The sequence below is a fragment of the Hypanus sabinus genome, chromosome 1 (assembly GCF_030144855.1).
Source record: "Hypanus sabinus isolate sHypSab1 chromosome 1, sHypSab1.hap1, whole genome shotgun sequence".
Taxonomy (NCBI): Eukaryota; Metazoa; Chordata; class Chondrichthyes; order Myliobatiformes; family Dasyatidae; genus Hypanus; species Hypanus sabinus.
Genome location: NC_082706.1, coordinates 144,441,546 through 144,513,634, shown reverse-complemented (window position 1 = coordinate 144,513,634; position 72,089 = coordinate 144,441,546). Strand labels below are relative to the sequence as shown.

General features: G+C 43.2%; 1 protein-coding gene and 1 pseudogene across 1 annotated transcript; one reads left to right on the top strand and one right to left on the bottom strand.

Moving 5' to 3' along the window:
* Positions 1–28,692: 28,692 nt before the first annotated feature.
* LOC132402590 (U1 spliceosomal RNA) lies at positions 28,693–28,821 on the bottom strand (annotated as a pseudogene).
* Positions 28,822–29,398: 577 nt separating this feature from the next.
* Positions 29,399–61,778, top strand: LOC132398443 (chondroitin sulfate glucuronyltransferase-like). The gene is made up of 4 exons (XM_059977898.1): positions 29,399–31,194; positions 33,019–33,583; positions 51,083–51,265; positions 56,680–61,778. The coding sequence occupies exons 1-4, from the start codon at positions 30,923–30,925 to the stop codon at positions 57,937–57,939; spliced, it is 2,280 nt and encodes a 759-aa protein (XP_059833881.1). The 5' UTR covers positions 29,399–30,922; the 3' UTR covers positions 57,940–61,778.
* Positions 61,779–72,089: the final 10,311 nt, after the last annotated feature.

The following is a 72,089-nucleotide window of genomic DNA, read 5'->3' as shown; positions in this document are numbered from 1 at the left end:
GCCATCTGATTTCTAAATGGACAGTGAACCAATGGACACTAACTCACTTCACTACTTTTTTATTTCTGTTATTTTGCACTTATTTTAACTATTTAATATATATATGTATACTTAACATAACTCAGTTTTTTCTCTATATTTATCAGGTGTTTCTGCTGTACAGCTGCCATAAATTCAACAAATTCCACAACATATGCCATTGATATTAACTCTGATTCCGATATTAAACCTGATTCTGATTTGTTAATGTAAATACACAGACCCCTCCACTTGAGAAAGTAAGGAGGCATGAGATCCAAGGGGACATTGCTTTCTGGATCCAGAACTGGCTTACCCACAGAAGGCAGAGTGGTTGTAGACAGGTCATATTCTGCATGGAGGTCAATCACCAGTGGGGTGCCTCAGGAATCTGTTCTGCAACCCTTACTTTTCGTGATTTTTATAAATGACCTGGATGAGGAAGTGGAGGGATGGGTTAGTAAGTTTGTTGATGACACAAAGGTTGGAGGTGCTCTGGATAGTGTGGAGGGCTGTCAGAGGTTACAGCAGTGCATTGATAGGATGCAAAACTGGGCTGAGAAGTGACAGATGGAGTTCAACCCAGATAAGTGTGAAGTGGTTCATTTTGGTAGGTCAAATATGATGGCAGAGTATAGTATTAATGGTAAGACTCTTGGCAGTGTGGAGGATCAGAGGGATCTTGGGGTCCGAGTCCATAGGACGCTCAAAGCAGCTGCACAGGTTGACTCTGTGGTTAAGAAGGCATACAGTGTATTGGCCTTCATCAATCGTGGAATTGAATTTATGAGCTGACAGGTAATGTTGCAGCTATATAGGACCCTGGTCAGGCGCCACTTGGAGTACTGTGCTCAGTTCTGGTTGCCTCACTACAGGAAGGATGTGGAAGCCATAGAAAGGGCGCAGAGGAGACTTACAAGGATGTTGCCTGGATTGGGGAGCATGCCTTATGAGAATAGGTTGAGTGAGCTTGACCTTTTCTCCTTGGAGCGACAGAGAATGAGAGGTGACCTGATAAAGGTGTATGAGATGATGAGAGGCATTGATCGTGTGGATAGTCAGAGGCTTTTTCCCAGGGCTGAAACGGTTGCCACAAGAGGACACAGGTTTAAGGTGCTGGCGAGTAGGTACAGAGGAGACGTCATGGATAAGTCTTTTTACTCAGAACAGGGCCGGATGAAGCTAGTCCAGGGCCTGTAGCATATGTTATAAAGGGGCCCTAAATTTTAAAAATGCACTTAAGTATTAAAACATAAATTAGTTACTTGCATAGTAAAGCAATTCAATTTTTTCATTTGCTATACAGCCAGACAATACGACAAATGTCTGACACTTCAGTGATAGTATTACTTACATGTAGGTATCAATTTCAAATGTCAAAAGTAACAAAAATATAATTTAAAAGTTAGATTTTCTAAATTTAGCATGAGCAAATTTGTTGATGATATTGGAAATGTCTATTTCACGCAGAAGTTCATGTTCAATGCTCATTAGAGTGAGATTGTTCAATCTGTTTTGATCCATGGTGCTCCTTTGTTCATTTTTAATCCTTTTCAGTTTTGAAAATGACCATTCTCCTCTGCAGTTGGTAACCATGAGTGACAAATAGATGCGCAAGGCAATTTCTACATTTGGAAAACAAGACTCCAAAGAATTGTCAAGTTACCTGTTACGATCCAGCAACAATTGAGTCAGGTTTTTTATAACAAATAAAACATTTATTAAACACTGCTTAAAAAAAAACCCCAAAAGTAAACTAACGACTAACTTAACCAGAAGTCAGCTGCGACACGGCAGTGAGAAATGCAAAGTCAGTTCTTTAAAGTAATTTTGCAAGAAGTCCAAAATTATTTACACAGTCAGTTAGGAGAGTCTTTCCTTGAAGTAATAAAATCCTCTTTCGCGACGTTACTGTAGATCCCAAATGAAGTATGCTTTGCAGAGGGATTTACGATTGAAGGAGATAAAACCGCTTATAGGCACTGACCTTTCCTTGGCAAAACTCTGCATCCAACTCTTTCTGCTCTTTTGGCAAAGCAGGAGTTATCTTGGACACAAGTTACTAATTCCTTGTGCGAAGATTAAATGAAGGTTGAACCAGTTTTACCGCCAACATCAACTTTCCTTGATCCTTCAGTTTCCTGAACTTCGACAAACCTTCACTCTCCGACTGGACTGAACTGGCAGTGATTTCCAGAACTGCCAGCAATAACCTTTGAGACTTAGGGCACTTTAAAATAAAACTGCATCATAACATTGAATATGCAGCAAAATGGAGTCACTGGCGAATTCAACCATGAACTGCCCTGCATCACAGGGAGGGGTTCCCCTTTTATATCCTGTTTACATCACTCCACCATCACAAGACCATTACATCATGCCCAGCATAGCCTCAATTACATCATCGTCACGTGACAGGCATGAGATACCCACGGGTACGTAACATATCAAACGGTACAACTGTAACTCTACAAGGTTTGAGAAGCAAGATCAGTTTTCAACAGTTCAGCAAACTGCACAAATTCTTCATTAAGATTTTCTTCCAGATCTTCTGGATATGATTTAATAAGATTTGATGACTTCTTTACAATCTCTTCAGGTGTAAACCACTGTAACTGATGAAGGAATCCAAAAACACCATTCACCTTTTGATAAGCTTTCTGCCTTTTTGACAGGGCAGAAAGCAAGCTCTCAATAATGGCAAGAAATGTTCAGCTTTTAAACTTCTGAGAAGGCATTTGAGATTCAAAAAGTGGATCAAGAGTGCTAGAACCACTGAATTCATCATATGCGTGATTTTACTTGTTTTCTTCGAGTTTGCTGTTGATAATCTTCACACTTAGTCAGATCCTTGGCTTTTTGCTCAATGTCTGAAAAAGCAGACCACATGGCTTGAATATATCCATGCAAGGATTCATAGAGTGCACAAGCTGTGTTCAAGTCTTGGCCAGAAGATTGCAAAGAAGCACTGGTCATTTGAAAACGCTGTAATACTTGATCCCACAATATGACCATTGTTCCTGTTTCCAACTTCATCATGGTTGAAAGTAGTCCACGAGCCTGTTGTCAGCACTCTGCCTTCTGATCATTGTTATTTGAAATGTCATCCAAGACTTGTTTTATTACAGAAAAGCTGTGTAAAAGTGCTTTTGTTGCATCTGCACGAGCTGACCACCTGGTATCTGACATTCTTTCCACAATGGACAAATGAGTACCACCATCAGATAATGCAGCAGAAAGGAGGTCCCACCAATAAGTAGAAGCAGAAAAAAATGTGTACAGGCTTTCCACAAATTGAAAGAAAATTAATGCTTCTTGACAATGCTCAAGAGCACATTTTCCTACCAAATTTACTGAATGTGCAAAACATGGAATGTAATCTGCAAACTCATTCAGCTCTTTAATTCATGCTTGTAAGCCACTATACTTGCCACTCATGTTGCTGGCATTGTCATAACTTTGACCACGGCAGCCTTTTATATCAATGTCATTTTCCTTTAAGAAATCAAGTAAACTTTAAACGAACTGTTCAGCACTATGACCTTCCATATCCAAACACTTCACAAATCTTTAAACTGGTTCAGACGGCAAAACATAGCGTACAGTCAAAGTCAGCTGGTCCACATGAGATATATCTGAAGTAGAATCTAATGAAATGGAATAATGCTTGTATTTCTTCACTTCACCGATAATGTGATCCAGTATGCTGGATCCAATCAGACTGATGAATTCCTCACATGTTGTTTTAGATAGGTATGACTTATGTCCCCTTCCTTGGTTTGCATGAACATTCATATGCTCTACCAGAAAAGGGTCAAACATGGCCAGTAATTCTAAAAATCCCAAGTAATTTCCATTATGAGAGCCAACAGTTTCATCACTACCACAAAATGAAAGGCCGCGTTCTGCTAAAAACTTTACAACTTCAATTATTCACTCTAGAAGTGTGCACCAATACTTTTGTTCAGTCTCCATTTCTTTCACAAGGTGTTTAGCTTTGTTTATGCATCAACAGTGAAATTAAAGCTTGTCTATGTGAGGAACTTTCTTCATGTCGACATAATAGATTGTTTGCATTTTTCCAGTCATTAAACCCCACTTCACCAAACTTCGATGAACATCCTGAAGACATAATCTTGCATGGGAAACAGAATAGGCTTCCTTTGCTTTCTGAATAACATAACCAATTTCTTGCACTTTACTTGTTTGTAGGTTTATGAACATATGTAAAATAAGACTTCTAACAGTGCCAAGGTTTCTTTTCATTGTCATACAATCACATGGATGAAGAGAAGTCATTCTCAGCATGTTGACATTCATCACTTCCTGTATGTGGTGGCTGCAATTACCAGCTGCACCATCAACTGGGCATATTAAAGTGTCCTGTAGCTGACCATCTTTCTGTTAATCTGGCAAATGACTGATCTGTTGCATTAACACCAGCCAAAGTAGATGGTGCTGGATAATTGGATTGTGCTATTCTGCTACAGCCGGAGGGGTGTTCTCTGGAACTGCTTCATTTATGCCGTATCTTTTTAAGGAGAGGAATGTTTTCTCTCCCCCACAATTTACTATGGACTGGCCAGCATCAAATATAAACCCACAGTCAGATGAGTGTTGTCTCTTGGTTTGAGGAGTATTTACTATGGCGTTGTAACCAAGTTCTGTTTTGTTTAGCTGATTCAAATTTGGACTCCAGAACAGTTCTGTTGAGTTTGTAAACATTTTGGGTAAATAAAACCCCTATTTTTTTCACCTTTACCTGCTCTTCCAGTTTTATGCTTACCTGGTCCTTCACATATGGTGGCAGTGGTGGGATCATCAGTAGGAGGTGCAGGAAAGGTGTTTTGAACTTTTTTCCCCAACATGAAGAAGGTAGTAACAGGAGGGAAAACACTGGCTAATCAAGAGTGGCAGTTGGAGTTGGGGGAGCAGGTGGAAGGTGGGGCCAGGTCTTCAGAAATAGAGCCTATTATTGACCTGGCCAGTATTCTTTGCATGTATATGGGACAGCAGTGGGTATGGGATGCCCAATTGGCTGAAGAAACAGCATGCCAAGAGCAGTGATTTAAAGTGTTGCAGGACCAGTTCAATCTGCTTCAGTTAGAGGTGCAGGGCTGCACCCCTCCAACATTTGATCAACCTTCTGGTAAGACAGATACTTTGGGGGCAGATGTTGTGGGTTCAGATGCAGATCCCCCTCCTGCCCGGGTAAAATTTGGGGTCTCCCATGAGGATGGCTCTATAGCAGTATATTTGAGATCTACTCAGGAGCCAAAGCTTCAGTAGCTGACCGATACTGATAATATTGAACATTTTCTTGTCACTTTTGAGAGAATAGCAATAGTGTGCAGATGGCCAATTGGAGATTGGGCCTTTAGGCTCATTCCATTATTGACAGGCAAAACTAGGAGTGCCTATGTTCATATGGACATTGATGATGCTCTAGACTATGAGGTAGTTAAAAGTGCTATTCTAAAAAAAAGCATATAAATCCAGAAACAACGGACAGAGATTTCGCAGCCTTGAGGTTGAACCAGACGAAGGCCCAAAAGAACTATTTGTCAGTTGAAAGGAGTTTTATGGGAAGTGGTTTCACCTGAAGGGGAAGACAGTGAATGAAATTGGAGAAATTATTGTCCTGGAACAATATCTGAGAATGCTTTCCCCTGAGCTATGGATCTGGATTAAGAAGCATAACCCTGCAATGGCTGAAGAAGCAGCTGGCCTAACTGTTGTGTTTGTTGCTGCCAGACAGAAGAGGCAGCCATGGAGCTTCACCACCTGGAAGTTAACTAAGGATCGCAAAGGGCCAGGTGTCTCCCGGTCAATACAAAGGATAGATTTAGCCAGAGGTAAGGCTCCTGTAAAGGAGAAATGTACAGAGGTTAACTCATTTTCTAGATCTTCCAAGAGACTTATTTGTTACATGTGTGGTGAAGAGGGGCACACTAAAGATGTGCTATGTGCCCAGAGGTGACCTGAAGTCAAAGAGGGAGCTACAACAATCGCAGAGAGAGACCATGGTGGAAGTAAGTGGCTGTGAGTTAAAGGCACTTATTGACAGTGGCAGCGACCAGACCCTTGTTCATAGACAGTTCATTCCTCCTCATAGTATGTGTATGACTGAGACTGTGCCCATCTGTTGTGTACAAGGAGATGAAAAACCTTATCCCACAGCTGCTGTTTATATCAAAGTGCAAGGCCAGAATTATCTCCTGAACTTGGGAGTTGCTGATCATCTCCACTTTCCAGTGGTGCTAGGTCAGGACTTGCTGGTTCTTGATCTTTTGCATCCAAGTGAGGTCTGTAATGTTGCACTTACACGGGCAAAAGCCAAGGACGTCAAACAATCTACCCAACCTCTCAGTGAAATTCCTTTTTATAATGCTGAAATTGAAACTAAGCCTGGAAGGAATTGTAAAACTCGTAGACAGAAAAGACTGGAAAAGTTTCAAAATACTGAAGTGAATTCATACATTGAACCACAGCCACCCCAGCTTTTGGGGTTTCAAATATGAACTGACATCCAGACAATGCAACAAACTGATGTTAGTCTAACTCCTTATTTTAAGCAGGTTAGACACTTTAAGGAAGGGGAAAAAGTTGAACTTATGAATGGAAATGGATATTTTATAGAAAATGGGATACTGTACTGCCAGCAGGGGTCAGTGAAGCAGCTAATGATACCTAAATCTGCTAGAGAAATTGTACTTGAGTGGGTCACTCTATTCCCTGGCAGGCTACCTGGGGAAACACAAGTTTTGACCATATTAAGAAACATTTTCACTGGCCGGGTGTTGCACCATCAATAACTCTCGGAGACGTGAGTCGAGATAGGCTTTTATTAGCTGGAAGAAAACACCGTCAGCAGCAAGAGCCCACCACACAACATCCTGGAGACTGAGGGAGGAACAGTGCCTCCAATTGCCTTTATACAGGGGTCTGTGGGAGGAGCCACAGGAGTAGTCAGCAAGGGGGGGCATGTCCAGACAGGCATATGTAGTTCACCACATTCACCCCCCCTTTGTTTTAAAAGAGAGTCCCCATGAGGTGAAGTTTCTTACAAGTATATTTACAGGTTAAGTCGATCAGGTGGTCGAATCTGTCACTGCGATCTATGTAGCACCGGCGGTGACTGCACCGGAGACGGTGGTTTTGCTGGTTCTGGCCTGACTTGAGGTGTCATCCCATTAGGCATCAGTGATCCCTCATGCTTGTGCGAGGCGCCCGGTATGGGAGTGTCATGAGGAGTCTGTGTAGGGCTTGGTGTGCGTGGTGTCAGGTGGGTATACACCTTGGTGGGCACAGGGTTCACAGTTACCGTGTAGTGTTTGGGGTAGTGGTATGCTGCTCCTGTGGGCACAAGGTTGCGGACGGAGACTGTGTCCTCCCGCCCATCAGGTAAGACCACGTAGGCATACTGGGGGTTCGCATGTAGTAGGTGAACCCTCTCGACCAGCAGGGAGTATTTATTGCTCCGCGCATGTTTCCGGAGCAGCACTGGTCCTGGGGACGTCAGCCAAGCCAGTAGGGTGGTCCCAGTGGCAGACTTCCTAGGAAAAGAAAAGAGGCACTCATGAGGGGTGGCATTGGTGGACGTACATAACAGAGAGCAGATGGAGTGGAGTGCCTCGGGGAGGACCTCCTGCCATCAAGAGACCGGCAACCCCTTTGACTTAAGAGCTAAAAGTGTGGCCTTCCACACTATGGCATTCTCCCTCTCCAACTGTCAATTTCCCCGGGGATTATAGCTCGTGGTCCTACTAGTAGCAATGCCCCTAGCCAGCAGCTACTGGCGCAGCTCATCACTCATAAAGGAAGACCCTCTATCACTGTGGATATAGCAGGGATATCCGAACAGAGTGAAGAGCTGGTGCAGGGCTTTTATGACAGACGTGGCAGTGGTATTGGGACAGGGGATGGCAAAGGGGAACCGTGAGTACTCGTCGATAATGTTGAGAAAGTAGACATTGCGGTCAGTGGAGGGAAGGGGGCCCTTAAAGTCAACACTCAGTCGCTCAAAGGGGCGGGTGGCCTTGATAAGTTGTGCCTTTTCAGGACGGTAGAAGTGCAGTTTGCACTCAGCGCAGACTTGGCAGTCCCTGGTCATCGTCCTGATTTCCTCAAGGGAGTAAGGCAGGTTCCGGGCTTTCACAAAATGATAAAATCGGGTGACTGCTGGGTGGCAAAGATCTGCATGGAGGGCGTATAGCTGGTCGAGCTGTGCGCTGGCACACGCTCCCCGGGATAGGGCATCAGGGGGCTCATTGAGCCGGTACAGGATGTCATAGTTGTAGGTGGAGAGTTCTATTCTCCACTTCAAAATTTTATCATTTTTGATTTTGCCCCGCTGTTGGTTGCTGAACATGAACGCAACTGAGCGCTGGTCGGTCAGCAAGGTGAACCTTTTTGCCAGTGAGATAGTGCCTCCAGTGCCTAATAGCTTCCATTATGGCCTGGGCTTCTTTCTCCACTGTGGAATGCCGAATTTCAGGGCCTTGAAGGGTACGAGAGAAGAATGCTACTGGCCTTCCTGCCTGATTGAGGGTAGCAGCCAGCGTGAAGTCGGAGGCGTCACTCTCTACTTGGAAGGGAATGGTTTTGTCCACTGCATGCATCGTTGCTTTGGCAATGTCCCCTTTAATGCGGCTGAAGGCTACGCGGGCCTCGGCAGAGAGGCGAAATGTGGTGGACTTGACGGGGCAGGCCTCGTCTGCGTAATGAGGGACCTATTGGGTGTAATAGGAAAAGAAGCCCAGGCACCGTCTGAGGGTTCTGAGGGTGGTGGTAAGAGGGAGTTCTAACAGGGGGCGCATACGGTTGGGATCAGGGCCAATGACCCCGTTCTCCACAACATACTCAAGGGTAGCGAGTCGAGTGGTTCCGAACACACACTTGTCCCTGTTATAGGTAAGGTTCAGAGCTTTGTCCACTTGGAAAAATCGTTGGAGGTTGGTGTTGTGATCCAGCCAGTTGTGACCGCAGATGGTGATGTTATCCAGATATGGAAATGCGGCCTTCAGTTGGCACTGGTCCACCATCCAGTCCATTTCCCTCTGGAAGACAGAGACTCCATTCATGACACCAAAGGGGACGTGCAGGAAGTGATAGAGTCTGCTGCCCGCCTCGAAGGCAGTGTAGGGGCGGTCCTCCGGGAGGATGGGGAACTGGTGGTAAGCGGATTTCAGATTTATGGTCGAGTACACCTTGTACTGAACTATCTGGTTGACCAGATCTGCGATGCGGGGTAGGGGGTACGCGTCAAGCTGTGTGAACCTATTGATGGTCTGGCTATAGTCCACGACCATCCTATTTTTCTGCCCGGTCCGAACAACAACCACCTGGACCCTCCGAGGACTTGTACTTGGCTCAATGATCCCTTCACTGAGCAGCCGCTGCACCCCCGACTGAATGAAGGCCCTGTCCCCTGCGCTGTACCTCCTGCTTTTAGTTGCCACAGGTTTACAGTCGGGGGTTAGGTTGGCGAACAGCGGTGGGGGAGGGATCTTGAGGGTGGAGAGGTTGCAAGTGGTGTCAGTAGCGCAGCTGTCAGCATGGTGCTGGGTGGGATGTGTGGGTCGGTGTGTGTGTGTGGTCAGTAGCGGGGTATATGACGAAGTCCCACAAAACTGAGGATTCCTGATAGTGAGTGGTGGGAGGGGCCCGTCATATGCCATAGTCACACTTTTTAGGTGGCTCTGGAAGTCCAGCCCCAATAGCACAGGTGCACACAGTTGAGGCATGACCAGTAGCGCAAAGTCCCGATATTCTGTGCTCTGCACCACCAATGTCACTACACGACCCCCCTGGATGTCTGTGGAATGCGACCCAGAAGCCATGGTGACCCTCTGGCTTACCAGCTGTGTCATGAGTCCACAGCGTTGCACTCTGTCCGGGTGAATAAAACTCTCAGTGTTGCCCGTGTCAAACAGGCAGCTAGTCCTGTGTCCCTCCACCAGGATGTCCATCATTGACCTTGCAAGCTGGTGTGGTGCGTTTTGGTTGAGGGTTACGGAGGCCAGAGTTCAATCGCTGTCTTGGTGCCCGGTAAGCACCCGTGGGTTGGAGGCGGTGCAAGGTGGCGCCAACAAAGATGGCTGCCCCCATGCCTCGCACAAGGCGGGCAGGCAAGATGGCGGTGACCAAGGTGGCCACCCCATGCATTGCACGCGGTGCTGCTCGACCCCACTCGTGGTTTAGACTTAAAGACCTTGGCAAAATGGCCCTTCTTTCTGCAGCTGGAGCAGGTAGCTTCTCGTGCCGGGCAGCATTTTCGGGGGTGCTTTTCGAGTCCGCAGAAGTAACACTGTGCGGACTTGCGACTGGTAGCAGCTGTGGTCGCTTCACCGGAGGGTTTCAGGGAGTTCGTGGACTCGCAAGTGGCAGGAGCTGAGGTCGATTGGCCGGGTGGCAGGGTCTGCGGCGTCCATGGGGCCGGCGTGAGATTGCGTGGCTGGATAGCATCAGCGTTGTGCAGAGCAGCCTCCAGCGTGTCGGCCAGCTCGACCACCGAGCGCAAGGTAAGATCGGCATTCTCCAGCAGCCGTTGGCGCACGTACACTGACCTGATCCCCGTAATGAAGGAGTCTCGTACCAGGAGCTCCGCATGCTGTTCCACCGTCAGTCCCCTGCAGTCGCAGGCCCGCATGAGTGTCTGCAGGGCCCGGACAAACTCAGTGCTTGACTCTCTGGTCCGCTGCTGCCATGTCGCTAAGCGATGTCTTGCGTAGACGGTGTTCACCGGCCGCTGGTACTGTCTTTTGAGGGTGTCCAGTGCCCCTTGGTAGGTCGGCAGGTCCCTGATAAGGGAGTATAACTTCAGGCTGACTCTGGAGAGGAGGATTTTGTGTATGATAGCAGGCTCAGTCATGGGAATCTCTTCCGAGTATGATTGGTAGCATGCAAGCCAGAGCTCAAAGGCAATAGCTGCTTCTGGGGCTTGAGGATCAATGTCCAATTTTTCCAGATGTAAAATACTTTCCATGTTTTAAAATTCCAGCTAATAAAATTGAAGCACCATCAATAGCTCTCGGAGACGTGAGTCGAGATAGGCTTTTATTAGCTGGAAGAAAGCACCATCAGCAGCGAGAGCCCACCACACAACATCCTGGAGACTGAGGGAGGAGCAGTGCCTCCAATTGCCTTTATACAGGGGTCTGTGGGAGGAGCCACAGGAGCAGTCAGCAAGGGGGGGGCGTGTCCAGACAGGTATATGTAGTTCACCACACCGGGTCTATTTGCTGATGTGGCCCAGTATTGCAGAAGCTGTCCTCAATGTCAACAAACCTCAGCCAGATTTCCTTCTAAAGTTCCCCTTCAGTCTTTGCCACTCAATTTGAATGGTTGGGTATGGATGTTGTGGGCCCAGTAGAAATAAGCAAGTCAGGAAATCACTTTATGTTGGTAATTACTGACTATGCCAGGTGCAATTCTTTGCAAGGGTGGGATTTCCTAAGGAAATTCTTACTGATCAGGGGACTAACTTCATGTCCAAGTTATTGAGGGATGTGTACAAACTGCTGGGGATTAAAGGCATCAGGACTACCCCACATCATCCCCTACTGATGGGTTGACAGAAAGGTTCAACCAAATCCTTAAACAAATATTCAGAATGTTCATAAATAATACAGTGTCTGATTGGGACCAATGGTTACCCTATTTGCTTTTTGCTTATGGGGAAGTACCTCAGGCATGAACCGGTTTTTTACCTTTTGAATTATTGTATGGACATGAGGTAAGAGGACCACTTACTTTACTTAAAATCCACTGGGAAAAGAGTCACAAAATAGCTGAGCCACAGAATGTTGTAGCCTATGTTGTCCACATGAGGGAGAAAATGGCTGCATTGGTTCAGCAGAATGTGATAGAGGCCCAACAGAACCAAAAAACCTGGTACAACCAAACTGCCCGGGAGCAGAGTTTTTTCCCTCGACAGAAAGTTTTGGTAACTTTCCCTACACAAGAGAGCAAACTTTTAGCTATGTGGCAAGGGCCTTATGATGTAACACGATAAGTGGGTCCAACTAACTATGAGACAGCAGCTCCTGGCAGGACATGCCCACAGAGAATTTTGCATGTCAACTTACTGAAAGAATGGTTTCCCAGGTCTGACCAGAAAGAGGTGTTGTTGATTAGACGTGTGGAAGAAGAGAATGACGATGAGGAGCAGTACCTGCCCCTGCCTTGCCCGATCTCGTCCACCTCATGGTTGATCAGGAGACCCAGGCCCTCTGTATCCTGGAAGTTCTTAAAGAAATTCCTGGTCATACAAAAATAATTGAACATAACATTGTGCTTAAAAAGAATGTTGCTGCGAGAAGGAGTTACAGAATCCCAGAGTGCCTCCTGGTGCCCCTAAAAAGGGAGATAGAACTGATGCTGTCCCTGGGCATCATTGAGGTATCAAGAAGTGAGTGGTGTAACCCCATTGTTTTGGTTCCAAAGAAAAATTGTACTATAAGATTCTGTATAGATTTTCGTTATCGGAATGCTATCTCTGAATTTGATTCCTATCCAGTTCCTCACATTGATGAACTTATTGACTGGTTGGGCAAATCAAAATTTCTAACCACCATTGATCTCTGCAAAGGTTACTGGCAGGTGCTGTTGACGCTACAGTCCCGTGAGCTGACAGGCTTTCATATGCCATGGGGTCTCTATCAGTTCACTGTAATGCCTTTTCGACTGCATGGTGCCCCAGCTACGTTCCAAAGATTAACGGATCAGATATTGTTGGGATTTTCTGATTTTGCTGCAGCGTATTTGGATGATATTGTTGTTCACAGTACTACCTGGGAGGAGCATAAAGATCACCTGAAGGCTGTCATCGGATGTCTCCAGGAAGCCAGATTGACTGTCAACCCCTCAAAGTGTCAGTTTGCCAAGACTGAGACTGAATATCTTGGCTATATTATTGGCAATGGGGTTATCAAACCTCAGACCCATAAACTTCATGCCATTCAGTCCTGTCTGCATCCACAGCCAAAGACCCAACTGAAGTCATTCCTTGGTATGTCAGGCTGGTACAGACGATTTGTGCCTAACTATTCCCCTCATGCTGCTGTTCTCACAGATATGACTTGGCGGATGAGCCCTACTCAGCTGCAGTGGAGTGAGGAGTGGACTGTGCTTTCAAGGACCTCAAGGTTGCGCTAAGTGAGAACCCTGTGTGTGTAGTCCTGACTTTACTAAAGATTTTGTGTTGCAGACGGATGCCTCAGAGCAAGGTTTGGGAGTGGTGCTTTTGAAGGGAGAGCCCAATGATCGTCACCCAGTGGCTTACATCAGCAGGAAATTGTTCACCAAAAAGACTCGTTCTTCCACTGTGGAGAAAGAATGCTTGGCAGTGAAATGGGCTTTGAACTCCCTCAATAATTATCTCCTGGGAAGAGAGTTCATCCTAGAAACTGACCATAAAGCCATGAGGTGGATGGAAGGGATGAAGGATGCTAATAGCCGTATCACCCGATGGTATTTGGCAATGCAGCCATATCGTTTCACCATCCAACACATTCCTGGGTGAGATAACACCACCGCAGACTTTTTATCATGCTCTTAGGGTGTGATACCAGAAGGAGGGGAGCATGTGGCGGCTGCAATTACCAGCCGCACCATCAAGCGGGCATATTGAAGTGTCCTGTAGCTGACCATCTTCCTTATAATCTGGCAAATGACTGATCTGTTGCATTACACCAGCCAAAGTAGATGGGGCTGGATAATTGGATTGTGCCATTCTGCTATAGCCAGAGGGGTTTTCTCTGGAGCTGCTTCATTTATGCCGTATCTTTTTAAGGAGAGAAACGTTTTCTCTCCCCTGCAATTTACTATGGACTGGCCAGCATCGAATATAAACCCACAGTCAGGAGATGAGTGGTGTATCTTGGTTTGAGGAGTATTTACTATGTTGTTGTAACCAAGTTCTGTTTTGTTTAGCTGATTCAAATTTGGACTCTAGAACAGTTCTGTTGAGTTTGTAAACATTTTGGGTAAATAAGACCCCTATTTTTTCACACTTACCTGCTCTTCCAGTTTTATGCTTACCCTGGTCCTTTGCCTGCGCATCGACAGTGAAATTAAAGCTCGTCTATGTGAGGAACTTTCTTCATGCTGACGTAATAGATTGCTTGCATTTTTCCAATCATTAAACTCCTCTTCTCTAAACTTTGAACATTCTGAAGTCATAACCTTGCATGGGAAACAGAATAGGCTTCCTTTGCTTTCTGAATCGCATAACCAATTTCTTGCATTTTGCTTGTTTGTAGGTTTATGAACATATGTAAAATAAGACTTCTGACAGTGCCGAGGTTTCTTTTGTCATACAATCGCATGGATGGAGAGAAGTCACTCTCAGCATGTTGACATTCATCACTTCCTGTGGCTATCCAATACTCATGACACAATCATCTGGATAGTTTAGCCATTCACCAATATCATTAGAGTACTTGTTCTTTTCATTTGTTCTTTCGCATTCAATGGATGCTGGCTGTTGCTGTATCTTGCCTTCTGCCGCACTAGTACTAGTTGTTCCTATATTTCCAGCTTCAGCCGTTATAGCACCATCACCATCTCCATGAACATCAAAATATTCTGTCAACTTGCATGTTTTTGATATCACAAGTTGGTCTCTTCTTTCTTTTTCTTCCTTCACTTTACGTTTTAAACTTCCAGAAGCATAATGACGTCCAATACCTCTGGCTCTGTTGCTCATTGCTATCTACATTAAAACAACAGCATTGCCAGATCATTGTTGTTGTGGCGTGGATGAAATCAGAGTGTTGTGTTACTGGTAGGTACAAGGCAGTTTCTTTATTCGACAAAACAAAGTTACAGCAGGCAGAGACCCCTGGAAGAATAGGTCTAACTGCCTTGTGATTGAGGCTCAATATTTATTTGCTAAACACAAAGGACAGGTTATAGTTACAAGTATAGACAATTCTTTGAAGTTTTCACATTTTTTGATTAAATTCATTCTACCGGCACCAGAATGCCTAAACTGGCATTCATGGCCTTTAGGAATGCAAGTTAAAATCCATAATACATTATTTGATATGTTACGTGCTAACATAGAGGAGAACTCAAATTCAAAAAGCATAGATATGGTATCTTTGCAACTACCTGTAAATTTATCATTCTTGTTTCAGAGGTGCCAGAGATGCATAGTTACAAATGAAACTGGGTTTACAGCTTTTGGGAAATGCATTCTTATGAACGCAATACACAGTACTTTGTCAAAGAACATAAGACTGATGTTTGAAGTCATTTATTTAAGTGTAAATGAATTGTCTACCCAAAACTCACTCTAACAGTCGTGAGAGTATGGTGAGATGCCGATTTCACCAGACCGCAGTTTGCAAGCATTTAGTGCAGGCAGGGCCCGTAGCATATGCTACTAGGTTAATCTGGTTCTTACTCAGAGTGGTGAGTGCGTGGAATGGGCTGCCGGCAAAGGTGGTGGAGGCGAATACAATGGGGTCTTTTAAGAGACTTTTGGATAGGTACATGGAGCTTAGTAAAATAGAGGGCTATAGGTAAGCCTAAGGTGGGGCCATGTTCGCCACAACTTTGTGGGCCGAAGAGCCTGTACTGTGCTGTAGGGTTTCTATGCTTCTATGTTTTCTGTTTCACAAGTCTTACCAGAGGACACGGCATTCCTTTCCACATGATAATAGGTTGATCCCTCGAGTTGGATGGCTGTGTCTGAGATGTTGTCCCGGAGTCATATTCCTGTAAGAATAAGCATGCAGCAGTTCCTCATCTTATGCTAGGTCAGTTACAGATGAAGGTAATCCAGCTTGTTTTCCAGGGAGTGAAAACTGGAGATCAATATTGACGGGTGAGCCAGCTTGCAGGGGTTAGCTTTTAGCATGGATTCTAGTGTGCTTGCTGCACTTCTATTTTCCCTCACACTACTTCTGGCACCTCCACCCCGAGGTGACTAAAACAGCGAGGCTGCAGAACAAGGGCCTGGTTTGAGCAATAACCCGAGGCTTATCAGCTCCTCTGCTGTTGGTCTCACTGATGAACTAGACTTGTGTAATTAATGTCCAACAGGGTCTTATGATCATTTAGTTTATTTACTTATTTCTCTTTTTGTCAATTCTGACTAAAATGTTCCAGATGTGAAATGTTAATTGTTTCTCTTTCCACAGATGCAGATTTCTGAATGGTTCATGAGCACTACCTAGCTATTCCTCTTCTGCATTATTTATTGTATTTTTTATTGTACCTTGGAGTATATTTTTATGTATTGCACTGTACTGCTGCCAAAAAAAATTTGATGGAACTTTTGAAAACAGTTTGGCTAAGCAAGTCCCCAGGGCCAATGCGATATTCCCAGATTACCATAGGAAATGAGGAAAGAGATTGCTGTGCCATTGGCAATGATCTTTGTATCCTCCCTGCCCACACCAGTAGTTAAAGAAAGGTATTAAGCATAATTCTAGGAACTACAGCCCAGTGAATCTTACAAATTATTAAGGGAAAATTCTTAGAGATGCAATTTACGAGTACTTGGAGAAGCATTGTCTAATTAGGGATGGTCAGCATGGCTTTGTACACGCTGTAGGAGTCTGATTTTTTTTTGAGGAAGTGACAAAACAAATTGATGAATGTAGTGCAGTGGATATTCTGATATGAATTTTAGCAAGGCATTTAACAAGGTTTCCCATGGTAGGCTCATTCAGAAAGTCAGAATGCAAGGGATCTATGGAAATTTGGCTGTGTGGATTTGCAATTGGCTTGCCTACAGAAGGCAGCAAGTGGAAATAGATGGAGGTCAATGACTAGTGGTGTTCCACAGGGATCTACTGAGATTCATTTATTTATCACATGTAGATTAAAACATACAGGGAAATGCGTCATTGCGTTAACAACCAACACAACCCAAGAATCTACTGGGGGCTGTCTGCAAGTGTCACCAGAACAAAACAGCTCTGAGATCTGAGTTCCCTGTTCTTTGTGTTTTTTATGAATGATTTAGATGAAGAAGTGGAAAGGTGGGTTAATAGGTTTACAGATGATAGGAAGGTTGCTGGTGTTGTGGATAGGAGAGAAGGTTGTCATAGATTACAGTAGGACATTGGCAGGATGCAAATCTGGGCTGAGATGTGGTAGATGTAATTCAATCTGGACAAGTGTGAAGTGATGCACTGTGGAAGGTCAAACCTGAAGGCAAAGGATAGTAATGTTGGGTCTGTCAAAAGGAGAGGTGGTTGTGTTTGCCTCATGATCAACTTCTCTTGGTGCAAAAACATGTCAGTGATGTCCCAATTCTGCTCACCAGATCTAGAATACCTTGCAATGAAGCAATGGCCATTTTACCTGCTACGGGAGAGTTCAACGATTGTTTTGGCCTTCCACTCAATGTTAGTAAGGCCAAAGAGTTGATTATGAAATTCAGGAAGGGTAAGACGAGGGAACACAAACCAATCCTCATAGATCAGAAGTGGAGAGAGTGAGCAATTTCAAGTTCCTGAGTGTCAAGATTTCTGAGGACCTAACCAGGTCCCAATGTATTGATGCAGCTTAAAGAAAGCAATACAGTGACTATACTTGGTTTGTCATCTAAAACACTCACATTTCTGCAAATGCACAATGGACAGGCTGTATCACTGGTATAAAGGGCTACTGCACAGGACTGAAAGAAGCTACAGAAAGTTGTTAAATCAGTCAGCTCCATCTTGGGTACTAGAAACTGTAGTATCCAGGACATCTTCAAGGAGCTCTGCCTCAAAGTTGGAATCCATTATTAATGAACCCCATCACCCAGGACATGCTCTCTTCTCATTGTTACCATCAGGAAGTGGGTACAGAAGCCTGAGGGTACATAGTCAGTGATTCAGGAACAGCTTCTTCCCCTCTGCCATTCAATTCCTAAGTAGACATTAAATCATGAACACTCTCACATTTTTTAAAATATTATTTATGTTTTTATACTATTTTTATTTTAACTATTTAATATACATATATATACTAATGTAATCTTTTTTCTACATTATCATGTATTGCATTGTACTGCTGCTGCTAAGTTAACAAATTTCATGTCATATGCTAGTGATAATAAAGCTGATTCTGATTCTTGCGGACAGATAGAGCAATATCTGGCCACACACTTATGAGTTTATAGGGAGTAGAGTAGGGAGTAGAGTAGGGAGTTGAGGATGCAGCCTTGTAAGTCAACAGTGTTGAGAATAATTATCAAGGAGTGTTTCTACCTATCCTTGTTGATTGCAGTCTGTTGGTCAAAAATTCAAGAATTAAGTTGAAAAGGGAGGGGCTTCAACTCCTAAGATTCAGTATTTGGTGATGAGTTTGCTTGGAGTTAGTACTGAACTGGAGCCTGTCATGATTACTCATTACTCATGGTGAATGTTGTAGTTGAACACAAACAGATTGGAGTTCTTTTTTGAGATAAGAATTGCTGAGGAAGCATCTCACTAAAACAGCTTGACTAAAATTCCAGCAAGTTCTTTGTCCGGGTACTCAATCAATGCACATAACCATTTTTTGATCCCTGGAATGAAATGAATTAGCTGTGATTGGCTGATGTGATGATGGGAACCCTATGTTTAGCCCAAAATGGATTTATTGTCTGAAAGTTTTGCTTTAGACCAAATGATTCTGATTCTTTTTTGGAATCAAAGTCCCATCTTTGCAATGAAGATGCCATGATCCTGAACGACAGATCGCAGAGCACGCAAAAATACATCTGCTGACGTTCAAGGATATGAGAAGGTGTTGTGAGAAGGATTACTGAATGAATAGTTCTTTTAAAAAGGCACATTGAACTATTTTTTAAATGTTTTGGATTTTTAGAGCTTGGGTGGTCCAGCAAGAGCAGTATTTAGTTGTTCTTGAGAAAATGGTTGTAAGTTTCCTTCTTGAACTGTTGCAGTGTAGAAAGTTCTTGAATTTAGAATATATTGGGAAAATCTGGTGCATTACCTGAAAGGTATGATTCTGTGAGGACAACAATATAGTTTAATCAGTGGGACAACTTTAGAACACAGAACAGTCTGATATCCCCCTACATTTTCCTCCAATTACCTTAAAAGTATGTCCTCTCATATCAGCCATTACTATCCTGGGGGGGAAAAGGCACTGGTTACCATTCTATCTATGTCTTTTATCATCTTATACATGTTAGCATCTTATCAAGTTTCCTCTCATCCTTTTTTGCTTCAAAATGAAAAGCCCAAGCTCATTCAAACTTTCCTCATAAGACATGTTCTCTAATCCAGGCAGCATCCTGGTAAATCTCCTTTGCATTCTCTCTGAAGCTTCCACATCCTTTCTATAATGAGGGGACCGCAACTGAACACAATACTCCAAGTGTAGTTTAACCAGAGTTTTCTAGAGTTCCAACATTATCTTGTAGCACTTGAACTCAGTCCTCTGATTAATGAAGACCAACACACTGACCTATCAACACACAGCAACTTTGAGGAAATTGTGCATGTGGATCCTCAAGATCCTCCACACTACTAAGAATCCTGCCTGTAACTTTGTACTCTGTCATCGTTCAACCTCCTAAAGTATATCACTTTACACTGTTCCAAACTGAAATCCATCTGACACTTCTCTGCATCCTGTTAATGCCCCATTGTGATCTACAACCTTCTACACTATCACACCACCACAAATATTTGTCATTTGCAAATTTACTAAGCCACACTTCCTCTTCCTCATTTAAATTATTTATAAAAAACACAAAGAGCAGGGGTCCCAGCTTTGTTTCAATTTATACAACAATTACAATATATTTGTGAGGAGGGCAATTATGTCCAGGTCAATGTCTGTTGCCATTTTCTAGGCCAGTTCTGATGGAACGTTAGAATGGTAGACTTTCTCCCCGAAGAACACCTGTAAACTAAATGTGTATTTAATGACAAGCTGGTAACTTTGCAGTCATCATTATGAGATTTAAATACTAGATTATTAACATGAATTTAAATTTCACAGTCACCACGGTAGAATTTTAACTCGGGTCAGTTCAAAATTACTAATCCAGTAACTCTAAACACTGCCATAACCTTCAGTGTTTTATGATTCAATCGACCCCTGAAGAATTCCATGATGTAAAAAAGTTTATATTATCCTAACAGCCACCCAGCTGGTGGTTTATTAAAGCAGGTACTCTTGAAATACCATGAAAGTAGAATATGTATATGTGAAATACACTTTAAAATATCCTTTAATCTATCTTGATTTGGAAGATAAATGTTGAAACATGCCTAACATTGGCTCACTAGCACCATCTGGAGTAAATAATCTTTCATTGCTTCTTCCCTCTGCATTTAGGATATATTGTCAATTTATTTAATACCTATTTTTCTATGCTTATCCCATCCAATATTTTTACTCTACACTGTAACTAGCTTTATCCTTTTCTCTAGGCATAATCAATGCAAAATATACCCTGCAGTCATAATCTCTGATTCCTCAGGACCTCTTTTTTTGTCCCTAATTAGCATCTAGCCCTCTTTTCAATTAAACAAATAAAAAAAACTGAATGACCTTTAATGCCTCAAATCCGTTTTAGCATTACAGAGAAAGTGCAGTGCAGGTAGACAATAAAGTCATAATGAGGTAGATTGTGAGATCAAGAGCCCACCTTATCATACTAGGGAATATTCAATAGTTTTATACCAGAGGGATAAAAGCTATCCTTGAACCTGGCAGGAGGTTCTTTCAGGGTTTTATATCATCTGCCTGATGGGAGAGGTAGAAGAGAGAATGTGCAGGGTTGGTGGGGTCTTTGATTATGTTGCTGGTTTACTGAGGCAAGGAAAAGTAGATACAGAGTACATAGCGTGGAGATTAGGTTCTGTGATGTGGTGTGCTGTGTCCACAACTCTTGTTTCTTGCAGTTATAGGCACAGCAATTGCCATACCAACCCATGATATATCTATAGAGGAGACTCTCTATGGTTCATGAATATAAATTGTTGAGCATAAAAGGGGATTTGCAAATTTCATTATCTTCCTGAGGATCAGGGGTGCTAGTAAATTTTCTTGACCATGGTGTCTCTACTCCAAGGAACTTGAAGCCCGCACCGCCTTGACCTCAGTGGTCGATGCAAACAGCAGCAAGTACACTGCCCCCTTCATGAAGTCTATGACCAGCTCTTTTGTTTTGCTGACATTGATGGCAAGGTTGTCACTAGGTTCTCTATCTCTCCTGTACTCCGATTCATCATTATTTAAGATGTGATCCACTGAAATGGCATAATTTGCAAACTTGTAGATAGGAGTTAGAGCAGAATCTTGCCACACAGTCATGAATGTATAGGGAATGGAATAAGGGATTGAAGATGCCACTTTGTGGGTCATCAGAGTTGAGAACAATTGTGATGGAGGTGTTGCTTCCTATGTTTACTGATTGTGGTCTGTTGGTCAGAAAGTCAAGGATCCAGTTGCAAAGGGAGATATTGAGCCCCAAGTCTCTGAGTTTGGAGATGAGTTTGCTTGAAATCATAGTATTAATGGTAGAACTGTAGTAATGTGCCACGCATCAGAGTTCTGAGAATGGTGGATATCAATTTAGTCAAAAAGTGTGAGTAATACTGAATGGAAACAGGTCCTCAAGTCAAACACATTTAAGTTGACCAAGGTGTCTACTAGTTCCATTTTCCTGCGTTTGGTCCGTACTCCTCTAAATAAATACCACTCGAGTACTTATCGAAATATCTTAAATGCTATTATTTAATATAAAATTAGGATCTTAATGATCCATAATCTTCAAAAGAAATGTATCCTCAAGCACAAAACCCAAGAAGTAAATTAATTCATCCACAGTTGAAATTTTAAAGATATTAAATCAAGGAATAGGATATAAAGAAAGATGAAATTTATGAAGACTTAACACCAAACTTTAAAAATGTAAGATTTTAAATAGATAAGTAAAAAGTAAGGGACCGGATATATAAGTATTTGGATAGATGGATATTTTATTGATCCCAAAGGAAATTACAGTGTCACGGTAGCATTACAAGTGCACTGATATACAAATATTAGAAGAGAAATATGGAAGAATAAAAATAAACTACCTTAAAAATAAGATGAACAAATTTACAAGGCAAATATTATAAGATTTACAAATTTACGAGTTCATACTGATATAATGGTAGTGCAAGAATTACCATAATATTATACAGTAATGGGTGCACATTCACCCTGTCCAGATAAGAAGTGATGGTAGCATTGCACAGTATTCCACAGGGTGTCCACAATAGCAAGGTGTGGTAAACAGAGTTTAAACATAGCTCTGGTAAACAGAGGTTAATAACAGTTTAACAGGAGGGGTCATCACTTCTCCAGCTATAGGCTGACTCATTATAGAGCCAGCTATGAGGTAAGAATGACCTCATATAGCGCTCTTTGGAACAGTGCAGTTGTCTTACTCTATTACTAAAAGTGTTTCTCTGTTCAGCCAAGGTGGCACACAGAGTGTGCGAAACATTGTCTAGAATTTCCAGGATTTTCCGGAGGGACCTTTGTTCTACCACAGCCTCCAGTGTATCCAGTTTGACTCCTGTAACACAGCCAGCCTTTCAAAACAGTTTATTGAGCCTATTGGCATCACCTGTGTTGATGTCATTCCCCAGCACACCACCACATAGAAGATTGTACTGGTTACAAAAGACTGGTAGAACATGAGAAGGAGAGGCCTGCATACTCCCAAGGATCTCAGTCTCCTCAGGAAGTAGAGGCATCTCTGGCCTTTCTTGTACACAGCCTCTCTGTTGGTGCTCCACTCAACTCTGTTGTCCAGGTGCATCCCTAGGTGCTTATAGGTCCTCCCCACACCCACATCCTCAACATCAATAGTGACAGGGAGCAGTACAGACTTGGTCTTCCTAAAGTCCTTCACCATCTCCTTTGTCTTACTAATGTTGAACTACAGATGATTCAGCTTGCAGCTTTCGATAAAGTCCTCCACCAGGGCCCTGAATTCATCCTCTTGTCCTCCCTTTATACACCCAACTATTGTCATCAGAGAATTTCTGCAGATGACATGACTCAGTATTGTATCTAAAGTCCAGGGTATACAAGGCAAACAGGAAGGGAGCCAATACATCCCCTTGTGGGGGTCCCAGTGCTGCATATAGCCATGTCTGACACACAGCTCTGAAGCCGCACAAATTGTGTTCTGCCAGTCAGGTAGTCCATTATCCAGGATACAATGGAAGTGCCAACCTACATTGTACAGAGCTTTTCCACCCAGCAATGGGGCTGGATGGTATTGAAGGCACTAGTACAATCAAAAAACACAATCCTCACTGTGCTGTTGGGTATTAGCTTCATTCGGTAGATAGATAACAGCATTGTTGACTCTAATATTCTCCTTGTAGGCAAACTGCAGGGGATTGAGGGCTAATCTGACCAGGGATGAGAGGTGAACCAGGACCAGCCTCTCTAGGCTCTTCATGACGCGTGAGGCCGGGGCCACTGGATGATAGTCACTCAAGACTTTTGGTTGGCCCTTCTTGGGTACTGGGACTGCACATGATGTTTTCCACACAGTCAGGATCCTTTCCAGATTCAGATTCAGATTGAAAAAGTACTGGAGAACTCACACAGCTGTTCAGCAAACTCCTTCAGGATCTTGGTTCATACCGTTCAGTCCCAATGCTTTGCCGTGTTTGAGTCTCCCCAGAGCCCCCCTCAGTTGCTCAGTAGTGGACATAGAGATGGAATGATTAAATACAGTCAGCATGGCTTTGTGCATGGTAGGTCATGTCTAACCAATCTTATAGAGTTTTTGAGGAAGTTACTAGGAAAGTGGATGAAGGCAAGGCAGTGAATGTTGGCTGCATGGACTTTAGCAGCTTGTTTGATAAGGTTCTGCATGGGAGGCTGGTCAAGAAGGTTCAGTTGCTTGGCATTCAGGGTGAGGTGGTAAACTGGTTTATACATTGGCTTTGTGGGAGAAGCAAGAGAGTGGTAATAGACCTCTCTGACCGGAGGTCTGTGACTAGTGACAGGATTTGGTGCTGGGTCCTTTGTTGTTTGTCATCTATATCAATGATCTGAATGATAATGTGGATAAATGGATCAGCAAATCTGCAAATAACACCAAGATTGGAGGTGTAGTGGACAGTGAGGAAGGCTATCATGGCTTGCAGAGGGATCTGTGTCAGCTGGAAAAATGGCAGATGGAATTTAATGCAGACAAGTGCAAGGTTTTGCACTTCGGTAGGACTAACTATGGAAGTTCTTACACAGTGAATGACAGGGCACTGACAAATGCAGCTGAATAAAGGAATCTGGGAATAAGGGGCTATAATTAATTGAGAATGGTGTCACAGGCAGATAGGGTTGTAAACAAAGCCTTTGGCACATTGACCATCATAAATCAATGTATCGAGTACAGAAGATGGAATGTAATGTTGAAATTGTTTGATACATTGGTGAGGGCTAATTTAGAGCATTGCGTGTTTTGGTCACCTATCTACAGGTAGATTCAGTTACTATTCTATAGATTTGCTAAGTATGCTCAGAGGAAAAAAAATCTGAGTTGTTTTTTGGTAACATGTATGTATTCTGATACTAAAATTTACTTTTTGAACTTTGGAAAGATGTAAACAAGGTTGAAAGAATGCAGAGAAAATTTATGAGGATGTTGCTGGGTCTGGAGGACCTGAGTTGTAAGGAAAAATTGAGTAGGTTGGGAGCGTTTTCTTTAGAACATAGTAGATTGAGAGGAGATTTGATAGAGGCATACAAAATTGAGGGATAAATATATGGTAAACGCAAGCCGGTTTTTCCCCAGTAAGTTTGGGTGAGTTACAACTAGTGGTCATGAGTTAAGGGTGAAAGATGAATAGTTTAAGGGGAACATTAGAGGGTCATGAAAGTGTGGAATGTGCTGCCAGCACAAGTGGTGCATGTGAGCTCAATTTCAATATTTAAGAGAAGTTTGAATAGTTACATAGATAATAAAGACATCGAGGGCTATGGTCCCAGTGCAGGTTGATGGGAACAAGCAGTTGAAATGGTTTTGGCATGGAATAGACGGTCCAAAGGGCCTGTTTCTGTGCTGTACTTCTCTAAAAGGTCAGGGCAGATATGTAGTTCCTTACTGAATTGATAATAGGAAATAGGAAATAGCTGAAGAATTACAGTTACTTTATATCTGTCTTCATGGAAAATTTATGTCTCGCTAATCTTTTGCCTTTCTATTAAATGTTTTTATGATAATAGATACAATAGTTGGATTTTAAGTGGCTTTCAATAAAGTCATAGAGAACCATAGCACAGAAACAGGCCCTTCTGCACATCTAGTCCATGCTGACCTAATGCTCCACCTAGTCCCATTTACCTGTACTTATACCATATCCCTCCAAACCTCCCATCCATTTATGTATCTAAATTTCTCTTAAATGTTATGATTGAACCAGCATCTACCACTCTGCTGGCTGCTCATTCCACTCTCTGTGTAAAGAAGATCTCCTTCAGATTTCCCTTGGAAAAAACCCTAAACCTATGACCTCTAGAACTATTATCACCCAGGAGAACGCCTGCATGCATTCATCCTATCTACAGTCTTCATAATTTTCTACAAGAGTCCCACATAGAAGGTTAGTCAACAAGTTTGGAGCACATGTAAATCTTGCCCCAGTCCTTCCCACGTCTCTTTATATTGGGCTGACTCTAGACCGAAAGATAGAGGGGAAACAGTCAGGGATAGAATGAAAGCATGTAAGTGACAGGTGGATCCAGGTGAGGAGAGGTAGATGGAGGAGGGAAGAGTGAAGCTAGTGACAGAGGCTAGGAGGTGTTAGATGGAGGCTGCAGTTGATAGAATGTGATAGGAGTAGAAGGTGGAGCACAGAACCAAATAAGGGAAGAGAGAATAATGGGAAGAGTGCATGCATGATGGGCAGATTGTATGGAAAAGGAGAAAGAATTGAGACTATGGGAGCAGGGCAGGTGTGGGAGGAACTGGATAGATCAGGAGAGAGAGAAAATAAATAGAGAAGGGAGCAAGTTACCTGAAATGGGAGAATTTAGCATTCATACTGTCAGATTATGCATTAAGTGTTACATAGACTTGCTGACAGAGTAGCAAAGTCATAGTAATCTGGTGGATCTGTCCACAGCAGAAGTAAAAGGAGTGAGATAGAACAAGGATATATAATTTCCCCAGCATATGTTATGAATGAACTCTTTTTGGGCTTCAGCTGAGTACACGTATAGATTTTAAAAGATATTTCCATGACAAATTCTGCCACCTTCATCAGGGATAATGCCTGGTCATGTATAGTCTGGTGGTCTCCCAGAGAGTTGTGTCTCCCAGAGAGGAAGAGCTTCTTCTCCCAGAGAGTTGTGGAGGTGTGGAATGCACTGCCTCAGAAGATGGTGGAGGCCAATTCTCTGGATGCTTTCAAGAAGGAGCTGGATAGATATCTGATGGATAGGGGAATCAAGGGATATGGGGACAAGGCAGGGACTGGGTATTGATAGTGAATGATCAGCCATGATCTCAGAATGGCGGTGCAGACTCGAGGGGCCGAATGGTCTACTTCTGCACCTATTGTCTATTGGTATTTATACCCCTTTGTCAGTCTTTCCTGATTGATTAGTCCCCATCCAATAGGAGACAAGCTCTCCTCTACAATCACTCTGAGCACCAGTGCCCCACAAGGCTGTGTACTCAGCCCCCTGCTGTTCTCACTGTACACCCATAATTGTGTAGCCAAGTTTCCATCGAACTCAATATATAAGTTTGCTGATGACACCACAATTGTAGGCCGCATCTTGGGTAATGATGAGTATGAGTACAGAGAGGAAATTAAGAACCTGGTGGCATAGTGCAAAGACAATACCCTATCCCTCAAAGTCAGCAAGAGGAAGGAATTGGTTGTTAACTTCAGAAGGAGTAGCAGACTGCATGACCCCATCTACATCAGTGGTGCACAGGTGGAACAGATCAAAAGCTTTAAGTTCCTCGAGGTGAATATCACAAATGTCCTGACTTGGTCTAACCAAGCAGAGTCCACTGCCAAGAAGGCCCACCAGCACCTTTACTTCCTGAGAAAGCTTTAGAAATTTGGCCTGTCCCCTAAAACCCTCACTAATTTTTATAGATGCACCATAGAAAGCATTCTTCTAGGGTGCATCACAACCTGGTATGGAAGTTGTCCTGTCCAAAACCAGAAGAAGCTGCAGAAGATCTTTAACCTAGCCCAGCACATCACACAAACTTCCATCCTTGGACTCACTTTACACCACACGCTGTCCGAGCAGTGCTGCCAGGATAATCAAGGGTAAGTCCCACCAGCCAACACACTTTTTGTCCCTCTTCCCTCAGGGAGAAGGTTCAGGAGCACGAAGATAGGTATGGCTAGATTTTGGAATAGCTTCTTTCCAACTGTGAAAAGACTGCTGAACAGATCCTGACCCAGATCTGGGCCGTACCTTCCAAATATCTGGACCTGACTTGATAATTATGATTTATAATTTAAATTTTTATTATATTTACTTCAATTTGTTCTTCAGGGAGCGCAAAGCGCAGAAACAAATATCACTGTGATGATTGTACGCTCTAGTATCAATTGTTTGGTGACAATAAAGTATTTGTATTTACAATCGAATTCAGTTCTTACTTAGAACTTTATTCGTTGTTAAAATTCTTTTCCTCTAGTTTTATCTCAATGGCTTCCTTCACTAGGCAGTCCCAAAAGCCAAAGGTGCGGCACAGTAGCTTTGACCCATGCGAAAACTATTTCGGACCCAGAGAGTCTCCACAAGGAAATAAGACAATTACGCATGTAGTTCCTGCAGAATGACTACAAGGTGAAGTAAATCAATCCGGCCCTTAAAAGAGCCGATGGAAAGACCAGCAAACCTAACAACGAGGAGAGACCCATTGCTGCCGCCAGATTTCCTAATATTTCCACGGTTTCTGGGGGAATCTCCAGGTTTCTGAAGAAATACCAGATTAATGCTATCGACAAACTCACAAGGAAGCTCAAATCACAATTTATGCGGGTCAAAGATGATCTGAGATTCTGGATGGCTGGCGTTTATAACCATATAACAATTGCAGCACAGAAACAGGCCATCTCGGCCCTTCTAGTCCGTGCTGAATGCTTACTCTCACCTAGTCCCACCGACCTACACTGAGCCCATAACCCTTCATTCCTTTCCTGTCCATATACCTATCCAATTTTACTTTAAATGACAATACCGAACCTGCCTCTACAACTTCTACTGGAAGCTCGTTCCGCACAGCTACAACGAGTAAAGAAATTTCCCCTCGTGTTACCCTTAAACTTTTGCCCCTTAACTCTCATGTCCTCTTATTTGAATCTCCCCTACTCTCAATGGAAAAAGCCTATCAACGTCAATTCTATCTATTCCCCTCATAATTTTAAATACCTCTATCAAATCCCCTCTCAACCTTCTACGCTCCAAAGAATAAAGACCTAACTTGTTCAACCCATGTTTACAGCATCCCATATGAATGCGAAACAGCTTATATTGGCCAAACGAAGATGGAAACCTGCATCAAGGAGCATAGGAGGTGTATCTGTATGGGTTACCCGGAGAAATCGAGAGCAGCGGAACATTGCATCGCAATGGCCATAGGATTGACTTCAACGACAAAAAACTACATTGCTAGCTTTTGGGGCTACCTGGTGAAGGAAGCCATTGAAGAGGAAAATAACTTTTTGCAGTCGAGTATCCCGCATTTGGGGACATCGCAGGCGTCAGCACACCCGAAGTGCAATGGGAGTGCCTCGTCCTGGGAGAACCACCTTCATGATCACGGTCTCTCCCCTGCCAGGTAAGTATAACAAAGACCAAGGACTTGCTCGGAGTAAGAGCTGGCAGTCATTGCAAACAAGTTGGGACAGCGAAATCCTGAGTGGATGGAGGGATATAACTGGTAATAACTGGACTGGACATACCAAGGCATCATCCCTGATGAAGATGGCAGAGTTTGTCATCGAAGCATTGGTCAAGATAGACACTTGTACCCGGCTGGAAGGCCGAGAAGAGTTTATTCAAGTGAGATAAGAACAGAGGAGAAATATCACAATACGAGAAGACAGGGTAAAATAAAAGAGAAGAGCAGAACAGGCAGCATATTTAGAGGGGCGATCTATAATCTTTACAGGTTTCATTGGAACGACTGGAAAGTCAAGTATATTGTCACGAGGACAACAGAATATAAGTTATGCATAAATTACACCAGATGGTGGAAAGAAAAACTGGTTACCTAGAAGGAGCGACAGAAGACGAGGTGCTGCCCTGGGACTGCGGATCCTTCCACCCCGTTGGCGGGGCGTGACCGTTGTCATTCGTACAACTCCGCGCGCTTCCGAACCGCCCGAGGAACGGACGCGCATGCGCGCGTGGCCCGAGTTGACGGGCTGGGTTCGGTGAATAGCGGTTCCAGGCCGGCCGCGGATCCTCAAGCGATCAGCTAGTAAGCGAAGGGCTGGGGTGTGAAATACAGGAGGACCACGCTTGATTCCATTCCAGAGCGCAGGAGATCTGGTCCCTGTGACTTGACAGTACAGTAAATTTGGCCCCTGCGGCCCGACAGCCGGAGGAGATCCGTTCTCGCAGCCTGACAACCCAGAGGTAAAGCTCTTCTCCAGTTTGACAGCCCAGGCCTATCCAGAACAGCTCATCTATTGGGTCTGATCTAAGAGACAGCAAACAGGAAGAGATCGCCAGACCTGCTACTCCCTCAAGTTGCTGTTTCGATAAACATGGAGCTCTGAGGTGAAACAAACCTTGCAGCTTGATCTGCGACTTTTCTATGACAATGAGATTGCAGCCACAACATTTACTTTGAGCCTTGTATATTGGAGACTAATCGTGTGAAACATGCTATCGAATCACATCCCTCTGATAAAGTCTCCATAGTCCGGCAGATCTTTTGTCATAATATTCTAAATGGTGCATCTTAATCTGCGTTTATAAATTTGCCACTTTGTTTCTTAGTGTGTACTACTACACCTGAAAGCAAGGGATTTTATGCAACTATTTGACCCAAGAAGAGTTTGCCATCCGGCTTTATATTGATGGAGCACAGGGAAGAATTGAGAATAAACAGAACCTGTCTGTCTGATTTGCCTGCCCTTTAACAGTTACCTACTGTTCAATATATCCATTTGAGTTGCATAGAGAACAAGTACCTGAAACTATAAATGACTTAAGCAGAACCATTCTCTCATCAAATCCAGCTGTCCTTTACTATGTGTTGAATACGTTCATCTCTGTAAAGATAGCTATCCACACTGTCAATTCAGGAGCAATGGGGAAGCTCGAAGGGGGCAAATGTTGGCCTATCTGATATCAAAATATTCAGTGCACAGTGCGCAGCGCGCATAGGGGAAAGTGCAAAGAGAACGATAGCTGTAGAATTTTAACTGAGTGCAGTATCATATTGTTTTTGTTCTGTTGAATTTATCTTTTGCAGTAATCACTATTGATTTGAAGAAGTTTCCAAGGTTAGTCTTTTGCTGCCATTAAATACAAAGTTATTTATTTGATATGCCAGTGGTATTGGGACCAGTGTTAACATATATATTGATCTATATCAGAAAATTTGACCTGTTGTTTAATTGAGTTAGCATCATTTCTATTTCCTTTTGAAGCTGACTTTTTTGTCTCAATATTGCTGTGATATCCGAAGATGGTTTTGTGCAAAAATTAAAATTAGTATTTAGTTTGTTTTTACTGGGATGGAAATTGTTGGCAGACTTAGAGTGCTGTGATGTAGTTTTGGTCAGTCACTGTATGCCAGTTGGTGTTTTATGTATGAGGTTAAAAAATAGATATTTAATACTGTACATATAAGTCGTAAGGCTTTTGCTATCAGACCCTGTCTTACTGTGCTTCTCTCTCAGTCTGTTTCAAACATCTTGCTTTACTCTGTACAATGCGTTTGACATCCCTTTTACCCCTCTTCCGGCCTGCTCTTCCCCTGATCCTGGGGCTCTCCTTGGGCTGCAGCCTGAGTTTACTGCGAGCCTCCTGGACTCAGGGAAATGGGGATGAATCATGCATGGATACAGGAGACAGCATAGGGCTACTCCATAACAATGGACATCCTGGAGCTGAAACAGGGGAGTTCACTGGCAACAAGGAATATGAGCCAAGGATAGTCCCTTATTACAAGGATCCCAACAAACCACACAAGAAAGTCCTGAGGTAAGAACTTTACACAAGAAAAAAGATACCTATGATAATTTTGGTTTTAAGTATGTATATTTTGGTGATTTTCCTTCCTCCACAAAAAGTGAGGTTTCCTTAGTTATTTTTCTTCTGTCTTGTTGAGAGATCAGCTTATATTATTATGTCCATTTTCAAAGGTCCATTTTCCTTGTTAATATCTGTAAGTTGGTTTATTATTGTTGTGTACTGAGGTACAGTGAAAAGATTGCCTTGCATTCCATTCATACAGATCATTTTATTAGAGTTGTACAAGGTAAAACAATAACAGAATTCGGAATAAGGTGTTACAATTACAGGTAAAATGCTTTGCAGGCAAACAATAAGGTGCCAGGTCAAAGGTTCATGTCAACAACACTCTGCCATGGTTATTTTAAATACTGGTGCTGCACAAAGTTGTGTCCTCAGCCCCCTATTCTACTCCCTGTACACTTATCATGATGTTACTAGACACTGTTATAACTCCATTTACAAGTTTGCTGATGATACCACCACAATAGTGGACCATGTCTCTATGACCATGATGAGTCAGAGTGCAGGAAAGAGATAGAGCGCTTAGTGACATGGTGTTATGACAATGATCTTTCCTCAATGTCAGCAAAGCGGAAGAGCTGGTCATTGACTTCAGGAAGGAGCAGACTACATGCTCTTGTCTTCATCAATGATGCTGATGTTGAAAGCTTCAAGTTCCTAGGTGTGACACCACAACTAAGAAATCTCACCAATGCCTCTACACCTCAGGAGGCTAAAGGAATTTGACATGTTCCTGTCAACCCTTACCAGTTTTATTGATGTACCATAAAAAGTGTCTTATCTGGATGCATTCCAGCTTGGTATGGCAATCCTTCTGCCTGTAACACAAAAAAACAGCAGAGTTGTGGATATAGCTCAGCTCATCACTGAAATGAGCATACACTCTGTCTATACCTCTGTATAATGCTCATTAGCATTACACTCCATCTGCTGTTGCTCTGCCCATCTTCTCTCAAATTAACTACATGGAGAGGTCCCACTCTATCATTTTATATCTTAAACTCCTGCTCTTTCTCCAGCTATTCTTAGATTTTTTTTTTACTTAGTTCTTATCCAATTCCATTTTGAATATTCTTATTGGATCTGCTCCCATTGATATTTTGATTTTTTTTAACCATTGCCTTACAAATCACAGCCACTCACTGTAAAATAAAATTCTTCTAATTCCTTTGTGTGGTACTTTAATTTGTTAAATCTGTATATCATTGTTGCTGAAAACAGATTCTTATTTGCACTGTCTACCACTATAGTAATTTTGCTGAAATTGCATCAAAGCCTTCTCTGCTGTATGGAGAACTAGCCCCTGGGACCAACTTTGTCTAAATCTCCAGTGCATCCACTTGCTATTTTTCCCAGAGCCTAGAACTGAATCTAGTATACAATTGAAACTCAACCAATGTTTTATAAAGATTCAGAATTTTTACTCTTCTGCTTTTGTTAATAAAGTCAGAGGAGTGCTCTTTTTTAAACAACCAAAGTGTTACTAGATTCACTTTGTTTTTAAGATACTTTTGAAATGTAATGTCTTCAGTTTACATAATGTAAACCCTCAGTGATGGTAAATAAATGACCAGATAACCTGTTTATATTGAGGGTTAAATATTGACAACATCAGCCCACTCTTTAGTAATGCTCTTGGATCTTTTCCATTCACCTGAGAAAACAAACACATGCTCGAAAGAGTGTTGGTACTTTCAGATGAGGAGGGGAGGGAAAGCTGGTACAAACAGCCATTAAAGCTTAAAGTTAATTACATGTTTCTTCTACTAGAACACGTTACATCCACACAGAGTTGGGAATCCGTGATCGACTGTTTGTTGGTGTACTGACCTCCAAAGGTACTCTGAACACATTGGCTGTGTCTGTTAATCGGACAGTAGCCCATCACTTCAACAAGCTGGTATATTTCACTGGGTTTCGCAATACCAAGGTTCCACATGGTATGCAGATAGTATCCCATGGAGATGACCAACCTGTGTGGCTAATGTACCGGACCATCCAGTACATCTATGAGCATTATGGCAATGAGTACGACTGGTTCTACTTGACTCAGGATAACACGTACACTGAGGCAGAACGCATCAAGTCTCTCATTTCTCACCTGAGTATCAACAACGACCTGTATTTGGGACGGACAGAAGAATTCATTGGCGGTGACCCTGACTCACGCTATTGCCATGGTGGCTATGGTTATGTGTTGTCACGGAGTGTCCTTATCAAGCTTCAGCAGTACCTGGACAGTTGTCGCAATGATATCCTGAGTGCACGACCAGATGAGTGGCTTGGTCGCTGCATCATAGACTTCCTTGGTATCAGCTGCATTGATAAACATAAGGTCAGTTAAACTGGTAAATTGGTTTATTATTGTCACATATACTGAAGTATAGTGGAAAAAATTGCTTTGCACACCATCCAGATGGATCATTTCATTACAACATAGCATTGAGGTAATACAAGGGAAAACTAACAGAATGAAGAATGAAGTGTGACAGGGAAAGTGCAGCACAGTGCAAGGGCATAATGAGGCAAATTGTGAAGTTGAGAGTCCAGCTTGTGTTAGGGGACCATTCAATAGTGTTATAACAGCAGAGTAGAAGCTATCCTTGAGCCTGGTGGTATGTGCTTTCAGACTTTTGTATCTTCTGCCTGATGAAGTGTGGGAAGAAGATGCCCTAACTAATCAGGAACTTACCTGCCTCTGCTTTGAATATGTTCAATGACCCGACCCCTACAGTCATGGCAGTGAATCCACAGATTCACCTCCTATTGGCTAAAGAAACTCCTCCTCATCTCTGTTCTAAATGGACATCCCTCTATTTTGAGGCTGTACCCTAAAGAAACTCCCCCCACTATAGGAAACATCCTCTCCAAATCCACTCTATCTAGGCAGTTCAAAATTCAACAAGTTTCAGTGAGATTCCCCCTTCATTCATCTAAACTCTGGTGAGTACAGGCCCAGAGCCATCAAATGCTCCTCGTACATTAACTCTTTCATTCCTGGAATCATTCTCATGAACCTCCTCTGGACCCTCTCCAATGCCAGCACATCAGCACAGGGGCCCAAAACTGCGTATGATACTCCCAAGTGTGGTCTGACCAATGCTTTATGAAGCCTAAGCATTACATCCTTCCTCTCATATTCTAGTGTTCTCAAAATGGATACTAACATTGCTTTTTTGCCTTCCTTACCACCAACTTAACCTGTAATAGATATCTAAGGACTCCCAAATCTCTTTGCACTTCTGATTTTTTAAATTTTCTCCCCAATTAGAAAATAGTCTTCACCTTTATTTCTTATTTTTTTGTTTGCTTTTAATTCTGTACAGAGAGAGCTGTGGGAAACCAGCATCAAATTCCCTGTATGTGTCCTCATATTTGGCGATAATAAAGGATTCTGATTCTGATTCTGCCAATGTGCATGACCATGTACTTCCCTACACTATATTCCATCTGGTACTTCTTTGCCCAGTCATCCTTCTGCAGACTTCCTGCTTCCTCAGCACTAACTGCCCCTCCACCTGTCTTTATATCATCTACGATCTACAACCTTACCACAAGGCCATTAGTTCTATCATCTAAATCATTGACATATAACATGAAAAGAATCAGTCCCAATACAAATCCCTGCAGAACACCACTAGTCACCAGCAGCCATCCAGAAAAGGTCCCCTTTATTCCCATTCTTTGCTTTCTGCCCATCAGCCAATCTTCTGTCCATGTTAGTATCTTTCCTGTAATACCATGGGCTCTCATCTGGACTCACTTCTGCCCTCTGACACTCAAATTTCTGATATTCGGCTTGAGTCTTCCACATTGAAGACTGACACAAAATACTTATTGTCACCCACCATTACTTTGTCCCCCTATTACTACCTCTCCAGTGACATTTTCCAGCAATTCAATATTCATTCTCACCTCTCTTTTTCTCTTTATGTTGTATGTCTGTAAAAACCTTTGGTGTCTTAGAGTCATAGAGAAGTACAGTTCAGAAACCGGTCCTTTGGCCCATCTAGTCCATACCAAAACCATTTAAACTGCCTATACCTATCAACTTGCACTGTGATCATAGTCTCTATATCCCATTATCCATGTACCTATCAAAACTACTTTTAAATGTTGAAATTGAGCTCACATGCACCATTTGTGCTGGCAGCTCATTCCACAGTCTCACAGCCCTCTGAGTGAAAAAAGTTTCCCCTCATGTTCCCCTTAATTTTTTTCACCTTTCACCCTTCAGCCATGACCTGTGGTCATAGTCCCACCTAACTTTAGTGGAAAAAGCCTGCTTGCATTTACCTCACCTATACCCTTCATAATTTTGTATACTTCAATCAAATCTCCTCTCAAGCTTCTACATTCTAAAGAATACAGTCCTAACCCATTGAACTTTTTCGTTATAACTCAGGTCCTCTAGACCCAACAACATCCTTTCTCTGCACTCTTTCAACTTTGTTCACATCTTTCCTGGAGATTGGTGACCAAAACTGCTCACCATACTGCAAATTAGGCCACATCAATGTCTCAAACAACTTCAACTTTACCTCCCATCATCCTTACTCAATACATTGATTTATGAAGGCCAATGTGCCAAAAGCTTTCTTTACAACCCAATCTACATGTGATGCCACTTTCAATGAATTGTGTACCTGTATTCCCAGATCCTTTTGTTCTACCACACTCCTCAGTACCCTACTGTACCCACCAGGGTGTTACTCTGGTTGGCAATCAATGGTGAGCAGTGATCTGGAAGAGGGGAACGACTGTAGTGTATCTAAGTTTGCTGATGACACTAAATTGAGTGGAAAAGCAAAGGATACAGAGAGTCTGCAGAGAGATATAGATAGGTTAATTGAATGGGCAGATGGAGTATAATGTTGGTAATTGTGAGGTCTTCCACTTTGGAAGGAAAAATGGAAGATTAGATTATTATTTAGATGTAAAAAATTGCAGCATGTTGCTGTGCAGAGGAACTTGGGAGTGCTTGTGCATGAATCACAAGGTTGGTTTGCAGGTGCAGCAGGTTATCAAGAAGGCAAATGGCATATTGCCCTTTGTTGTTGTCGATTTGGGCCTGGACCCTTCGGCAGACCCACCAAAATGTTGACTGTACTTTTTTCATAGATGCTGCCTGGCTTGCTGAGTTCCTGCAGCATTTTGTGTGTGCTGAATCCGTTAGAGTTTTGGAGCATAGTTCAAAAAAAGTTGTACTGCCAACTATCTTTTGAGGGAGATTGTTTAAATTTAAGAGACCTGCAGAAGAAGACCTGAGAGCTCGAGCAGGATTATAAAAGTGAATTGAAGTAATCTAGTCTATTCGATATAAAGGTGTGGATTAGTTTTTCAGAATCATTATGACAGAAATGGACAGACCTTTGCAATATTTCTTAGTGTAGAAATGCTGTTTGATCACTTCCTTTAAGTGGGATTTAAAATTAAAATCTGAATCAAGGATAACACCCAAGCTTGTTACTTATGATTTTACAAGAGGAGCCAAGTTCCCAAGTTTATGAAGAAGTTCATCTCTTTTGGCTTTGGGCCAACCAAAAGAATTTCTGTTTTTATCTTCATTTAGTTTTAGAAAATATTGCTCATCCATTTGTTTATTGCAGCCATACGAGAATTAAGAGAAGATAGGGTGTTATTAACATCAGTCTTAACCAAAGTATACAATTGTGTGTCATCTGCATAACTGTAGAACAAGTTTATGCTCTCTAATGATGCCTCCTAAGGGGACCAAAATAGCTTCTCTGAGCAACACCAAAAGATACATTGTATCTCTTAGAAAATTGGTTTCCAAGACAGGCAAAAAATAAAATTATTTAAGATGTATGAGCAAAACCAAGTAAGGGCACTACTAGTGACACCAACCTAGTTCTCAATGTGATCTAAGACACTGTTGCCATCAATTGTGTCAAAGGCAGGACTTACCTAGGAGAATTAGGTTCCTGTTGGCATCAGCGCTAAACCTAAAGTCACTGACTATTTTGATAAGGGCCACCTACATGCTGTGGTTTGCTCTGAAACCTGACTGAAACTTTTCTAGAATATTGTTCCCATTCAGAAAGTCGTTGAGTTGGTCTAAAATGACTTTCTTAGAACTAGAATCAGGTTTATTATCACCGGCATGTGTCATGAAATTTGTTAACTCAGCAGCAGCAGTTCAATGCAATACATAATATAAAAGAAAAAAAAATAATAAATAAATACACTAAGCCAATTTACAGTATTACATATATTGAATAGATTAAAATTGTGCAAAAAAACAGAAATAATGTATATTAAAAAGTGAGGTAGTGTCACGGGTTCAATGTCCATTTAGGAAACGGATGGTAGAGGGGATGAAACTGTTCCTGAATTGCTGAGTGTGTGCCTTCAGGCTTCTGTACCTCCTACCTGATGGTAACAGTGAGAAAAGGGCATGCCCTGGGTGCTGGAGGTCATTAATAATGGATGCTGCCTTTCTGAGACACCGTTTCTTGAAGATGTCCTGGGTACTTTGTAGGCTAGTACCCAAGAAGGAGCCGACTAAATTTACAACCCTCTGCAGTTTCTTTCCGTCCTGTGCAGTAGCCGCCCCCCCATTACCAGACAGTGATGCAGCCTGTTAGAATGCTCTCCATGGTACATATATAAAAGTCTTTGAGAATATTTGTTGACATATCAAATCTCTTCAAACTCCTAATGAAGTATAGCTGCTGTCTTGCCTTCCTTATAACTGTGTCGATATGTTAGGACCAAGTTAGGTCCTCAGAGATCTTGACACCCAGGACCTTGAAACTGCTCGCTCTCTCCACTTCTGATCCCTGTATGAGGATTGATGTGTATTCCTTTGTCTTGCCCTTCCAGAAGTCCAGAATCAGCTCTTTCATCTTACTGACGTTGAGTGCCAGGTTGTTGCTGCGACACCACTCCACTAGTTGGCATATCTTGCTCCTGTACGGCCTCAAGAATCTTGCTCATGAAGGGCAGATTTGATGTAGACCTTCAGTTAGCTGGTATTCCACTATCAAAGTTTGGCTTTTTAGTAGGATTTTGACAGTGGCAATTTTGAAGGCATCTGGAAAAACTCCCATTTTCAAGAGATGTGTAAATAATTCTACAAGAATAATTAAAAGCACTATTAAAAGAGACCTTAATATGTGTGGTAGGGACAGGGTCAAGGCAGCAGGTAAACAGTTTGCTCTTTATTACAATTTTGTAGAGATCTGAATCAGAAATGCTCTTAAATTTTGAGATGGTTGCCATTTTTTTACGAGTTTGGCTATCAAGGTTACTAATAATTACAGCTATACATTCCCTAATGGTAGTAATTCTGTTGATAAAAAATATTGCAAATTGCTCAGGTTTTGTGGCAGATGCATGACTGAGCACATTATAGGTTGGGGCAGGGTTCAACATTCCAAAGTTCAAAGTAAATTTATTATTAAAGTACATATCTGTCACCATATACAACCCTGAGATTCATTGCTTGCAGGCATACTCAATAAATCCAATAACCATAATGGAATCAATGAACAACTGCACCAACAGGGTGGTCAACCAGTGTACAAACTAACTGTATTTGCACAACAAACTGTGCAAATACAAAGACTAAATAACCAATAAATATTGAGAACATGAGGTGAAGAGTCTTTGAAAATGAGTCCATAGGTTGTAGGAACAGTTCATTGATGGGGCAAGTGAAGTTATTCCCCCGGTTCAAGAGCCTAATGGTTGAGGGGCAATGAATGTTTCTGAATCTGGTGATGTGAGTCCTGAAGCTCCTGTATCACCTTCCTGATGGCAGCAGTGAGAAGAGGGCACGACATGGGTGTTAGGGGTCCTTGATAATGGATGCTGCTTTCCTGCTACAGCGCTCCACGTTGATCTGCTCCGTGGTAGGGAGAGTTTTACATGTGATGGACAGGGCCATATCCACTATTATTTGTAGGAATTTCGGTTTAAGGGCATTGGTATTTTCATATCAGGCTGTAATGCAGCCAGTCAATATACTCCACTACGCAGCTATAGAAATTTGTCAAAGTTCTGTATGTCTTTCCAAATCTCTGCAAACTCCTATAGAGGTACTGCCATCACGAGGAAATCTGCAGATGCTGGAAATTCAAGTAATACACACAAAATGCTGGTGGAATGCAGCAGGCCAGGCAGCATCTATAGGAAGAAGTACAGTTGACATTTCGAGCCAAGACCCTTCGTCAGGACTAACTGAAAGAAAAGATAGTAAGAGATTTCAAAGTGGGAGGGGGAGGGGGAAATCCAAAATGATAGGAGAAGACAGGAGGGGGAGGGATTAAGCTAAGAGCTGGAAAGTTGATTGGCAAAAGGGACACACAGCTGGAGAAGGGTAAAGATCATGGTACGGGAGGCCTAGGGAGAAAGAAAGGGGAAGGGGAGCACCAGACAGACTTGGAGAACAGGCAAGGAGTGATTGCGAGAGGGGCAGAGAGAGAGAGAGAAAGAAAAAAGGGGGGGGACTAATAAATAAATAAGGGATGGGGTAAGAAGAGGAGAAGGGGTATTAACGGAAGTTAGAGAAATCAGTGTTCATGTCATCAGGTTGGAGGCTACCCAGACGGAATATAAGGTATTGTTCCTCCAACCTGAATGTGGCTTCATCTTGACAGCAGAGGAGGCCATGGGTAGACATTTCAGAATGGGAATGGGACGTGGAATTAAAACGTGTGGCCACTGGGAGATCCTACTTTCTCTGGCGGACAGAGCATAGGCGTTCAGCAAAACGGTCTCCCAGTATGTGTCGGGTCTCACCAATATATAGAAGGCCACACCGGAAGCACTGGACACAGTATATCACACCAACCGACTCACAGGTGAAGTGTCGTCTCACCTGGAAGGACTGTCTGGGGCCCTGAATGGTGGTGAGGGAGGAAGTGTAAGGGCAGGTGTAGCACTTGTTTCGCTTACAAGGATAAGTGCCAGGAGGGAGACCGGTGGGAAGGGATGGCGGGGGGGGTGGGGGGGACACGAACAGACAAGGTAGGGAGTGATCTCTGTGGAAAGCAGAAAGGGGGGGAGTGAAAGATGTGCTTGGTAGTGGGATCTCGTTGTAGGTGGCGGAACTTACGGAGAATTATATGTTGGACCCAGAGGCTGGTGAGTTGGTAGGTGAGGACAAGGGGAACCCTATCCCAAGAGGGGTGGTGGGAGGTGCATGAAATGGGAGAGATACATTTGAGAGCAGAGTTGATGGTGGAGGAAGGGAAGCCCCTTTCTTTAAAAAAGGAAGACATCTCCTTCGTCCTGGAATTAAAAGCCTCATGCTGAGAACAGATGAGGTGGAGACGGAGGAATTGTGAGAAGGGGATGGCATTTTTGCAAGAGACAGGGTGGGAAAAGGAATAGTCCAGGTAGGTGTGAGAGTCCGTAGGCTTATAGTAGATATCAGTAGATAAGTCGTCTCCAGAAATGGAGGCAGAAAGATCAAGAAAGGGAAGGGAGGTGTCGGAAATGGACCAGGTAAATTTGGGGGCAGGGTGAAAGTTGGAGGCAAAGTTAATGAAGTCAACGAGCTCAGCATGCGTGCAGGAGGCAGCAGCAATGCAGTCGTCAATGTAGCGAAGGAAAAGTGTGGAACGGATTCCCGTATAAGCTTGGAACATGGACTGTTCCACAAAGCCAACAAAAAGGCAGGCATAGCTGGGACCCATATGGGTGCCCATGGCTACAACTTTGGTTTGGAGGAAGTGGGAGGAGCCAAAGGAGAAATTATTGAGAGTAAGGACTAATTCCGCTAGACAGAGGAGAGTGGTGGTTAAGTCTGGAATCCAAAAAAGTGGAGAGCTTTGAGATCTTCCTGGTGGGGGATGGAGGTATATAGGGACTGGACATCCATGGTGAAAATAAGGCGGTGGGGGCCAAGGAACTTAAAATCATTGAAAAAATTAGAACTGTGAGAAGTGTCACGAACATAGGTGCGAAGGGATTGAAAAGGCGGGGGGAGAAAACAGTGTTCAGGTGCTAAGTTCGATGGGGCAGGAGCAAGCTGAGACAATGGGTTCGGTGGGGTGGGAGCAAGCTGAGACAATGGGTTCAGTGGGGCAGGAGCAAGCTGAGACAATGGGTTCGATGGGGCAGGAGCAAGCTGAGACAATGGGTTCGATGGGGCAGGAGCAAGCTGAGACAGTGGGTTCGATGGGGCAGGAGCAAGCTGAGACAATGGGTTCAATGGGGCAGGAGGCACTGCCATGCTTTCTTCGTAATTGCATTTATGTGCTGGGCCCAGGACAGGTCCTTTGAAATAATAATACCAAAGAATTTAAAGTTGCTAACACTCTCCACTCTGATCCTACAATGAGGACTGGCTCATAGACCTCTGTTTTCCTTCTCCTGAAGTCTATAATCAGCTCCTTGGTCTTGCAAATATTAAATAAGAGGTTGTTATTGTGGCACTCAGCCAGAATTTCAGTCTCCCTCCCATATGCTGATTCATCACCACCATTGATTCAACCAACAATAGTGATGTTGTTAGCAAACTGAACTATGGCATTGGAGTTGTGCTTCGCCACACGGTCATAAGTGTAAAGCAAGTAGCGGGTAGAGCAGGGTGCTGATTTGCAGAGGGCTATTTCAAGGGTGAAGAGACATTTTCGAATGAGGTTCAAGGTGACATTGGATGCACGGCAATTCTAGCAGGGTCTGCAGGACATTACTTCCTACAAAGCAAAACCCAATAGCATGTATGGTCTCAATGCCTTCTATGCCCACTTTGAAAGGGAGAACACAACTACTGCTGTGAAGATCCCTGCCACCCCTGATGACCCGGTGATCTCTGTCTCAGAAGCCAATGTTAGGCTGTCTTTAACACTTGCAATGTGGAAAGTCCAGATAGAGTACCTGGTAAGGCTCTGAAAACCTGTGCCAACCAAGTAGCGGGAGTATTCAAGGAATTTTCAACCTCCCACTTGCTTAAAAAAGGCAACAATTATACCAGTGCCGAAGAAGAATAATGTGAGCAGCCTAAATGACTATCGCCCAGTAGCAGTCACATCGACACTGATGAAATGCTTTGAGAGGTTGGTCATTACCAGGCTGAACTCCTGCCTCAGCAAGGACCTGGACTAACCTGTCTGCTCCTATCCCTCTCTAATGCTAAGGAGATAGAATTGTGATCACTATTTCCAAAATACTCTCCCACTGACAGACCTGACACCTGACCAGGTTAATTTCCCAATAACAGATCAAGTACAGCCTCTCCTCTTGTAGGCTTATCAGGAAACCTTTCTGAACACACCTAACAAACTTTATCCCATCTAAACCCCTTGCTCTAGGGAGATGCCAATCAATACTGGAGAAATTAAAATCTCCCATCAGGACAACCCTGTTGTTATTTCACCATTCCAGAATATGTCTCCCTATCTGCTTCTTGATCTCCTTGTTCCTATTGGGTGGTCTATAAAAAAAATACCCAGTAGAGCTATTGACCCCTTCCTGTTTCTAACTTCCACCCACAGAGACTCAGTAGACAATCCCTCTGTGACTTCCTCCTTTTCTGCAGCCACGACACTATCTCTGACCAGCAGTGCCACGCCCTCACCTCTTTTGCCCCCATTCCTGTCTTTTCTGAAACATCTAAAGTCTGGCACTCTAAGTAGCCATTCTTGCCCCTGAGCCATTCAAGTCTCTGTAATGGCCACAACATCATAGCTCCAAGTACTGAACCACGCTCTAAGCTCATCTGCTTTGTTCATGATAACCCTTACATTAAAATAGACATATCTCAATCCATCAGTCTGAAATTTCATTCTGGGTGAAAAGAAATTTCATGACTTGTGGGTGATGATAAACTTGATTATGATATGAGTCTCTATTTTGAGAGGGGAGGGGGGAGCAGGAAGCACTAGAGGGACATTCTGTAATGATAAATAAACCAATTGTTTGGAATCAAGTGACTTTGCCCGGTGTCTCAGAACTGGGTGTTTCTGCACCTGTGCCACCCTCCTGCCTCTGGCAGTCCTTCTCTGCCACCTGTCCCACACCCCTCCCATGGCACTCCTCCCTCACCATTTGCAACATCCTTTGCTCCTGCCAGATTTACAAACTCTGCTTCGCGTTTACAAATACAGTACTGGGTAAAAATCTTAGGCTTCCTAGCTATATACATATACCAATGTGCCTAAGACTTTTGCCCAGAACTGTAAATGCCTCCAAAACATTGCTATTGTATCTGCTCATACCATTCCACCTTGAATAAAAGACAAACAATAGAGATCCCAACACTGATCCTTCATCACATCTACAATGATAAAATGCTTTGAGAGGTTGGTCATGACTGAAATGAACTCCTCCCTCAGCAAGGACCTGGACCCATTGCAATTTGCCAATCGCCACTATAGGTCAACAGCAGATGCAATCTCAATGGCTCTTCACGTGCCAACACAAACCCCTATGTCAGGATGCTGTTCATTGACTACAGCTCAGCATTTAATACCATCATTCCCACAATCCTGATTGAGAAGTTGCAGAACCTGAGCCTCTGTACCTCCCTTTGCAATTGGATCCTCAACTTCCTAACTGGAAGGCCACAATCTGCAGATTGGTGACAAAATCTCCTTCTCGCTGACGATCAGCACTCAGGGAAGTGTGCTTAGCCCACTGCTCTACTCTCTCTATATCTATGTGTGGCTATGCATAGCTCAAATACCGTCTATCAATTTGCTGACGATACAACTATTGTTGGTGGATTCTCAGGTGGTGACGAGAGGGCGTACAGGAATGAAATATGCTAACTAGTGGAGTGGTGTCGCAACAACAACCTGGCACTCAATGTCAGTAAGATGAAAGAGCTGATTGTGGAGGTAAGACGAAGGAACACATACCAATCCTCATAGAGGGATCAGCAGTGGAGAGAGTGAGCAGTTTCAAGTTCTTGGGTGTCAAGATCTCTGAGGTTCTAACCTGATCACAACATAGATAGATGCAGTTATAAACAAGACAAGACAGCAGCTCTACATCATTAGGAGTTCGATGATATTTGGTACGTCAACAAATACACACAAAAACCCCTACAGATCTACTGTAGAAAGCATTCTGACAGGCTGCATCACTGTCTGGTGTTGTGGGGGGGGGGGGGGGGTCTACTGCACAGGACCGAAAGAAGCTGCAGAGAGTATTTTGGACTGTTACCATCAGGTAGGTGGTACAGAAGCCTAAAGGCACACGCTCAGTGATTAAAGAACAGCTTTTTCCCCTCTGCCATCCAATTCCTAAATAGATATTGAACCCTTGGACACTACCTACCTTTTTGTTAATATATAGTATAAAGAAGGCTTTTAATCTATTCAATATATGTATACTGTAATTGATTTACTTATTTATTATTATTATTATTATTATTATTTTACTTTGTGTTTTTTTTTCTATATTATGTATTGCATTGAACAGCTGCGGCTAAGTTAACAAATTTCATGTCACATGCCAGTAATAATAAACCTAATTCTGATTCTGCAGAATACAGCTGGTCACAGACCTCCAGTCAGATTAACACTTCCACTTTTGTCTGCTCTTTTCAATGGCAAAGCCTATTTTGAATCTAATCTGCATGAATTTTATGTGCCTCTGTTGTTTGGATCAGCCTACTATGAGGGACATTAGCAAGGCTTTTTACAAAGTTCATGTCTACAATGTTCACTACTCTACTCTCATCAGTCATCTTTGTCACCTTCTCAAACTCAACTGAGTTTTTAAGATATGACCTCTCCCACAGAAAGTTATGCTGACTATCCCAAATAATTCATTACTTTTCCAGATGCCAGTAGATCTGAACTATAATTTCTTGTTTGTCTCTAATTCCTTTCTTAAACAGAGGAACAACATTTGGCTATTTTCCATTTATCTGGTGGATGCAAACACCTTTGTCAATGTTCCATCAAGCTCCTAGATTGCCGCGCTCAATAACTCAGGATAAATCCCAACAGACCCTAGGGTTATCAACTTTAATGTTCTGAAGAGATCCAAAGCTGCTTCCTTGATATAAATATGCCCCAGATTATCAGCATACACCTTCTGGATCTCACTACCTCTCTCTGGTTACCCTCTTGTTTTTAATGTATGTATAAAATGCTTTGGGATTCTGCTTAATCCTACTCGCCAAGACATTTTATGGCCTGTTCTAGTCCTCTTGATTCCCTGTTTAAATACTGTCCAGCTTCCTTTATGTTCCTCAAGGGCCCTGCATGATTTCAGCTCCTAAAGCTTACATATTTTTTCCAGCATTATTATGTTTTTAATCATTAGCCTCTTATTATACTCCAAGAAGTTGGAATGAAATAAATGCATTGAATTCATTCAGTTCAACCAGGAAGCAAAGTTCCCCACGTGAGTAGAATGCTAATTCTATGGTCATATCTGCCCCCTGTTGTGCTCTCCATTTTTTTGTTGCCAGTTCTTGTATTGTGACTGTTTCCCTTGTTAAACGTGGCAATGCATTTCCCACACTCACCATATTACTGTTGGGTAAGAAAAAATTAGTATTTTGACTCAGCAGCCATGAAGAGACGGATGTATAATAGATCAGGTTAGGGAGATTTACAAGTGGTGATAGTTCTCAGCTACCCTTGTCTTCCTTGCAAAGGAACAAGTTCAGAATTCAAGCAGTAACATAAAATAACTTATTTTAATCATGCCCAGCTGGGGCCAATATTTTTAGTTGCTTGTATACAGACACAAATGACAGTGTTCGTTAAAAGCATGGTTTATGTTCATCCTGTTCAAATTGAGCCACTTCAGTGATGAGACAACATTGTATGACATAGTCTAGAAGAAGCCACAATCGCCTTTGGTTCCTGGCACAGGCTTTGTAAACTTGTCATGAATTTCATGGCCTTCTGTGACCACAAACTCAAATTAAACCATACCCGTGGCATTACATTCAATTCTAATAAAGCTTCCAGACATTTGCAAACAAAACTTGAGTGACATTTGTGAAATAGTGACAGGAATAGGTATTCAATCCCACAAGCATATTGCATGCTTAAACCAATTAAGTTATATCTTAACTATTTTATTTGGTCACGTGATGTGGACTTCACTGTCAATGCAATATTAATTGTCCACGAACTGAGGAAACGTTTGAAAATCAACCACAGTCAGGACAGAATTAGTAAGGACAGCAGATTTCTTTCCCTGCAGGACATTAGTGAGCTAATTGGGTCTTTATAACAGTGAAATAACTTACTGATTACTGCTGCTGAGATAGCTTTTATTACAGAATGAGAAGGGATAGTTTAAAGATTTAGGGAAGAAATTCCCCCAAAGAGCAGGCATTTTGTGTCTGATGCACCATCAATAACTCTCGGAGATGGGAGGCAAACGATAGGCTCTTATTAGCTGCAAGAGACCATGATAAGTAGCAAGAGACCACCACACAACATCCTGGAGACTGAGGGAGGAGCAGTGCCTCCAACCGTCTTTATACAGGGGTCTGTGGGAGGAGCCACAGGAGCAGTCTGCAGAGGGGTGTGTCCAGACAGGTATATGTAGTTCACCACAGTGTCATCTCCTTGACCTCCAGTATTTTTGGAAATTGCCTCTGCTGCTTGCAAACATTTCCATTCCCACTGGTTTCTGCTGGTGACAAAATAAATTGTCAACAGAATAGGAGCGTTTGCAAGTCGAAGAATAAATGCCAGAAGGATTTAACATGCTTTATTAAATCCCATTCTAAAAATCCCTTCTGTTGGCACATTTGTGTGAAGTGCCTAACACTAATTATTGATCAGAAGTGGTTAGAATGAGCATGAACTGTAATTTTTAACTAAGCTTCCTTTTATAGATAACTACAAAAGAAATAATGAGGTTTGATAACAAAACTGTACCAGATGTTGACTGGGTCTTGTTCACTAACAGTTTCCTTACTTCAATGCGTAATTCCCCTCATATCCTAGATTTTCCCTCATATCTTGTTCTGAGACATACAGTTAAACACTCTGCCTAAAACTCTTAGAAGGTTTTGACTTTAGTCACTCACGTGTTCACCACGAACCCCACTCAAAGTGTAGATTGCAGTGAGGAACTCTCAAGGTTAGCTACTGCTAAAGAAATGTTTTGAATTAAGAAACCAAACCAAACAGCAAAATCTCATTGTGCAATGTTTAATTTGAGTTAAAGTACAAATTTAATATATTTGTATCACCCCAACAACCCAGGAGTATCCAAAGGCCCATCATCCCAGCAGGCCACTTGTGAGGTATAGCTCGAGTCATTTGAGTCACAGAAATTGACCCTTCAACCCACTGAGTCGGTTTCAAACAATTTTTAATGGCATTTTTAAAAAATTCCCCACAAGTTCTACCATTCTTCTACACACAAGGAGCAATTTACAATGGCTAATTAAGTTACTAACCCACTCTTCCTTGGGAGGTGGGAGGAAACCAGAACACTAAGGGGAAACCCATGTAGTCACAAGGAAGTGTGCAAACATCACATAGACAGCACCCAAAATCAAGTTTGGATCCAGGTCTCTGGCTCTGTGTGGCGGTATTTTTAATAAATGCTGCACTATGCTGCTGCAGTTATTTTGTAGCATAGAAAAAAAACATGTAATTTGTGCACAGTGACTTCCCATAATCATTGACTTTGCACATCTCTCTCCACCCATCATGCCGTCACCACTGGTATCTTAAAGCATTGAGTCAAGATCTCAGTATGGGACATCACATACGAGAACACTGGTTTAAAAAAAAAGACAGAAAGGCAAAATATTTTTTCAGTGTTGAGAGATGGAAAGATATTGGTGTTCAGAAAGACCTGGGCATCCTTGTACATGAATCACTGAAAATTAAAATACAAGTACAGTGAGCATTTTGGACAGGAAGCAGCTTAATGGTCTTTGTTGACAGGGGATTTGAATTGAAAAGTAGCAATATCTTGCTGAAATTAGAGAAGGAATCCACAAGTGATCCGGAATATTGTGTGCAGATCTGTTCTCCTTATAGACGGGCTGTTATGTTGCGATAGAGGGAAGCAGGGTGTTTAACAAATTGATTACATATTCATTTTATGAGTGATTTCAGCAGAGTGGGCCTGTGTTGTATGACATTTTAAATAATGAGAGGTTATTTCATTAAAATGTACTAAATTCTACAGGGTTAGAGAGGGCAGATATGGAAATGGATGTTGGGCTCACATTCTCAAAGTAAATGGCTGACCATTCAAGGCAGGGTGAGAGGAAATTTCTTCAGCTAGAGAGTAGCAAATCTTTGGAATTCTTTCTGAGGGTGCTAGATACTATGCAAGACTTATGAGTGGAGTTGTGTGCAAGTTGATAGTATGGTTAAGAAGCTGTATGGTTTGTTGTCCTTCATTTAGTTGGATTGAGTTCAAGACTTGTGAGGTAATGCTGCAGCTCTATAAAACTGGTTAGACTACACGGAGCATTGTATTCAGCTCTGGTCACCTCATTTTAGGAAGGAAATAAAAGCTTTAGAGAGGGTGTAGAGGAAATGTACCTGAATGCTGCCTGGTTTAGAGAATGTGTCTTATGAGGAAATGTTGAGCAAGCTAGAATTTTTCTCTTTGAAGCAAAGGAGGATGAGAGATGACTTGATAAGAGGTTATAGGAGGCATGAGTAGAGTGAACAGCCAGTGCCATTTCCCAGGGCGGAAAATGCTGAAAGCTATTATTATGAATCCGAATCAGGTTTATTAACACCGGCATGTGACATGAAATTTGTTAACTTAGCAGCAGCAGTTCAATGCAATACATAATCTAGAAGAGAGAAAAAAGTAATAAATAAAATAAAAATAATAATAAATAAATAAACAAGTAAATCAATTACAGTAGCTGTATATTGAATAGATTTTTTAAAAATGTGCAAATAACAAATACTGTGTATTTAAAAAAGTGAGGTGGTGTCCTAGGATTCAATGTCCATTGAGGAATCGGATTTAGGAGGGCAAGAAGCTGTTTCTGAATCACTGAGTGTGTGCCTTCAGGCTTGTGTACCTCCTACCTGATGGTAACAGTGAGAAAAGGGCATGCCCTGAGTGCTGGAGGTCCTTAATGTTGGATGTTGCCTTTCTGAGACATCACTCCCTGAAGATGTCCTGTGTAGGCTAATAGCCAAGATGGAGCTGACTAGATTTACAACCCTCTGCTGCTTCTTTCGGTCCTGTGTAGTAGCACCCCCCAACCTCATACCAGACGGAGGTGCAGAATGCTCTCAATGGTGCAACTATAGAAGTTTTTGAGTGTTTTTATTGACGTGCCAAATCTCTTCAAACTCTTAATGAATAATAGCCCCTGTCTTGCCTTCTTTATAACCTACATCGATATTTTGGGACCAGGTTAGATCCTCAGAGATGTTGACACTGAGGATCTTGAAGCTGCTCACTCTCTTCACTTCTGATCACTCTATGAGGATTGGTATGTGTTCCTTCATCTTACCCTTCCTGAAATCCACAATCAGCTCTTTCCTTTAACTGATGTTGAGTGCCAGGTTGTTGCTGCAGGAGCAAGAGAGAGAGTGAGAGAGAGAGAGAGAGTGAGAGAGAGAGAGAGAGTGAGAGAGAGAGAGAGAGAGAGAGAGAGAGAGAGAGAGCAAGAGAGAGAGAGAAAAAAAGGGCCTTTGAGATGGTGATCACAGGGTCATCAGGTGCAGCAGGGATCTTCACAGCTGTAGTTGTGTTCTCCTTTTCAAAGCGGGCATAGGAGGCGATGATTTTATCTGGTAGTGAAGCATCGCTGCCATACAAGCTATTGGGTTTTGCTTTGTAGGAAGTAATGTCTTGCAGATCCTGCCAGAGTTGCCATGCATCCAATATTGCTTCCAACCTCGTTCCAAATTGTCTCATCGCCCTTGAAATGGCCCTCTGCAAATTATACCTGGTTTTCTGGTACGGGTCTGGGTCACCAGACTTGAATGTCACAGATCTAGCCTTCAGCAGACAATGTACCTCCTGGTTCATCCATGGCTTTTGATTTGGGAATGTACAGAAAGTCTTTGTAGGCACACACTCATCCACAGAGGTTTTAATGAAATCGGTAACAACTGCAGCACACTCATCCAGGTTCAAAGATAAATCCCTGAATATAGTCCAGTCCACCGATTCAAAGCAGTTCTGGAGGTGCTCCTGTGTTCCCATTGTCTGTATGTTCTTGGTGCTGCAGTCTTCAGTCTCTGCCTATACTCAGGGAGTAGAAGTACAGCCAGGTGATCAGACTTCCTGAAGAGAGGGCATGAAATAGCACGGTCGGCATTCTTGATGGTGGTGTAGCAATGGTCCAGTGTGTTGTTCCCTCTGATATTGAAAGTGATCTGTTGATGGTAGTTGCTTAGTAATTTTTTAAGAGTGGCCTGGTTAAAATCTCCCAAAACGATGATGAAGGCATTAGAGTGTGCTGTTTCATGCATGTTATTACCATTGCTCAGATCATCTAAAGCCTGCTTGACATTGGCCTGAGGTGGAATGTAAACTGCTACCAAAATGACCCCACAGAACTCCCAAAGTAGGTAAAAAAGAATGTGGTTCCAAAACACTTCAAAAATTAAAATATATTCGAAAATAACCAAAATGGGTTGAAGACAAGGAATTTGCACTTGACAAATCTGTTGGGGTACTTTAAGCTGCAATAGGCTGGGTAGATAAAACCAAAAAAAAAGACCAATGAAAGGAATTTAATCCCTACTACATTCTAACTCTCATCAGCACCACAGCTGAGGTTGATGCAAGCCATCACTGGCTGGCAGTCTTTGCAGTGAAGCATACTAGAGTAGAGGATTCCTTGCTGTAAGTGGAAGGGTTTGCTGCTGACTCCAGTTTTGAAGAAGTCTATCTGCTCTCTCATGCTGTTCATTTCATAAAGTGTTTGTTCTTCCAGAATGTGCGCTACCGATCCTTTCAACTGGGCAAGAATACTGACCCAGATAAAGAAGACAGTGCAGAATTCACAAAGGCCTTCACTGTTCATCTGGTGCCTCACCCTATGCTGATGTATCGCCTTCATCGCCGATTCAGTGAAATTGAACTGGAAAAAACATACCAGGAAATCAGAGAACTACAGGTAACATTTGGTTAGCATTTACACAGCTCACTGTAAGGGTTATTAGTGTGTACAATCTGTGAATAAATTTTGAAGCTACCTTAGTACTTAAGATTTTAGAATTGCTACTGAGGTGTTAAGTACTTGAAATATCATAGGAACATAGAAAATCTACAGCACAATACTGGCCCTTTGGCCCGCAATGCTGTGCTGAACATGTACTTAGAAATTACTTCGTGTTACCCATAGCCTTCTATTTTTCTGAGCTCTGTGTATCTATCCAGGAGTTTCTTAAAAGACCCTATTGTATCTGTTTCCACCACCATCATCGGCAGCCTATTCCACACGTTTACCACTCTCTGCATATAAAAACTTACCCCTGACATCTCCTCTGTACCTACTTCCAAGCACCTCAAAACTGTGCCCACTCATGTTAGCCATTTTAGCCGTGGGAAAAAACCTCTGACCATCCACACAATCAATGCCTCTCATCATCTTATACACCTCTATCAGGTCACCTCTCATCCTCTTCTGCTCCAAGGAGAAAAGGCCAAATTCACTCAACCTATTCTCTTAAGGCATGCTCCCCAATCCAGGCAACATCCTTGTAAATCTCCTCTGCACCCTTTCTGTATTTTCCACATCCTTCTTGGAGTGAGTTGACCAGACTGAGCATAGTACTCCAAGTGGGGCCTGACCAGGGTCCTTTGTAGCTGTAACATTACCTCTGAGCTCTTAAACTCAATCCCACGGATGATGAGGGCCAATGCATCATATGCCTTCTTAACCACACAGTCAACCTGCACAGCAGCTTTGAGTGTCCTATAGACTTGGACCCCAAGATCTCTCTGATCCTCCACACTGCCAAGAGTCTTGCCATTAATACTATATTCTGCCATCATATTTGACCTACCAAAATGAACCACCTCACACTTATCTGCGTTGAACTCCATCTGCCACGTCTCAGCCCAGTTTTGCATCCTTTCAATCCTGTAACCTCTGATGGCCCTCCATGCTATTCACAACACCCCAATCTATGTGTCATCAGCAAATTTCCTAACCCATCCCTCCACTTCCTCATCCAAGTCATTTATAAAAATCACAAAGAGAAGGGGTCCCAAAACAGATCCCTGAGGCGCACCACTTGTCACCGACCTCTATGTAGAATATGACTTGTCTACAACCACTGTTTGCCTTCTGTGAGCAAGGTAGTTCTGGATCCACAAAGCAAGGTCCCCTTGGATCCCATGCCTCCTTACTTTCTCAATAAGCCTTGTATGGGGTACCTTATCACATACGTTGCTGAAATCCATATACACTACATCAACTGCTCTACCTTCATCAATGTGTTTAGTCACATCCTCAAAAAATTCAATCAGGCTCGTAAGGCATGACCTGCCTTTGACAAAGCAATGCTGACTATTCCTAATATTCCTAATCCTCCCAAATGTTCATAAATCCTGCCTCTCTGTTTCTTTTCCGTCAACTTACCAACCACTGAAGTAACACTCACTGGTCTATAATTTTCTGGGCTATCTCTACTCCCTTTCTTGAATAAGGGAATATCTGCAACCCTCCAATCCTCTGGAATCTCTCCCATCCCTATTGATGATGCAAAGATCATTGTCAGAGGCTCAGCAATCTCCTCCCTCACCTCCCATAGTAACCTGGGGTACATCTCATCTGGTCCCAGAGACTTATCCAACTTGATGCTTTCCAAAAGCTCCTGTACATCCTCTTTCTTAATGTCTATTTTATATCAGATTTGATACACTTTAAAATGACAATTACAACTATTATTTACCCACAACAGCAACAATCTGTTTTTGTATATAAGTAGCACTGTGAAGTGTCCTAAGGAGCTTTATGAGACAAAATTCAACATTGTGATACATTGGAGTTGCTAGGGCAGCTGATCAGTAGATTTTAAGGAGTGTCCTAAGGAAGGAAGGAAAGTGGAAGTATATTGGGAAGGAAGTCCAAAGCTTCAGCAGGTGGCAGATGAAGGTACGGCTGCCTGTGCTGGAACAATTAAATTTGGGAATACAAAAGCCAGATTGGAGTAGCACACACAAAATCAGCGGGCCAGGCAGCATCAAGGAAAAGAGGACAGCTGATGTTTAGTAGAACCGATATATAGGGCTAGTCATACACAATGGAAACAGGCTCTTCAGTTGACCAGGTCTACATCAAACTGTACTCAAGGCCCACTTTTTATATTCTCTCTACATTCCCATCTGTTCCACAGAGATTCTACTACTCACCTAAGCACTAGGGGCAATTTAACTACAGTCTGTACAACTTTGGGATATGGGGTCACAGGAAGAATGGAGGCTATCTGGGGTTTACACATTTTCCCTATAGTGACATAGGTGTCCTCTGAGCACTCTGGTTCCCTCTCACATCCCAAAGATGTGTAGATTGCTTGGTAAATTGGACACTGTAAATTTCCCTCAGGGTACGTGGGTGTCAGAAATAGTTGGGAGAGAGTGGAAGAGAGAGTTGAAGAAAATATAGGGAGAGTAAAAAAGATTAGTATAGGATCAGTGTAAATGGGTGATTGAGGGATGCCATGGACCCAGTGGGCCAAAGGGCTTGTTCCAATGGTGTAAGGTTCTGACTCATGGGAGAGGGAGGATACAAAATCAACACCCCAAATTATGCACCAAACCACCACTTACTAACATTGTTGTTTTGTCTTGCTGCTGTGTATAATTTTTACATCATTCCTCAATAGCACTCTTCTCTAACCTTGTTTTAGAACATAGAACATAAAATAACACAGCACAATATAGGCCTTTCAGCCCATGATGTTGTGCCAACCTTTTAACACACTCCAGGATCAATCTAATCCTTCCCTCCCACATAGTTCCCCATTTTCCTTTCATTCATATGACTATCTAAGAGTCTCTTAAATGAATCTACCTCTGTCACCATCCCTGTTAGTACCCACCATGCACACACCACTCTCTATGTATAAAACCTTATTATGACAAACACCTATACTTCCCTCCAGTCACCATAAAATTATGTCCTCTTGAATTAGGCATTTCAGCCCTTAAAAAAAAAGGCAATGGCTGTCCACTATATCAATGCCTCTTGGCATCTTAAACACCTGTATCAAGTCATCTCTCATCCTCCTTTACTCCAAGGAGAAAAGCCCTAGCTCAGTCAACCTTTCCTCTTAAGACATGTTCCCTAATCTAGGTAGCATCCTGGTCTAACTCCTCTGCACATTCTCAAGTTTCCATATCCTTCCTATAATGTGGAGACCAAAACTGAACACAATAGTCCAAGTGTGGTCTAACTAGAGTTTTATAGAGCTGCAACATTACTTCATGGCTCTTTAACTCAATCCCCCGACTAATGAAAGCCAACATCCCATATGCTTTGAGGATTCTGTGGATTTGGACCCCAAGATCCCTCTGTTCCTCTACACTGCTAAGAATCCTGCTATTAATCTTGTATTCTGCCTTCCATTTCAACTTTCCTAAGTGTACCACTTCAAACTTTTCCAGATTGAACTGCGTTGCCACTTTTCTGCCCAGCTTTGCATCCTAACAATGTGCCACTGCAACCTACGACATCCTTTACAATATCCACACTACCACTAACTTTTGTGTCATCTGCAGTCTTATTAACCCTTCCTTCCACTTCCTCATCAAGTCATTTTTCAAAATTTTGAGGAACAGGGATGTCAGAATTGATCTCCATGGAACTCCAGTAGTCACTGACCCCCAGGCAGAATAAGCTCCGTCTACAACCGCCCTCTGTCTGCTGAGGACAAGCCATTTCTGAATCCACACAGCCAAGTTTCCCTGGCTGTCATGCCTTCTGACTTTTTGAATGAGCCTGCCATGAAGAATCTTGTCAAACACTACTAAAATCCACATACACCACATTAACTGCTTCACCATATCAACTTCTTTTGTCACTTCCTCAAATAAGTCAATCCGGCTCATGAGGCACCACCTGTCCCTCACAAAACCAAGGTGACTATCCCTAATTACATGATGCTTCTTCAAACTCTTAAATCTTGTCTCTAAGAATCCTCTCCAGTAGTTTGCCCAACAATGATTTAAAACTCACAGTCCTGTAATTCCAAGATTATCCCCATTATCTTTCTTGAACAAAGGAATAACATTTTACACCTTTCAATTTTCTGGTACTACTCCTGTGGCTAGTGAGGATGTAAAGATCATCACCAAGGGTGCAGCAATTTCTTCCTTTATTTCCTCTGGTAACCTGGAGAATCTCCCTTCCAGCTCTGAGAACTTATCTATCCTAATGTTTTTCCAGAAGTTCCAGTACATCCTGTTTCTTATCGTCAACATGTTCCAGCATACTAACCTATTCTATGCTGTCCTCACATTTGTCAAGGTCCCTGTCACTAGTGAACACTGAAGCAAAGTATTCATTAAGGACACCCCCATCTCCTCTGACTCCAGGCATATTTTCACTTTTGTCCCTGATCAGTCTTACCATCACTCTAGTCATCCTCCTGTTCTTTCCATACTTGTAGAACACCTTGAGGATTTCCTTAATCCTACTCACCAAGACCCAAGACCTTCTTATCTCCCCTTCTACCTTTCCCATGTTCCTTCATAAGCTACTTCTTGGTTATTTTATAACTCTCAAGAGCCCTGCCAGATCCTTGCTTCTTGAATCTCATGTATGTTTTTTCCTTCCTCATCACTAGATGTTCTAATCTCTTGTCAACCATGATTTTTCTATCCTTTCCCTGCCTCAATGGGACAAACCTATCCAGAACTCATGCAATGCTCCTTATTAACAACCTCCACTTTTCTGTTGAGTACATGTGTTTCTAGTTTATGCTCTCAACTTCCTAGCTAATAATACCATAATTTTCTCTCCCCCAATTAAATATTTTTCCATACCATCTGCTTCTCACCCTGTCCAAGGCTAAAAGTCAGGGGGTTGTGGTCACTATCCAAAATGCTCACCCACTGTAAGATCTGTTACCTGACTAGATTCATTGCCTAGTGCTGGATCCAGTATGGCTTCTCCTCTAGTCAGCCTGTCTACATGTTGTGTTAGGAACCCTTCCTGGACACACCTAACAAATTCTGCCCTATCTAAATCTTTTAAACTGAGGAAGTGCTAATCCACCCACACTGAATCAGTAGATGATCCCTTCAGGTTGTTCTCCCTTTCTACAGCTATAATACTATCCCTGATTAGCAATGCTATTCACCCACCTCTTTCACCTCCCTCCATGTCTCTTTTGAAACATTCAAATCCAGAACGTCCAGTGGCTGTTCCTGACCTCGTGACAGCCTAGTGTATGCAGTGTAGTTCCATGTACTGATGTGTGCTTTAAGTTCTTCACTGTTGCTGCTGACACTTTTCGTATTTAAGCAGACACATTTCAAACCATCTAACTGACAGCATTTATGTGTTATCCTCTGTTGTAGATGGAAATAAATAACCTGAGTAAGCTGACACCAGAGGGAGAAGTGGGAGCCTCCTGGCCAATTGGCATCAATCCTCCATTCAAACCCAAAACCCGCTTTGAAGTCATAAACTGGGACTATTTCACAGAAGAACAGATTTACTCGTGTGTCGAGGGGGCTCCCAAGTGCGAACTTCGTGGAATCAACAAAGCAGACATCAAGGACATTATCGAGACAGCTGTGCAGCAGTTGAATGAAAAGTACCAGCCCTTGTTACATTTTCGCAAGCGCCAGCTGCTCAACGGCTATAGGCGCTTTGATCCGACACGCGGTATGGAGTACACACTGGATCTGGTGCTGGAGGCCCATACCCAGAAGGGGTACAGCCGGGCCATTGCAAAGCGTGTCAGTTTGCTACGGCCACTCAGCAATGTTGAGATCATCCCCATGCCGTATGTGACCGAGGCTACTCGGGTTCAGGTGATCCTGCCCCTGACAGTGCATGAGCAGGACTATGTGGGGAACTTCCTGGAAGCCTACTCCATGAATGGCCTGGACTTGCACGACAATATGCTGCTGACATTCCTGTTCATCTACGACCCCTTTGACGCACAACGCGTGAGTCAGAACGATGTTTTTGCAGGAGTCAAGTCCTCCATAGCCAAGATCGAGAAGCGATACACTGACGTGAAGATCCCATGGATAAGTGTCAAAACAGATATTCCTTCCCAGGTTAAGGTCATGGATATCATCTCCAAAAAGCATCCGGTAGACACCTTGTTCTTTATTGCTAGTGTCTGGACTGAGATCAATGGTGAATTTCTCAACCGTTGCCGCATGAACACCATAAGTAATTGGCAGGTCTTCTTTCCCATCCACTTCCAGGAGTACAACCCTGCTGTCCTCTACCGGGAGCAGCAGACCCCCTCTTCTGCTGAGTTTGTGAAGGATGGCCATTTTGACCGGCGCATATTCAGTGAGGCTTGCTTCTTCAACTCAGATTACATGGCAGCCCGCACCAAGATGGCAGCGGACATCCTGGACAATGATGAAATGCTGGAGAATATGGAGTTGTATGACGTCTTCATCAAGTACTCCAGCCTACACGTCTTCCGAACAGTGGAGCCAGCCTTGGTGCAGAAGTACAGTTACAGAACGTGCAACCCAAGGCTCAGTGAAGATCTCTATCACCGCTGCATGCTCAGCAATCTGGAAGGGCTGGCATCGCGCTCCCAGCTGGCCTTGGCTATGTTTGAACAAGAACAGGCCAATAGCACTTAGATCTGACTCTGTAGCAAGGACTAATGTAAGGTTTAACCTTCTAGTATTTTCTTAGAGAAACTTGTTACACTGGGACTGTAGTTTGGCTTTTAGCCACTGGGATCTTGGTTCAAATCCTACATGTTTTGACAAAGACAGAAGACATATAATCTTTCAAAAGGAGGCTGATTGAAAATCCAATCTAATCTCAGGTACAATCCAACAAAGAATCTTTGGTTTCTCACTTTCCTTTCCAATTTATGTATTTTATAAACAAATTTAGTATCACCCATTCATGGATCCCCTACTTAACCAAAGGTAAGAATCGTCATTCCTGGTGACAAGGTGACCTTGGGCTTTAGCTCTGGGATCTCTGTTCAGCAGCTGATGGTGCTGACCTGAGTTGGAAGTGATCCATTCTCCAGACTGAGCAGCCCTTATGTCACTGAACTTCAGCAGATCTTAGAGGTCGTATCGCAGATGAGCTTGGCTAAATTCCACATCTCAGTCACATTCTCAACTTGTTCCCTGTGGCAAATCAAGTAGGAAACAAAATATCCAACAAAGGTTTTGCAATTAATAAGAATTTTAAGAAAAGTGACTGATGAGAAAAAACTTTTGGTTCTTCTGAGGCCACTTCTCTCTCAAGTCCTGTGCACTCTCCCTATCATACTCTACCTATTCATTTAATCTTTGACATATGAACCCTTCACTCTCTCATCCCCACTCAACCCGTACATTTAATCCCCTTTCGGGGTTGTTGTGTAGTGCTTAAATTAGGAGACCAACCAGAAGCTGAATCTAATAATCCAGAGACCGGTGTACCTATCTCACCTTTGGACTTTACAATTTAAATTTGTTAATCAAAAACAACTAATCTTAGTGATTATGTTTGGAACAGCTACTGCTTATCAAAAAAAACATTTGTTTAATGTCATTTGGAGAAGAAATGTCCTGTGCTTACCTCTCAGCCAATTGTGACAGCAGAGCCACACCATATGGTTGACTCTTAAATGCTTTCTGAAATGGTCCAATAAGTCACTATTTAAGGGCAAATAAGGACAGGCATACACCCAGATCCCAAAGAAAGAATTCCCAAAAAACCATACCCGACCCTTTCCCCCAGCCTCCCAGTGACCTCATGGTTCCTTTGGGCAAAGTTCTGCATAAGCATTCCCCAGTGTTAAAGTGAAAGGTAGAATTTGAAATTTGCAGTCAAGCTCACATCTCCTTAGACCTGACCTGCTGCATTCACCTAATTCAGTCAGGTACATTCAGTTAACTTTTGAAATGAGTCTGATGCAATTGCAATAATTGACCACCATTCCCTTGGGTGAAGACAAAACAGCTGTAAATGTTGGGATTCTGGAATCAGTGAATGGAAATAGTACAGAAGGAATGGAAATAGTTCTGCCCTTCGTGCTTGTGCTGCCAAGACTTTGTTTGAGCATTCTAATTAACATTACCTGCTCCTTCCCTGCTCTTATTTTCCCTTTAAATATTGATCCAATTCTACTGGGATGTAAGAGTTAGTTGAGAAAGCTAGTGGTGTGGATAGTGAGGAAGGGTGTCTAAGGGACATTAGAATATAATGAGCTAACTGTCTGCAGATGGAATTTAATCCTGACAAGCGTGAAATGATGCATTTTGTTAAGTCAAATAGGAGTAGGGCTTACATTGTGGGGCACCAAGGAATGCTGATTAACAGAGGAAACAGGACTCATAATTCGCAGTGAGGTGGTAACCAGGTGGAAGGGCCCTTTTCTGAGCTGTATGACTCTGACATTAAATAGATGAACACTTGTCAGAAGTTGGGTGGTTCAGACTTACATCTTCACCTGAGAGACATGATACCAGGACCCCCAGAACAAAGCATTCACTGAACCTATCATGTCACCTCCCTACCCACTCATGCTCTGTCTATCCACTCTGGTCTGATCACAATTGTGGGCAGGAAATGGAACAGTTATTCATTCACGTCTGGTTTGCTTCTGGATCATGTGTTGGCTGCACATGGATGACATACTGTAGGACCAATAGAGTGAAGCTCCTCTGTTGCCCAATCTCAAGTGCCGACCATTCTGCTGTTTGTCCTCAGATTGGCTTTTTGGGCTTGACACTGACCATGGGGGTCTGGCTATATTTGAATCTCTTTCTCTGGTGGTGTGAGGTCTGGGCCTTGTACTCTTGTATTTGATTAATCAGCCCACTGGTATTACCCACGGTGATTGAGTCCCATTGTGAAGTATGTTATAACAGTTCTGATTTAAGAATGTAATTGAAGTGTACTTTGGAATTGGTTTATTATTGTTACATGATCCAAAATACAATGAGAAGCTTCTCTTACATACTGTTAATACAGATTAGATCATTGCAGTGCATTGAGGTAAAACAGAGTAAAATAATGCAGAATAAAGTATAACAGCTACAGATAAAATGCAGTGCAGGTAACAATGAGATACAAGATCATAGTTTGATAGCTGCCTTACGAATGGTGTCACAAAAATGTCATTCAGCCTGCTGAGCACACCCTAATGTGAGAATTCTGTAAGCCAATCACATTCCTGGTCTTCTCCACAGTTTTTTTTTCCCTTTTTGATTATAATCCAGTTCCTTTTTGTACGCTATAATTGAATCTCGCTTAATATTCTTCCATCAACTCAGGCTTGCTGCTCTTTAACATAAAAAGTTTCTTTTCTCATATCACATCTGATTCTTTTAATTGTCTTCATTCTACAACTTCTGGATCTTGATCCTTCTAGCTATCCATGAGCCATTCAAATATATATATATATGCGTTCTGCCTATAGCCTTAATGAATATTGTTCCTTTACACAGACGTGAGATCCTGCAGATGCTGGAAATCACACAAAATGCTAGTGGAACTTAGCAGGTCAGGTAGCATCTATTGAAATAAACAATGAAGGGTGTCTGCCTGAAACATTGACTGTTCATTCATTTTCATAGATGCTGCCTGACCTGCTGAGTTCCACCAACATTTTGTCTGTGTACCTACACTGACCTCTGCCAATCTTCTCAATCCCAAGTAGATCAATCACAACTCCTCAAGTCCGTCTGTGTAATTCAAATTCATTTGCCATATTCACCTTGATCCCATTGGTATCTTCTCTAAAGCATTCACATTTTTCATTAAGTATGGATGTACCATCTCAGAGAAGCAGTGGCTGGATGGAAGGGACTGCTGCCTCCCAAAGTTCTCTGGAGAACTTGACAGTGTGCCAATCCCAGACAACCTCATTGAGAGTTTCAACCAAGCCACTGCAGAGGCCCCGGTGTCCCAAGTTAGAAGAGGATTGAATGGCATTTCAATTCTGGATTAACAGCTTGCGGTCTCCTACAATGGGGGGGGGGGGTGTATGTGTGTGTGTGTGTGTGTGTGTGTACATGTTCTTCAGATAACATGTCAAGCTAATAGAACATAGTACAGTACAGCACAGTATAAAGTATATTGTACAGTAAGAACCAAGATCAACTAGATGTCCCAGAGCCCCTAGTTGTTAAAAGAAAAAAAAATTATTCCTTAACTATTTACAGTGTGTTAGTCATTCATCTCATTGCCAGAGTGTGTAAGTGTATGCACATGCATGCTCACTGTCTGCTATGTAGACTCACCTCGGTTGCTGCATTTAGAAATAATGTACGTCAACTGCTTAGTGCTGTCCTTGTACTTTGTATTAACAAACAAAAGTATTGCACTTATGTTGGAACAGCTGGTCCCCTTGAGCAGAGGAAACAGTTTGGGCCATCCGAAAGTTTTGTCTTAAAAGCTGTAATTTTATGTTGTAACTGTGTGTACTGAACACTGCTGCCAGCTCAAACAATGACATAGCATTATAATCTGTTACTGTTTGATTTCTTGATGGTATAGAAGGGTGGTGGATACATCGTGCATCACAGGACCTCTTCTGTAAATCAGCTTTGCTATTTTCAAACACCTCTTTGGTTCTCTGAAATTTCTGCCCACATTCAGAGCACAAGCAATTTCAAAAGACCTTCATCTTTGCCACCTCCATTTTATTCTCAGGAACCAGTCTTGGCCAACTATCTGCGCAGCCACTGTTGTCAAGAGCAGAGCATTCACTGTTTTTGATGGGATCTCACTAACATAACAGTGGTTGCATCCTAAATCTAACTAGCAGGAAGTGTTGTGTCTTGGGATATCCTAAACAATTAAGGAGAACCTCAGTTCAATTTAATTTTAATATGTTCATCTTTAGTGGTCTCTCCACGTTGGTTCTTCATCTTTAGTTTTCTGCCACTTCTTTTCAACAGACACACTCACCATATGTAAATATCAACTCACAACCTATATATCATACATACCAGAAGTTCTAGATATGCCTACAGACCATCCACACCCATAGGGGTACAGACACCCATACAGATGTGTGCATCACACAGGAATACCTTAGGATACAAAAGATTCAAATACACATATATAAAGGCAATATACACATACACTGACACCTACACAGAGCTGTACATCCATGCAGAACCAAATAGCACAAAACACTCCCAAACCCCTAGCACCTATGGGGGCAAAGTAGCAGCATATTCAAGAAGAACTCTGTGATTTCCACAAGGTTTTTCACCAGTCAATGTGGGAAACACAGTATCCCTGCGGCACAGACACAAGCTAAACACGTACAAACAAGCTGGATGAACTCAGCAGGTCAGGCAGTATCCGTTGAAAGGAGCAGTCAACGTCTCGGCCCGAAAAGTTGACTGCTCCTTTCAACGGATGCTGCCCAACCTGCTGAGTTCATCCAGCTTGTTTGTACATGTTTATTTGACCACAGCATCTGTAGTGTACATTGTGTTTACAGACACAAGCTACTGTCAGTTGAAGCTCATAGTTTCCTTTATTTATTCTGTCTGCTTACTCACAACATTACAGATGCATTCCCTTGAAGTGAGGAATTCTTTCTTGAAAGTCACTAATCAGCTTGCTGCCACCATCCCTCCAGAGAGTGTTCCTAGAATAAACCCTTGTCTTCATGTCTTTTCTGGTTACATTAAACAGGACAGGCCCTTCAGCCCAAGATCCGAAGAACATTTATTATCAAAGTATGTATGCAGTAACAACCCTGAGATTTGTCTTTCCCACAAACAAAGAAAACCATGGAACCTGTTCAAAGAAAAACATCAATACCACCCACTATGCACAAATGGCAACCAAAAAAAAGCAAAAAATACAGAATATAAAATCAGGAGTCCAGACATACTCAGTTTAGTGTTTGTTATTTGCAAGCCATCCGGATTCAAAATTGCCCAAAATAGCAACAAAAAAGAGTGACCAAAAACCAGAAACACATCATAATGTGAACCACGAAGTCCAATTCACAAACTTTGCCCAAGACCCAAGACCCTGACACCATCCTACAAGGGAGAGAGAGAGAGACCATTTGAACGCAGGAACCTTCCTCTGGGAGCAGTGAGTGAGAGGGAGAGAGAGACCATCACACACAGCCATCTTGCTCCATCATCAACGAGCAAGAGGAAGAGAAAGACCATCACTCACAGACACTTTCCTCTGGCAGCAGCGAGCAAGAGGGTGGTAGATGGCGCTGAACACCCTCTTGCCTTCTGTGCACACCTTGATGATTTCAATCTTCCTCTTCACTTTAGTTGGTGTTAAATGGAGACGATCATAGGCTTGCACTCCGTCTCTAGGCTTCTTGGCCACCAGGCCACACACTTTATTTGAAGCCTTGCGGAACCCTCTCAGAGACAGCAAAGCACCAGAAAGCTCAATGAACCTAAAAACACACCACCAAAATGTAGATCACAGGCTCCCATGGTAATAGAATCACAATTGAAAGAAAAAGATGTAAAAGAAGTAGTTTCATGAACCATCTGAAGGATACCGCCCTTGGTTGCATTGTTCTGGCACCATCTTCTTCCAGAATAATCTTGCCTATAATGTACAGTAATACTGAAGTAATTAAACTAATTATTCCCAATTAATCTAATTCCTTTTCCCTTGTTTGCTGGTGCTATCTTCTACCTTTAACTACTTGCTCATAATATAACACCAAAGTAATTAAACTAATGATTCCAAATTAATCTAATGCCTTTTCCCTACATATTGAACATATCCTTCCTTTCTCTGCAAATTCGTCTGGCAATCCTAAGAATCTCTTAAGTGCTCCTATGCTTTCTTCCCTAATTATTTTGACAACCTCCATAGATATGTAATTCCTGGCCTTTAGAACTTGTATCATTGGGAGCAGTTTCTCTATATATGCATCCATTTTGATTTTGAACACTTTTTTTCAAATTGCTTAACTATCTCCAAGGAGAGTGACCACAATTTTTCCAGTCACCTCAAGTAATCTGATGGAATTCCCTATCCTACAAGGCAGTGGATCCTGTCATTGAATATATTTAAGAAGGTTTATGGGACCTAACGTATCTAAGGGTATATGGAGAGAAGTGGAATGTGGTGTTGAGAGAAACAAAAAGGTGCAACAAGCTCAAAGGAACTGCTCCTATTTTCTACGTAACCTAGAAAACCACATCCCAGGGAATCTCAGTAAATCTTTAATACACACTTACGAACATATTCATATTTTACCCGTGGCCTGGTAACCCCAAAGTTCAAAGCAACACCACAGTTAGTGCAAAACCTCTGTTTTACAATTTACTCACTTTTCGAGACTGAGTCTTATGAAGCTCAGGATTCCACGTAATTTTTAAAATGTTTTCTCAACAGGCTCTTCCAAAACATTTGTGCATATATGTCCTTAGGTTTGACATGTGTTTGACTTTAAATTGCCCTTTATATTTTCTTTTCTCTCCTCATTTCTTCTTTCTGTAATTTTTCATTTTACATTAAACCACCCAACATAGAAACAGGCCCTTAGCCTCACAGATTCTGCATAGATGATCAACCATCTACTTACATTGGCCCCATTTTATTCTCCCCACATTCCCATCAACTCCCCCCACATTGTACCACTCAACTGTACACTCAGGACAATTTACAGCAGCCAATTAATATATTAATGCTTTTGAAATGGAAAAAACAGGAACATCCACACAGTTAAAGAGAAAGTAAGCAAGCTCCATGGAAACAGTGCCGGAGAGCAGGATTGAACCCAGGTCATCAGAACTGTGAACACTACCAGCTGCAATACAGTGCATTACAATGCTGTCCCATTAAATTCAGAAGTAAGTTCATCTACCACTAGGCACCCTTTCACCACTCTTATCACTATCAACCTCAGTTGGAGGAAAGCACAGGAGGGATATTAGAAGTAGGTTTTTAACTCATGAGATGGGTGCATGAAGTACCCCTAACTTTTGTGTCATCAGCAAATTTACTAACCCATCCCTCCACTTCCTCATCCAAGTCATTTATAAAAATCACAAAGAGCAAGGGTCCCAGAATAGATCGCTGGTGACCAACCTTCATGCCGAATCTAACCCGTCCTACCATGTTCTCTGCCTTCATGTATTGATATTTTTGGTTCCAAAGTGCCCTTGCCCTTCCTCTTATTAGCCTGTTCCTATTTACAGGTAAATGCTTGTAGAAGACCTTAGGATGATCGCTATGTTAGCTTTTAGTTACGCGCACTACCCCATTAACCTGTCTGCATTCCCCCTGGCTCCCATTTATCAAACTGACCTCTATCATACACTCTTCATACATTACATACATTTTACTTACATCCCTCATACTTTATTTAGGCTTTCTTCTGTGGTTGTCTAACCCTTAACCTGCCATTATATAATGCCCATTTAAACACTGCCTTTTGTTCAATTATTATTTTCCATGTAGTTTTAGACTCTATCCAGGCCAGAGTTGATTTCAATACACTGAAGCTGGACCCCATTACCCCTGATTCTACTTGTCCTTTTCCAAATCTGAACCAAGCCTTATGTTGTAATGATCGCTGTTCCTTAAATGTTCCCCTGCTGACACTGCACCCCCCTTTGTATTGATCAGGGGATCACGATGCCTACGTTTATTATAAATGAGAAAACTCAGCCATTCAGTTGCATTTGCAAAGAGGGAGATAGAGTTATTGTTCTCTGGCCTTATATGAAAATCTGTTTTTATTATCCATTCCTGGCTGTTCTTGAACTGGGAGATGGCGAAAAGTTAACTACGCTGTTGGGGCTAGAGTTCAAACCAGACCAGAGTGAATAGGAGTAGTGAATTGTCATCATTGATGAATCAGCTAAGTTTTTACAACAATCCAGTAGTTCATCATCGCTGTTTCTCACACTATTTTTAAAAAATTCCCCAAATGCCATATTGAGATTCAGTCATCTTCTCTGGATCAGTGGCTGCTTCTCCAGTATCACCACACAGCCCTCCACAGAACAGGAACATTGATAAGGAAGTTCCTAACTTCCAAATATTCTTTCTCATTGTCCTTTACACAGATTAGATTATCACTGCTCTACGTTGAGTGCATTCCCCTGCTGATTTCTCATTTCTGTTATTTAACTGGCAACCTATAACACTTGCAACACTCCCTGTGTCCTGACACTTCTATTGGTTATACGGATTTGGAACTCAATCGCTTAAGAACATCCCTTCTCTCCAACATTATAATTTCCTTCATAATTGCCATCAGTGGTTCATTTATGCTCCACCTTTTCTGAATATCAGGAGCAACAGGTGCTTCCTTTTCTCAGCTTGATCCCTATTTTCTCAACTGGCTGCAGCTCAATAACTTGTTTTACCCTTAATTTTTCCCATACCCACTTCATTTCTCCCACTCCCTCATATATACAGTTGAAGTCAGAAGTCTACATACACCTTAGCCAAATACATTTAAACTCAGTTTTTCACAATTCCTGAAAACATTCCCTGTCTTAGGTCAGTTAGGATCACTACTTTATTTTAAGAATGTGAAATGTCATAATAATAGCAGAGAGAATGATTTAATTCAGCTTTTATTTCTTTCATCACTTTCCCAATGGGGGTCAGAAGTATACATACACTTTATTAGTACTTCGTAGCATTGCCTTTAAATTGTTTAACTTGGGTCAAATGTCTTGGATAGCCTTCCACAAGCTTCTCACAGTAAGTTGCTGTAATTTTGTTCCATTCCTCCAGACAACTAGTGTAACTCAGTCAAGTTTGTAGGCCTCCTTGCTTGTACATGCTTTTTCAGTTCTGCCCACAAATTTTCTATCGGATTGAGGTCTGAAAATGATGTCAAGTCTGGTTCATCCTTGGGAGCATTCCAGCCAGCTCCACAATCTCCTTCTTGCAAGGACTTTAGCAAAATCTCAGGAGCATTCACAAGTGATTAGGTTAACCCCAACATATCCAGAGAGTCTTAAATTCTTCCATACACCAACCCTGGCAGTGTGTTTCACACATCTACCACATTCTTTGTAAAAAAAAATGCTGCTGTCATCTGCCCTATGCATTCCTCCAAACACCTAAATTCATGTCCTCTTGTATTAGCCATTTCCGCTTTTTCACTTCTATCAAGTCACCTCTCATCCTTCACTCCTAAGAGAAAAATCCCTAGCTCACTCAACCTTTCCTCATAAGATAAACTCTCTAATTCAGGCAGAATTCAAGTAAATCTCCTCCACTCCTTTTTACGCTATCCACAACATCAATGTACAGTACGTGTCTTCCACAAACTTAATAACCTACCCTTCCACTTTTTCATTCAAGTAATTTATAGAAATCACTGTTATGATACTGCCTTCCTTTCTAATGCCACATGTTGGTACCTGCTTCCCATGCAGATTGCTTTAAAATCTCCCCAAGGCATAAGATAACCTTCCTCAATGTTTTTGTCCCAGTTCATTTGAACCACATATAAGCATTACAGTCTGTTCCAATGCCCCAGTGTCATCAGCTCTTTCTTCATCATCAGTGGGTTATAACCTGGGATTTTGTAACAGAACAGTGGGACTACCTTCAGTAGATAACTTCTCCAAAAGTCCTCTTCTTGTTACTGCCATCAGGGAAGAGATACAAAAGATTGAAGAACTGCAAGTTACAGGAGCCTGTTACACTGACCTTTCACTATCTGTTAGGTCCAAGTTTTATGGACAAGATCATGGACACAAACTCTCTGGGATGCAGTTTGGTCAGAAAACTATCCGAGAACATCACCATATATTTAATTTTTTTTAAATTTAGAAATACAGCATTGTAACAGAACCCTCCAGGCCAACGAGCCTGCACTGCCCACTTACAGCCATGTGACTAATCAATCTATATATGCCTTTGGAACATGGGAGGAAACCGGAGCACCGAGAAGAAACCCATGTGGGAAAACATGCAACCTCCTTACAGCAATAGGAATTGAACCCAGGTTGTTGGTGTTGTAATAGTGTTATGCTAACTGCTATGCTACCATGACACCCCCACAATGAGAACCTATCAAGTACAGACACAGGACAGAATGATGCCAGGTACAGGTATGTATGGGTTAGCTTTCGGGTGTCCAGAAGGATGGACATGCAAGAGGATGCTGAGGGGGTTGAAGGATCAGATTTGGTCTCAAGTGTCTGATGATATATGCTTGCTCTGCCACTGCCAGACTGGATGTCAGAAGAATTTAAGGCAGATCTGTCCTCAGCTTCCTCCACTGCCAGGGTGAGGTAATTCTTCAATTCCAGGTTAGCCTGCTTACCCTCTAACCCTTTTCTCAACACTCATGATTTACCCATCTTCCACCCACTCCATCCATCCTGCCTCTTTCCCATCCTCCACCCACTCCATCCGTCCTGCCTCTTTCCCATCCTCCACCCACTCCATCCATCCTGCCTCTTTCCCATCCTCCATCCACTCCATCCATCCTGCCTCTTTCCCATCCTCCATCCACTCCATCCATCCTGCCTCTTTCCCATCCTTCACCCACTCCATCCATCCTGCCTCTTTCCCATCCTCCACCCACTCCATCCGTCCTGCCTCTTTCCCATCCTCCACCCACTCCATCCATCCTGCCTCTTTCCCATCCTCCATCCACCATCCATCCTGCCTCTTTCCCATCCTCCATCCACTCCATCCATCCTGCCTCTTTCCCATCCTTCACCCACTCCATCCATCCTGCCTCTTTCCCATCCTCCATCCACTCCATCCATCCTGCCTCTTTCCCATCCTTCACCCACTCCATCCATCCTGCCTCTTTCCCATCCTTCACCCACTCCATCCGTCCTGCCTCTTTCCCATCCTCCATCCACTCCATCCATCCTGCCTCTTTCCCATCCTTCACCCACTCCATCCATCCTGCCTCTTTCCCATCCTCCATCCACTCCATCCGTCCTGCCTCTTTCCCATCCTTCACCCTCCATCCGTCCTGCCTCTTTCCCATCCTTCACCCTCCATCCGTCCTGCCTCTTTCCCATCCTCCACCCACTCCATCCATCCTGCCTCTTTCCCATCCTCCACCCACTCCATCCATCCTGCCTCTTTCCCATCCTCCATCCACTCCATCCATCCTGCCTCTTTCCCATCCTCCACCCACTCCATCCATCCTGCCTCTTTCCCATCCTCCATCCACTCCATCCGTCCTGCCTCTTTCCCATCCTTCACCCACTCCATCCATCCTGCCTCTTTCCCATCCTCCATCCACTCCATCCGTCCTGCCTCTTTCCCATCCTTCACCCTCCATCCGTCCTGCCTCTTTCCCATCCTCCACCCACTCCATCCATCCTGCCTCTTTCCCATCCTCCATCCACTCCATCCATCCTGCCTCTTTCCCATCCTTCACCCTCCATCCGTCCTGCCTCTTTCCCATCCTCCACCCACTCCATCCGTCCTGCTTCTTTCCCATCCTCCATCCACTCCATCCGTCCTGCTTCTTTCCCATCCTTCACCCACTCCATCCGTCCTGCTTCTTTCCCATCCTCCATCCACTCCATCCGTCCTGCTTCTTTCCCATCCTCCACCCACTCCATCCATCCTGCTTCTTTCCCATCCTCCACCCACTCCATCCATCCTGCCTCTTTCCCATCCTCTACCCACTCCATCCATCCTGCCTCTTTCCCATCCTTCACCCTCCATCCGTCCTGCCTCTTTCCCATCCTTCACCCTCCATCCGTCCTGCCTCTTTCCCATCCTCCACCCACTCCATCCATCCTGCCTCTTTCCCATCCTTCACCCTCCATCCGTCCTGCCTCTTCCCCATCCTTCACCCACTCCATCCATCCTGCCTCTTTCCCATCCTCTACCCACTCCATCCATCCTGCCTCTTTCCCATCCTTCACCCTCCATCCGTCCTGCCTCTTTCCCATCACCCACTCCATCCATCCTGCCTCTTTCCCATCCTCCATCCACTCCATCCGTCCTGCCTCTTTCCCATCCTCCACCCACTCCATCCGTCCTGCTTCTTTCCCATCCTCCACCCACTCCATCCATCCTGCTTCTTTCCCATCCTTCACCCACTCCATCCATCCTGCCTCTTTCCCATCCTTCACCCACTCCATCCATCCTGCCTCTTTCCCATCCTCTACCCACTCCATCCATCCTGCTTCTTTCCCATCCTCCACCCACTCCATCCATCCTGCTTCTTTCCCATCCTCCACCCACTCCATCCGTCCTGCCTCTTTCCCATCCTTCACCCACTCCATCCATCCTGCTTCTTTCCCATCCTTCACCCACTCCATCCATCCTGCCTCTTTCCCATCCTCCACCCACTCCATCCATCCTGCCTCTTTCCCATCCTCCATCCACTCCATCCATCCTGCCTCTTTCCCATCCTTCACCCTCCATCCATCCTGCCTCTTTCCCATCCTCCACCCACTCCATCCATCCTGCCTCTTTCCCATCCTCTGCCACTTTCCCATCCTTCACCCACTCCATCCGTCCTGCCTCTTTCCCATCCTTCACCCACTCCATCCGTCCTGCCTCTTTCCCATCCTTCACCCAGTCCATCCGTACTGCCTCTTTCCCATCACCCACTCCATCCATCCTGCTTCTTTCCCATCCTCCATCCACTCCATCCGTCCTGCCCCTTTCCCATCCTTCACCCACTCCATCCGTCCTGCCTCTTTCCCATCCTCCACCCACTCCATCCGTCCTGCCTCTTTCCCATCCTCTACCCACTCCATCCATCCTGCCTCTTTCCCATCCTCCACCCACTCCATCCGTCCTGCCTCTTTCCCATCCTCTACCCACTCCATCCGTCCTGCCTCTTTCCCATCCTCTACCCACTCCATCCGTCCTGCCTCTTTCCCATCCTCTACCCACTCCATCCATCCTGCCTCTTTCCCATCCTCTACCCACTCCATCCGTCCTGCCTCTTTCCCATCCTCCACCCACTCCATCCGTCCTGCCTCTTTCCCATCCTCTACCCACTCCATCCATCCTGCCTCTTTCCCATCCTCCACCCACTCCATCCGTCCTGCCTCTTTCCCATCCTCTACCCACTCCATCCGTCCTGCCTCTTTCCCATCCTCTACCCACTCCATCCGTCCTGCCTCTTTCCCATCCTCTACCCACTCCATCCGTCCTGCCTCTTTCCCATCCTCTACCCACTCCATCCGTCCTGCCTCTTTCCCATCCTCTACCCACTCCATTCGTCCTGCCTCTTTCCCATCCTCTACCCACTCCATCCATCCTGCCTCTTTCCCATCCTCTACCCACTCCATCCATCCTGCCTCTTTCCCATCCTCTACCCACTCCATCCGTCCTGCCTCTTTCCCATCCTCTACCCACTCCATCCATCCTGCCTCTTTCCCATCCTCCACCCACTCCATCCGTCCTGCCTCTTTCCCATCCTTCACCCACTCCATCCATCCTGCTTCTTTCCCATCCTCCACCCACTCCATCCATCCTGCCTCTTTCCCATCCTCCACCCACTCCATCCATCCTGCCTCTTTCCCATCCTTCACCCTCCATCCGTCCTGCCTCTTTCCCATCCTTCACCCTCCATCCGTCCTGCCTCTTTCCCATCCTTCACCCTCCATCCGTCCTGCCTCTTTCCCATCCTCTACCCACTCCATCCATCCTGCTTCTTTCCCATCCTCCACCCACTCCATCCGTCCTGCCTCTTTCCCATCCTCCACCCACTCCATCCGTCCTGCCTCTTTCCCATCCTCCACCCACTCCATCCGTCCTGCCTCTTTCCCATCCTCTACCCACTCCATCCGTCCTGCTTCTTTCCCATCCTCCACCCACTCCATCCATCCTGCCTCTTTCCCATCCTCTACCCACTCCATCC

Excerpts from the sequence above, each read along its gene's own strand:
- LOC132398443 (XM_059977898.1), top strand. The coding sequence starts at position 30,923 with ATGCGTTTGACATCCCTTTTACCCCTCTTCCGGCCTGCTCTTCCCCTG. Across the intron at positions 33,584-51,082 it reads GCTGCATTGATAAACATAAG|AATGTGCGCTACCGATCCTT; the intron begins GTCAGTTAAACT and ends TTGTTCTTCCAG. Across the intron at positions 51,266-56,679 it reads AGGAAATCAGAGAACTACAG|ATGGAAATAAATAACCTGAG; the intron begins GTAACATTTGGT and ends CCTCTGTTGTAG.